The sequence below is a fragment of the Gigantopelta aegis genome, chromosome 4, assembly GCF_016097555.1.
Source record: "Gigantopelta aegis isolate Gae_Host chromosome 4, Gae_host_genome, whole genome shotgun sequence".
NCBI classification, from domain to species: Eukaryota; Metazoa; Mollusca; class Gastropoda; order Neomphalida; family Peltospiridae; genus Gigantopelta; species Gigantopelta aegis.
In genome coordinates, this window is record NC_054702.1 from 29,288,444 (window position 1) to 29,360,532 (window position 72,089).

At 36.9% G+C, this 72,089-nt stretch overlaps 2 protein-coding genes across 2 annotated transcripts; one reads left to right on the top strand and one right to left on the bottom strand.

Moving 5' to 3' along the window:
• Positions 1 to 2,203: 2,203 nt before the first annotated feature.
• Positions 2,204 to 20,812, top strand: LOC121370333 (signal recognition particle 54 kDa protein). Its single transcript, XM_041495482.1, has 15 exons — positions 2,204 to 2,651; positions 3,651 to 3,742; positions 4,545 to 4,629; positions 7,807 to 7,911; positions 10,904 to 11,028; positions 11,508 to 11,658; positions 12,037 to 12,096; positions 13,264 to 13,352; positions 14,369 to 14,469; positions 15,058 to 15,144; positions 16,347 to 16,420; positions 17,255 to 17,363; positions 17,995 to 18,171; positions 19,499 to 19,594; positions 20,394 to 20,812. Exons 1-15 carry the CDS (start codon positions 2,574 to 2,576, stop codon positions 20,471 to 20,473), a joined length of 1,509 nt encoding a protein of 502 aa, XP_041351416.1. The 5' UTR covers positions 2,204 to 2,573; the 3' UTR covers positions 20,474 to 20,812.
• A 1,425-nt stretch (positions 20,813 to 22,237) lies between these two features.
• On the bottom strand, positions 22,238 to 53,284 carry LOC121370334. Its single transcript, XM_041495483.1, has 12 exons — positions 52,725 to 53,284; positions 41,944 to 42,107; positions 40,438 to 40,575; positions 39,170 to 39,192; positions 38,625 to 38,656; positions 38,062 to 38,119; positions 35,984 to 36,077; positions 28,432 to 28,543; positions 27,817 to 27,859; positions 25,689 to 25,759; positions 25,034 to 25,142; positions 22,238 to 23,773 (listed from the first exon to the last, which is right to left on the bottom strand). The coding sequence occupies exons 1-12, from the start codon at positions 52,862 to 52,864 to the stop codon at positions 23,576 to 23,578; spliced, it is 1,182 nt and encodes a 393-aa protein (XP_041351417.1). The 5' UTR covers positions 52,865 to 53,284; the 3' UTR covers positions 22,238 to 23,575.
• Between the last annotated feature and the right edge of the window lie 18,805 nt (positions 53,285 to 72,089).

The window sequence follows — 72,089 nt, forward strand, 5'->3', positions numbered from 1 at the left end:
TAGCGTCCAGCGACTGCGCGGACCGACTAGTAGACACCGAAAATGGGCCATGTTCTGATTGGCTGAATTTCGATTCCTTCGGATCTAACTAGAAAAACCTAAGTCTACGGAGAATAACTGCACCTAACATCATGTCCGGACTAAGAATTTAAACCCAAAAATAAGTTTGACTGCTCGGCCGAAAAAGTTTTAAGGTGATTTGAGCAATTGAACGGGCGCCAAAGTAAAATGCGTTGGACTATTTATAAAAAAATAAACATAAGAATTTGGAAGCTCGATCGAAAAATGTTTAAAGTCCAACTAAGCCCAAAAAGGAGGTTACCTGTCCTAGTTAAGGTTGGCGAAGCAGGACTCATGGCGAGTTGATGGACTGTTCAGGCTTGAAGTTGGGGAGTCCTTCAGTCAAGGCCTGGATGTTGCGGCCGATGGCTCCTGGGTAGATGTCTCGTAGTACCATCTTTAAGATGCGGTGAATGGTCCCGTTTGACATCGTTGGCATCAGGAGCCCCTGCCTGTACAGTCCGTCCTGCTGGGCTGTCACGTAAAGTGTGTCAGAGTTTGGGGCACCTTGCAGCTGGTACTTCCCTTGTCCGGTTGGAAGTTGGCTCCAGTGCTTGTCGATCCAAGGTCCCTTGAGGTATTTGTTATCGGTGAAGTCACCGATAACCGCCCCTGTATATTTGGCTGGGAGTCTGTCACAGACGAGAATCCAGTCGGGTTCGTCGGACGTCTTCGGTATGGTGGTCGATGACATCTTCCTCCTCTTGGATTCTCGCTGGACTGCCGCCGTGTCTACAACAACTGCCGGAGGTGGTGGTGGGCTCGCCGGTGGGTCATGAATGACCACGTGGCCCGTGTCCATCTTCGAAGGTTCCTCAACAGGAGGGGCCGCCACTGTCAGTGGAGCTGACAGCTTTGGTCCCCCCTGGGTGGTTCCTGGCGAGTGCTTCGGCCGAGTTGGTGATTTAGGCTGCGCAGACTGAACCGCCCCCGGTGGTTTAGCCACCGAGCTTGGTCCCCCCCTGCGAAGTCTTGGGTCGCCTCCTCCGTCTTCTGCTGGGTGCGCGGTTCTTCCTGTCACTGCCGTAAATAAGCGTGACGGTCGCCGAGTCGCCATTGTGCTCGATCCGATATTTGGACAATGGCCCAAGCGATCGCAGCACAGCCCCTAGGGTGGGGTGGGGGGGGGGGGGGAGATTAATCTCCACGTTCTCCAAACACAACTTCATCGTACGAGAGTCAGTGCAGAAGCCCGAGATACTGAGCTGAAATTTTATGTATAGCTATATCATTTACTGTTAAAAATCAAGTTTGACTTTCATGGCAATTTACCCATTTTTTTCACAGAGTTATGGCCCTTGAACTTAGGAGATGATTTTTTTTCTCTCTTTTTTTCGGACTTTTGTTTTGGCATTGCCTGAAGATATTGAAATCAAATTTTGTATATGGTTTTATCATGTACTGTTATTGATCAAGTTTAACTTTCATGACAATTTACCAATTCTTCACAGAGTTATAGCCCTTGAATTTAGGAGATATAAACAAAATTTCGGCCCGGTAGGGGACATGTATTGCTTTAGCAGTACTCTCAGAATGCTTGTTTTTATTAATTTGTTTTGTTTTGTTTTGTTTTATTTTTTGTTAGTTAATTAGTTAGTTTGTTTTTAACTAACTAACTAACTAACTAACTAACTAACTAACTAACTAACTAACTAACTAACTAACTAACTAACTAACAACAACAACAGCAAAAAATAGTATACTAATTTTAAGAAAGACATCTAGCTGTGTTAAAGTAACAAAATGCGTAGACATTCATATTCTTTTAACTGACAAAATATGGAGCGCACATAGTTCATGTTATTATAGTTTTTAAAATAATTATTTTGGTGTTTTATTAAGTTGTTCTATTACCATTCACACTAAGCCTACACAGATTAAAAATTATGTATTCGATATAGTACGATATTCTTGTTACGGTGTAAAGCAAATTTGATCTAACAAAAAATAATTCCACCATTTTCAAATATAATAGTGATTTTGTTATAAAATATCGAACATTTAACAATTAAAAAAATAACATCGTTTTACAATTATGATATTTTTAATATAAAATTACTATAGAATTTATATTTGTATATAATATATTCAATCATAAATATTATTCTGGACCCAAATAATCGTGGGGAACACAATTAGGTCGTGTTAAATGTTTACGTGTTGTGAAAGTTGTGAAATTTATCCAGATGGTTATTTTTAATGGATTAATTAATTAAGTTCTCGATCTTCATTTTAGTATTTATTAATACACAAGGACTAGAGGACTATTAATTATTTTTAGAGACACAATTAGAGTTTTGATAATAATATTTTGGATTAACCATGACAGTCTCACCCCGTCATTTAGAGTGGCCCGTGGTTAAATGATTGATATTTATCTGGTGACAAGGGCAGGAAGCTTCCAGAAATTCGACTGTTAGGCGTATTTCATCATTTCTTTGCGTTTCCTCATTCTGTATATTCTACCTTTTTTGTTCAAGTTACATAAATAAACATATCCAAGTGTCATCAAGATGGTTCTCGCAGATTTAGGAAGGAAGATTACCTCTGCTCTCAAGTCTTTGAGCAATGCTACAATCATTAATGAAGAGGTAATTATTATGTATGAATTGCTATCTGATCAAGGGACAATATGTTTTTCCTCCCAGCACCCAACTGTATTCCCATTTATTATTAATTTTGCCTCAAACCCAGTATCTGTCTGTCGGTCTCTGTCCATGTCGTCTCTCTCTCTCTCTCTCTCTCTCTCTCTCTCTCTCTCTCTCTCTCTCTCTCTCTCTCTCTCTCTCTCTCTCTCTCTCTCAGGGGGCGGGACGTAGCCCAGTGGTAAGGCGCTCGCTTGATGCGTGGTCAGTCTGGAATCGATCCTCGTAGGTGGGCCCATTCGGCTATTTCTCGTTCCAGCCAGTGCACCATGACTGGTATATCAAAGGCCGTGGTATGTACTACCCTGTCTGTGGGTTTGTGCATATAAAAGATCCCTTGTTGCTAATAAAAAAGAGTAGCCCATGAAGTGGTGACAGTGGTGTGTATTTCCTCTCTCAATATCTGTGGTCGTTTACCATATGTCTGATGCCATATAACCATAAATACAATGTGTTGAGTGCATCATTAAATAAAACATTTTTTTTCTTTCTCTCTGTCTCTGTCTCTCTCTCTCTCTCTCTCTCTCCCCCCCCCCCCTCCTGCCTTATCAAACACATGTTAAATTTCTTACGGATTCATGAGGTTAAAAAATATATGCACTATCTAACGAGCAAACTTTTTTTTAATCTTTTTTTGACTGATTATGCAAATAAAACATTTATTTTCAGTTAAATCTTTTGTATCCATGATTTCACATCACAATTGTAAACTGTCTCAAATTGCTTAGAATGATAACAATATAGATGTATATATATTCCATTATTATTATGTACTGCTATGGTTCAAGTCATAGCTAATTTCCTCTGTACATTTGGAAACCCCAGCATAATATTTGTACTGGTCACAAATGTATGTACTGTATGTGTACAGTGTATATATCAATTTTATTTGCATGTACATTTTAATTCAACTTTGTTTAATTGTTTGAACTTTGATGATTACAGGTTTTGAATGGAATGCTCAAAGAGATATGTGCAGCATTACTTGAAGCTGATGTTAACATCAGACTGGTCAAAGCGCTGAGAGAAAATGTCAGGTATGTCACTGATTAGTTACAGTTAGAACAAATGGCTTTTGTTTGGTGAACACCAATTGAATTTGATATCCTTTTCATTTTAATTTAAACAGCATTTACTAGAATTTGATGAAAGAGTTCCAAATATAGTAGATGCCATGGCTACAAATGGAAAGGCATATTTGACAACACTTTTTAAAATGCAGTTTACGTCGTACAAGTTTCAGGATTCTTATGGGCCATGGATATCCTAAAAAGTCCTGAAATTTGCAAATATCATTTGAAATCTAGGCTTGAAAAATCATATGCTTTTGAGTTGGTGGACACCACAGAAATTAGTTGAAAATGAACATTAAAAAAACACAAATACAGATAGAAAAATTTGGATCTAAAACATTTTCATGTTGATGATTGCAGAAAACTTGTTGAAAATCCTTAAAAAAAAGATTATGTAAAATTCCTTTAATAATCATGGAATTTGGTTGACAAAAATGTGCTTGAGCCTTGCAGTTTCTAACACTATTTTTGTCCCACTAAACCATGTTAATTGATACATTTAATACTGGACATGACATAGATTTTAAATACAAAATTTGAAATGACATAGATGCTTATTCTTGTTCAATTTATGGTATTGATATTTTGTGGGTTTTTTTGTACCTGTAGGCTTGTGTTTATGATATATACCGTATTATTGATATTGTTAAAATAAGTTAACATCCAGTTGGGAAAATGATTTATGAAAACCCCCCTTAAATTGCTTTTTTTTTTTTTTCATGGCATTATATTAAGACTGAATGAATTGAGTTAATTCTTGTTTTAGGTCTGTGATTGACTTTGATGAAATGGCGGGAGGACTTAACAAGCGCCGCATGATCCAGTCAGCTGTTTTCAAGGAGCTTGTTAAGGTAAACAATAGTAAACAAGTGTAATATTTTATCCTGCAATCACTATATACAGAGGCAAGATATGATGACTAGATGAAATATATGTCATGGTACCTAAGCGCGACTTGACTCCGGTATTTCAGACTAGATTTTCAATAACATTTCCTTTGTAGGATAAAGCCTATATCTTAAGGCAATAACCAGTTATTCTCTATTTATCCATATAACCCATTCATGGATATTGTTGTTTTTTTCTCTTAAAAAATTATTGTGTTTGTAAGCAGAATACTATTAAAGCGGCAGTATCCAGAATATGTTTATTATTTAAGCATATAGAACAGAAAATCCAATTACGTTTGGTGCATATATGACGCCGCACTCCGCATTGGTTTCACTACGCTGGCTTATCCAGGTCAAAAACAAAGCCAGTATTTTGAAAGTGGGACACTTTTGACGGGCTCGTACCGATCTCGGTTTTCATTGGCTTATCACAAGTATAGAATTCCCCAACAAGAGATCACGTGAGATTTCGCAATTTTTGAACAAATTTAACTGTCTTGATTGAGGGGTCGTCTCATATCTCCAAAACATATATATATCCATAGAGGTATGGTACAACGCCTTTCCAGGGGTCGGTGGGTGGGTGATTTGCCTTGAAATTTTGACAGTGGCCAGCTGTTGGCATACGCGTTACATTTAAGGGGGTGTTACTAATTACGTAACGCTCTAGGGGTAGAGGCAGAGTTCGACAAATCCGCTAGCCCGACGCCCGTGGCTAGTGGTTTTTAAGTTCGGGCTAGTGAGAAACGCAAAACCACTAGCCCCTGCGGGCTAGTGGTTTCCCCCCTCCTCTCGTCATCGCTCGATCGTGGGTTTTTTGTTTTCTTTCTTTCTTTTTCTCTCGGCTGAAATTTCGTTTAATAAATTTGATTGTGACGTTTGTCATCAAATAATATCAACAACGCAATGAGTATATAATAATAATCCACTTGAGCTAGGTCTGCAAACTGCAGTAACATGCTATCTCTACATCGTCACAGTTACAGCATGCATTGTTTACCTTTCAAGTTTCTGGCACAGGAAATAAAGTCTAATGACATGCGTGTTTTGATTGGTTAGACACGTCACGTGGTCGTTAATCTCGCACATGTTTTAGTCTAAGAACTTGGAAATCACCAATCGCGACGACAGGTTAATCTCAATCAAGTAAACCCCAGCCATGCTTTGAATTTCAGTGTTTGTTTTATTTACCTATTGTTTTCTAATTTAACACTTCGCTAACATGTGGTTATCGGCAATCAGGAAAACAATTTACTTTAATGGTAACCGCATATGCAATGACTCGGCTTGGCCTATTACGTGTATCGGTTTGGATAAAACGTCACAGCTGCCGATACAAGATAATACCTTTTTTGTTCATCAATTAACAACGGATTAGATGTCACCGTTATATATTTTGATATCGGTCTGACACCGAATAATGCCCAGTATTTGGCATCACCCTCATTTAAATTTAATTATTTTTATAGTGTTTTTAGATACCAACCAAGAGTTTGCTCAATTATTTTTTCCCGGGGGGGGGGGGGGGGGGGGGGCAAAAACAAAAACGGGACAATGACGATGGATCACACTTGACAAAAGACAAAACGTACGACACGACAAAAAACTGAAAGTTACAACATGATTTAAGTGTTTGTTTTATTTTACTGTTATACTCGTAAATGTGTAATGTTACAAAAATTATATAAAAATCCAGTTATAATTGATCAGGAATTTGGGCTAGTGCTTTATCTTGGTGGGCTAGTGGTTTTCACAAACCCACTAGCCCTGTGGCTAGTGACTTTTCAAAATATTTGTCATACTCTGGTAGAGGAAGAGGGTACTGTGTTCGATTTACGTAACATTTTTCAAGACTATGTTGTTTTTATTCATTACTTAGACCTAAAAAGGTGTGTTTTGGAATTTATACATGGTCAGTCTAGGATCGATCCCCATCGGCGGGTATATAAAAGACCATGGTATGTAATATCCTGTCTGTGGGATGGTACATATAAACGATCCCTTGTTTAAAAAAAAATGTAGCGGGTTTCCAAGGCGCGTGTGCAGGGATTTTAGCGGGGTTGGGGTTATAGACTGTTGAGTGAAGTTTATATGGGGCCATGCTCCCCCAAAAAATACATTTCATTTTTTTTAAGCTTGGGCAAGTAAGGGTTTTGACCTCCAATACCCTCCCCCTGCACATGCACCCGATTCCTCTCTAAGATTATATGTCAAAATTACCAAATGTTAGACATCCAACAGCAGATGGAAGGAAGGATAGGATATGTTTTATTTAACGACGCACTCAACACATTTTATTTACGGTTGTATGGGGTCGGATGATTATTAAATCAATATGCTTTATCTTTGATGTCGTTAAACACCCCCCTAACTTTACCCTTTCCAAACGAAATCATATTTATTTGAATTTGTCGATTTTAACACGTAAAATTAAGAAGTCAAAACGTTCATTATCTACTTTAGTATATTTACATGATTAATGTGTTACTAGTATACAAACTAAACTTTGAAAGTTCTACTAACACTTTATAAAATATCAATTCTGAAATAGGAAGGTACGACTGTCGATAATATGTTGTCAAGATCAAACCGGTTTTAACTAAAAACTAGTACCATATCCTCAACCGAACGTTCTTCATATAGCGCAAGATTTCTCTTTTAATTTTTTGAGACAAACCCTACAATTTGAAATCGGCAAACGCACGTGTTAACTGAAACTGACAACAGGCTGTTGTTTGTGCTTTGCCGAGCTATGGCAGCACATGCGACGAATCAAGCATATACGTTTGATAATATCCATTGATAGCAAACACACACAACTTTTTTAAAAGTGCATTTGAGCTTGTATTTCACATTTGTACATGATGTTATAATATGGTAACCAGAGAATGTAACCTTAATCAGCTGCACACGTTTTGAACACTCAGAAATAATTGTAATTTTTTGCTGTTTTGCTGGAACAAGGTACATTTGAATGAAGGACTTAGAATTTTTTATTTATCTTGCCTCAAACATATACACATAAACTAAAATTCACTTAGCGGGCATTGTGGGGTGGGGGTTTTAACCCCCAAAATCCTCCTGTGGCAAATATGTGTGTAAAATCTCTCTCTAAATAGTTGTTGTGCTATTCTCCAGCTGATTGACCCCGGTGTGAAAGCATGGCAGCCAACAAAAGGAAAGAACAATGTCATCATGTTCGTCGGTCTGCAGGGAAGTGGAAAAACAACCACATGTACAAAGGTGAGGAACGGCCATTTTGTTTTGATAGTTAATTAAAGATGATGCATGAACGGCCATTTTGTTTTGGTGGTTAATTAAAGATGGCACATGAACGGCCATTTTGTTTTGGTAGTTAATTAAAGATGGCACATGAACGGCCATTTTGTTTTGGTGGTTAATTAAAGATGGCACATGAACGGCCATTTTGTTTTGGTAGTTAATTAAAGATGGCACATGAACGGCCATTTTGTTTTGGTAGTTAAAGGAGACCGGACACCAAAAGACATGTAACAGTAACAGCAATGCATCCCACGAAACGGCCAACATCATGGTTTCGATTTCCAAAAAAACAAAAGTTGTTTTAAAACATGGAATCATTATTGTCGTCGAACGGGCTTTACACCAACTAAATACAGCAGGTTATGGTACATTTACAATGTGAAAATTAAAACAAGTGTGTACTTAAGATATACATTAAATAAAGGTATTGCAATTTGTTCACATACGAATATTTACATTTATTTACCTATAATTACCAAATTACCATAACGACTCCATACTAACGTCTCTTTATCTAGTTGGTTTGTTAACCTTATAACAAAACACCTTCAAAACGTGAATTATTACGTTAGTTAACAATGTTTATAGTCAGTTCAGTATGTTGTCATTAAAATTAAAATGCTAACACTTTGGCAGGAACAACATATGTACTGTGGCCAGAAGGAATGATGGTTAATTAGTTTTAAAGCTAATGTCGATTATTAAAGCATAATAAAATTGTACTTTTTAATGCTTTCTGTATATCATATTAAAAATACTCTACACCGAATAATTATTTTAATACCTACCCTGGGTTTCTGCCAGGTAAACTTAAATGTATGTACTAAAAAATCTCAGAAATTAATGTATATATATATATATATATGTTTTATTTTTTTGATAGATTATAGTAACATCATTGCTGTTTAAAATTTATAAAAGTGCATGAAATAAAATGTTCAATAAAAAACCCATTTCAAACCTATAACCACCCAATATACGCCTTTGAATATATTTAGTTTTTACAGGCCCGTAGGAACGACTTGGGGGCGGGGCACTGACGGACCGGGTATAAACTCTACATCAGATTTTGGTTACAATGGCATAAATTAATGTGATAAAGAAAAGCTCACAAGTGAGGGTAACTAGTTAAGAGAACAAAGTTTTTTGTTAAATTATTATATCTTGCTTTGGTGAGGAGGGGACACTTTTTGCAAATTTGCGAAATCGGCCTATGGAATATCCACTGACGTGTCATATTTACATCTATGCTGAACAAGATTTATGAGTAAATATTATTAAATTGTGTGTGCTTTTCTTCTAATTAGGTCCATTTGCTTCAGTTTACATTAAAAATGGCATAAAAAAATATGTTTTAAAAAATGCTTGTATGCTAGTCTATGACCGTGTGGCTTCCTCGTCTTCGTCGGCAGTTGATTCATCCGAATTTTCGTCTAAGACAACATTTCCAGGATTAGGGACAGAGTCTCTGATAAGTGGTTCAAACTGATACGGTTTGATGCCATTAGCACAAGCTGGACACAGTTCTTCTTCACTTGAATCGCTAAGTTCGTCCATGCTGCTTGGTAGTTTCTTCAGTTTTCCTCTCATCGATGACGTCACGTGTCTAGCTCATCACGGTAAACATCGGAGATCGGCGAAAAACACCTCCAACCAAGACTGGCACGCTTAACTTAGTCAATAAGGGGAGCGCGGTAGTTGCGTGTTGTGGTTTATGACGGCAAACAATTCATTACGCCGTATATATGGTTTGATGTCCGGTCTCCTTTAATTGAAGATGGCACATGAATGGCCATTTTGTTTTGGTAGTTAATTGAAGATGGCCAGGGTTTCTGCCCGAGGGTAAAATGGGTATGGCGCCATACCCAATTTTTTTTTATTTAAGTTAACATTTTGACAAAATTAATGACTCTTATTATTGTATGATTTTCTTAAGCCTAACCCTAAATGTAACCCATTTTCTTTGTGGAGAAGGCCCCCCCCCATAGCCCCTGTTGACTGTGGTTGCATTCAATTCCATAGTGCCATACCACTGATGGCACATATTAGACCAAATTGATATCCACTGAAAATGTACCAGTCAGATGTTAAATAGATAAAATAGATTTAAATGAAGAACACATTTTTTCCTTTAACCCAAAAATTGAATACAAAGATATGGTTATTGTGTGTTTTATGGCAACCTTGCACATGTGATAACAATAACAACTGAAAATCGGGTGGTGCATTTTCAGTGGAGTTCAGTATATTTGACATAACCGATGGAAGCAAATTGTTCCAAATTCCTGTTTATTATTTAATTCATTAATATAAATTAAGAAAACAGGAAATGTTTTACAGTAATGTCTGAAATGTTTGTTTTAGTCATGCTAACCACAGATTCTTATAGTTGATCATTTAACTACATTCACTGAATGCTACTGCTGTTAACCACTTTGACCATGAAATAATACACCAGCGTCTGTGGTGTAGTGCTTAAGCCATTAGACTTCAGGTGGTACTGGGTTCGCATCCCGATACCGGCTCCCACCCAGAGTGACTTTTAATGTTACAGTGCAGGCCTCTGAGAATTGCGAGAGTGATAGTTTCGTTCGCGCTTCGCTCGTAATTTATGACATCATTTACATAGGTTACATAAAAACTAAATGGGTTACCAGGATATTTTTTTTTCCTTAATCCATAAATGGTTCGTGCCAAAAAAAAATTCAGAGGCCTGCAGTGTGGAAATGTTTGGCCACTACACCATCTTTTATGCACATGAATCACAAACACCAGTCTGTTAACCCCTGCTCTGAACAGCAGGCCTGATACAAATATCTTAGTCCTGTGTGTGCCCATGACAGCCTGCTTGAACCTTAATTAGATATAAGCATAGAAATGAAGTTTAAAAATGACAAAAAGGCTTGTCAGTGGTTTTGCAATTTTTATACAAGAATCATATTGTTTTCTGCAGCTTGCATACTACTATCAGAAGAAAGGCTGGAAGACCTGTCTTATATGTGCCGACACATTCCGAGCTGGAGCATTTGATCAGCTTAAACAGAATGCTACCAAAGCCAGAATTCCTTTCTATGGAAGGTAGGTGATATTATTGTTTTGCCATCCATATATAACATAACATGAGATTTTATAACCCAGTTATTTGGTGTACATTTTCAAGAAAGCTTTGAGAAAAAAGTTTCCAATCTCAGGAATTGAATAGTCTGTGGGAAAGTGAATATAAAAGATCCCTATAGGAGTAGCTTATTGTGAGGATTGTGGCTTTTTTCTCTCTTTAGACAGCTGTCATACATAGGCACCTAATAGTAGTACTTTATAATTAGACCTTTGTCAACCCACCCCAAGGATAAAGGTCCACTCCCCCCCCCTTTTTTTTTTAAATGCAAAAACTAATTTTTTGGTTCGATATATAGTATTTTCAGTATCTTGAAAATATAATAGGAAAAATTAAATTTTACCCCCAGCCCCATTTTAAAAACAGATTTGAATTAAAATCAAGCATTTATGATTTTGAAAGTGTAATACCTGATTTACTTTTTGTTTTCTTTTGTTTTCAGCTATACTGAAATCGACCCAGTGGTACTAGCTGCTGAAGGTGTAGACAAGTTCAAGAATGAGAATTTTGAGATTATTATAGTGGACACTAGTGGACGACATAAACAGGAAGCCTCGCTATTTGAAGAAATGTTGTCTGTGTATCAGGCTGTTGTATGTGTATAATATGCATTATATTATGTGCATGGAATATACTATACTGTACATGTTTTGTGGATTTACATGAAATCTAATATTGCAAAATGTAATATATTTGTGAGATATATTGATTTAATTGTTAAAACAATATTTTAAATTTAATTTAAAGCAAAATATTTTGAAATTCTTTTGGGGGAGTTTGTGTTATTAATTTTAATATATATAATGTGGGTTTTTTGCAATTCAGTATAATTTAATTTAAAAAAAAAAAAAAAATTGTAATATAAATAAAGTTATTCTGTATAATTTGAGTCCCTTTATTGTGGTAATAAATTTGATTAAATACTGTATTGATATATGAATGTTAGTTATGTTTTCATTGTTTGTTTTCAGCACCCAGACAACGTGGTGTTCGTGATGGATGCTAGCATTGGGCAGGCCTGTGAAGCTCAGGTACATATAGAATTTAGTGGTTCTCTCAAAAACAATGGACATATTATTTTCTATTTCAAAAGTGCAGTCTTGGGTAGTTGTTTTATTACTAGAATAAACAGATTAATTTTCTTTTTGTCTAATGCCAGTTTTTCAATATTATTTTGCTCAACTCGTTATTTATGTCACAAAAAAAATGTCATGAATACTGAAAATATTTTAAATTGAGTCCCCTTAGCACCAGTCCCACTTTTTCAAAACCATATGATTATTAATGTTATTGCTGGAGCCTTTCTAGTTTCTGCCATAATTTCAATAATTTTTGACCCTGCTCTGTCTGTTTCCTCCGACTCTATCTTCTGAACTGTCCACATCATTACCTACCTGTCTCAGATTCCTCCATGGGTACAATCTCTGTATACTTGCCTGACACCCTCATCCTTTGCTACTAATGAAGCTGGTCAGACTGACAGCACTAATGATCGCCAGTAATATGGGAGTTTATTATCCATATGGTTCAACATAACCGAGGTAATAATAATCATGTGAAGCACACGTGTAATAACAAGTATAATGATGTAATTTTTGGAATCGACGTCATAACATGACATTGCTTCTCCAGTCCTAGCTCAGACTGCACATTTGAAATATGACGTCATTTCGTCGTCTCCTTCTAGTTGTGGCTGAAACATTTTGAGTTGGGTCTTGTTATTAATAAAGAAAACAACAGGTGGTTACAGGTGGCATCTTAATGCCAGAAGGAACCACTGAACCTTCTGCTAAGTGGTCAGACCAAGCCAACAGCAAAAGCTGATTAGGGAATGGCAGGTTTGTGGAGAGACAAAACCTGGGATGTGGAGATGGATAGCAAAAGAGTTTGAAAGATAGGATGAGCTGTCAAATAAAGCAGAAAGGAGTTGAAATTCAGTGTAAAAGTGAGGCAGTAGAATCTAGAAACAAAAATAATAGCGGGGGTGGGAGAGGGGATTTAGCTCAGTTGTAGAGGTCTCATCAGAGATACCAGGGTTGCAGGATCCAATCTCCTCAGTGGATCCATTCTCCGATGTGGCATTTTCCTCTCCCAACCAGTGCCCCATGACTGGTATAAACAAAACCAACTTATTAAGAAAAGTAAAATCTTTGTAATTGTTTTCATGTTGTTAATTAATACTAAACTGTTATTTCCAGGCAAAAGCGTTCAAGGAGCAGGTGGATGTAGGGTCGGTGATTATAACAAAGCTGGACAGTCACGCGAAGGGAGGTGGTGCTCTCAGCGCGTAAGTCTCTTAAACTTTAGACTACTGGATTAATTTTTGACAAAAACCATGTTGAGTGGGTACAAATTTATAATTTTTACTCATATATATTCACTTAAATAATTTATAAATACATAAAATAAAGTTCATATTTCGAATTGGTAAGTATTATTTTTTTGAGTTTTTATAATTTTTATGATATTTTAGATCAGTTAATGTTGACTAAACTTAGGCAAAAAAAAAAAAAAAGTCGCGTTTATTTACTGGCATTTGTGGCCAGCTGTCCAGTATTTATGTCTATTATTCCTGATAACAGTGGTTTTCTGACCAGAATTAAACCCCCCCCCAAAAAACTACAATTCATATCCCAATATTTGGTGATTTTTGTTATTGGTAAAACGATCAAATTTATTATCAAATTAGCTGTCACAATTGGCTATCGATCCCTGAAAATGACCGTGACGTGCCGCCATTGCTGTGAAGCAAAAATACTTGCCGAAAACCACTTCTTCAACTCAGAATTACAAACTATTTTCAAAACAAAAACAAAAACCTAAAGATACAGGAAGCTAAGTTGTCTTCTGTTTCCTGTTATACAAGTCTTTCCAGTGAGTGTCATGTGCAAAACGGCAGGAAATATGAATTGGGAAATGCACTGTATACAATGTACAGTATGTCGACTGGTGTGACATCAGGCGAGATATCTCACCTGCAGTAGTCAGAAGGTTAATAATACTCAACAATACTTTAAAAAAAAAATTTCATGGCATGAAATTAAGAAATCAACAAAGGTATACAGTAGGTGTTATACATATGAAACGTACATGCCTGTTTAGAAACGTTACATGTGATTACGGGAGAAATTATACTTTTTGTAAATTCAGCTCTAAATGTTTTATAAAAGTGGAATTTTCAATGGCTGGGTTTTTTAAATTATGAAATCAAGTTGTAAAATTACAATTGTATGTAACATAAATTAATAAGTTACAAAATGTTATTTCTTGTTATAAAATATAACTAATTGGTTTCGTTTCTAGTGTTGCAGCCACCAAGAGTCCTGTGATATTTATAGGTACAGGAGAACACACAGACGACTTTGAGCCTTTCAAAGTGCAGCCATTTATCAGCAAACTTCTGGGTGAATTTTATTTTATTCTTGTGAAATATGAAATATTTAACATTGCCTTTGTTTGTCTTATGCATTCAAACCTGAATAAAACATCCATCTAAAGGAGTATCAAAAGATAGTTCCTTTTTAAAATTCTTTAAATGTTTTATATTGGACTAATATTAACTTACGTTTCATGCATAGACTGTCCTGGGCTGGCAGTTAAGGACGAGTGTTAATGGTGTAGTTGTTAGTATTTAGTGAGAGAGAAGTTAAGGTAGAGATCTTACACTTCCCAAATGATCTGTTAATACTCTCTGGCACCTGTTAATGAAAACACTTGCACTGGTAGTAATTCCTTAAAGGTGCTATCTCCATTGTAAATCATTTATATTCCAAATATGTTGTTAAAACAGAAATCTGCCTCCAGGTCATATAAAATAGTTTTACTATTGCAAACTCGAACACAATGGCAGTTTTAATATTCTTGTCTTCTTTCACTACCAACTGGGTGATGTATGTTAAATGCTTAAAATTATAAAGATTGTCATGATTGTAGATTTACACCACTAATTAATACTAAAATTATTATTAATATATATGTTATTTCTATTCTAGGAATGGGAGATATTGAAGGTCTTATAGATAAGGTGAATGAGTTGAAACTGGATGATAATGAAGAATTAATGAAGAAGCTGAAACATGGTATGTTGGAATAAAAAAAAAGCAACCGCAAGTTTTCTTTATGGCCATATGTTAAGTTGCACTGTCTTAACATAAAGCTGGGTTATGATCCAATAGAAATATGTTTTAGAACACCAGAAACTGTATGTTAAATAAAGTGGTATTTTGATATGTGAAAAGCTAAACAATCTTAAGGTGCCAAAAATTGTCTATCACGAAGATATCTGTGTTTGAAAACCTGGATCCTAAACACCTAGGCTTTCTAATTTTTGTAATTTTTTGGCTTCTGACAAGAGTCCTCGGGTTATATGCAAATTTGCCTCATCTGTGTATATATTTGATACATGATCATTAACTGTACTCATATTTTTAATGCCCAGTGGTAAATGAACATGCATTTTATCCACAAAATTTGTATGCTAATGTTAGAAAATCTGTATGTTAAAACATGTAATAATATTAATTTAAAAAACCAAAAAGAAAAGCAAAAGGTTGCATTCCCAAGGATTAAGCCCCATTGTGTTAATGTGAAATCACATCACCTGCATCACTGTGCTGTGACAACCACGCTAACTCATCCCATGCTCGGCCAAGGGCTTCACAGCATTGCTTAGGATCCGAGTCACGTTACACAGACTACCCATGAGCACTTTCTGCTCTAGGTCTGGGGACTTTCCCTAAGGCAGGGAGAGGCACTGGGGCCTCTGTGTGTAGCCTCAAAGCAGGTATCCAGAGAACACATAATAATAACTGTGTATAGCTTGCTTATATAGGTGTTTTAGTAAGAAACACAACTTGATGGTGTTTATTACTTGCATATTAGGACAATAATGCACTTAGAAAAATTTAGATTTGATCGGTTTGTTTCATTGATTTTTTAATTAGAGACTTCAGTACAAGATGTTTATTGTATATTATTAATTTTATTTAATGTGTTGGATTTTAATTTTTAAATTTGATTATGGTTTCCAAACCTTACATAACAAGTTTTTTAACTTTTTTTTATTTTTTTATTTTCTAATTCTGTTGCCACTAATGCTATTAATTCAGAGGAATTAATTGTTTAACTAAATAATGTTTAGGTAAATTATTTTACACAATATATACTATTTCTAAACTTATATATAATTTAATTTATAATTTTTTACCATTATTTACATGATCTAAGGGAAATAACTCTTTAGAAATGTGATTAAAAAATAATTTTATTATAAAATTTTCAGGGGAGTTCACTCTTCGGGACATGTATGAACAGTTCCAGAATATCATGAAGATGGGACCGTTTGGTCAGATCATGGTAAGAATGTCTGTCTGATAAATCATTTGGAAATTTTACATCAAGAAAGTAATACATACATTTTAAAATAGGCCTACATTTTAGAGGGGCTAATAAATCTGTTATTTCAAATAATTCAGTTTTTGTTCTTTCTATTTATACTTTACAGCTATCTAATCTATACTGATGGAAATAAATAAAGGATCACACAGATAGCAACACGAAATAATGACTGCATCAAAAATTAATTCATATTGTCAGATGTTGACTGGGAACATATAGGCAGCACATTCAACACTACAGACATTCAATCCCACATTACAACTTGGTGTGAAATACAGACATTACTATGCTAGTAGTGAATTAAATTTGGTCTACAATTTGATGTGTTCCCTTATTTCTTTCCATCAGTATATTTTTAATAGGGCTTGTTTTGTTTGTATTTTGTACATAGAAAAAGATATATCAGGATTAAAAACAATAATACACTGATTAAAAAGTTGTCGGCAATAAAATAAAATATAGACAAAGAAATGTATTAATGTGTACGCTAATAACTCTATGTTTTAAGCTGATACTGGCAGCCAGTTGTAAACTGTAAAACATACACCCCACAGTTAACTTTCTACACCATACATTTTTAACCTTGTTTTATAACATGTTTTAAGCTGATAATGGCAGCTAGTTGTAAACTCTAAAACAGACACCACACAGTTGACTTTGTACACCATACATTTTTAACATTGTTTTATAACATGTTTTAAGATGATAATGGCAGCCAGTTGTAAACTCTAAAAACAGATACCCGACAGTTGACGTCTACACCATACATTTTTAACATTGTGTTTTGTTTAGGGTATGATCCCTGGCTTCAGCTCAGACTTCATGACAAAAGGCAGTGAGCAGGAGTCGATGGCTCGACTGAAGAAACTCATGACCATCATGGACAGCATGAATGATGGAGGTACGTGCTGCAGTGCATCTGCAACTGTTACTACTGCATTTGGTTTTGTTAAAGTGACTGACACTAGTTTTTTAAAACACTAGAGCCTATTTTTCACTATTAGATATGCACGTACCTCTGAGAAGTAACAGTTATGGAGATGAACTCTTAGTCTATTTTCAGAAGGTATGTCCTTGTTCCAACTTCACAGACTCTTGTTTCACTTTATTATAACTTTAAGCAGATAGCTGATATGTTACAGTTAGTAGATTAACCAAACTTAGTGTCTATTTTCACTTATTGAAACTAGGGTCCACGATTTAATGGAGTTGTGTATTAAATTACTCTTAAATGTTCATCGTGTGAAATCAGTGGCATGTTTAGGAGGGTCAGTGCTATATAATGATATTATCTTCTTCTGTCATATCACATTCATCTAATGTTAAATGCAAAACACAGAACATAGTTTCTAATATGCTTGGCCTTAGGGCCAAAATTAATCACATGGAAGTAGGAGGCAGTGTACTGATTAGTTTATTCCTGTTGGTTCTGCTATAATTAATTTGTTTATGCATGCCCATAAATAAAATTTTATTTTCTGGGAAGCGATCAATTTTGAAGCAGCTGTTACATATATTTCCCTCGTTTTCAGAGCTCGACAGTTTGGAGGGGGAAAAGCTGTTTTCTCGACAGCCTCAGCGAGCTCAGAGAGTTGCACGAGGTGCTGGGGTGTCCACGAGAGAGGTCAATGAACTGTTGGCCCAATACAAGAAGTTTGCACAAATGGTGAAGAAAATGGGAGGCATCAAGGGACTTTTCAAAGGCAAAGGTGACCGTATATCCAGTTCTTACTGTACAGAGCTCATACAGTTCATGGAAATCTTAAAAAGTCATGGAATATGGAATTTATGACATTTTCCAAGACTGGAGAATCATGTAATTTTGAGTTGGGTCATGTAATGCTATGGAAAATGAACATTGGATGGTAGTTAATTTTTTTTCCATATTTAAAGAAACAGAAGATGAGATCAGCAACCTGTATGATTTGGAAGGAAGGAAGGAAATGTCTTATTTAACAACGCACTCAACACATTTTATTGACATTTATATGGCGTCGGACATATGGTTAAGGACCACACAGATATTCTTTGATTTGGATGCAATATTTGTATAAATTAAATGGCATAATATGTTTTGAAGCTTTGTCGGACATCAGTTTTATAATAGGTTTAATTGTTACATTTCAACAGACTTGATATAGGAAAGGTATAGTTATTTGTATTAGTCCCATTAATATGGACTACTCCCTTTTATGTGTAGTTTTACAATTTGTTTTGACATCTTCCATTGCCATTTATTTTCACATATGTCCCATTGATATTACTTTTACCATTTGATTTCACATCATCCGATATCAAAAGATGTTGTTCTGTCTATGAGAAAGTATATAAAATATCCCTTGGTGCTTGTCTATAGGAGTAGCCTATGTGATGACACTGTCTAGACCAAGTACTGCAGCCCTCTACATTGCAACCCATTTGGTCATATGTGTGACCATTTTTTTCATTTGGCGACTAAAACATTTCATATTATCTATATCAAAATTTAAGTAGGCACCAATTGGCTTTTAGATGGAAAAGTTAAGGTAGAGGCCTGTATTGAAACAACCATGTTAGATGCCAGGTCTTGACCTTAACTTTTTTCAGTTGTAAAATCTGGTAGTCTTCAGTAAACATACCATAATTTTAATAAAAAAAATAAAAAATTCATTTAATTTTAATTGAACATTTTGATTTAGGGTGTTTTTGTTTTAAATCATGAGCAGTATACTGTGAAATATACACTTATGAAAACTACATTTATAGCAGTTGAATGAATATTTAATGACACTTCAGCACCAAAAATACATCGGCTATCGTGTGTCAAATCAAACGTACAAAAAAAGTCGAGTTGCCCGGTGGACTACCAGGTTTAGACATTTGGTAGCCCTAGCAATAAACTGGTAGGTAAATCACTCCGGGCTACTGCTAATGTCGAGCCCTGGATGTAAAATCGTTGTACATAGTTTAAAATGTTCTTTTCTTTCATTTACATCATTTATATTGTATCTCCCATTTACATTTGCTTTTACACACATTTTTGTTGTTTTTACCTAGGTGGTGACATTGGCAAAAATGTGAATCCTGCCCAGATGGCAAAACTGAACCAACAGATGGCGAAGATGATGGACCCCAGAGTTTTACACCAAATGGGTTAGTTTTTTATTGTCTTGCATTGAAAAAGTTAAAAGGTGAGATGTAGGTATTACATTTCCGATGGCAATAGCAACAGTGTTAACTTTTGCATTTTGTTCCAGTATTAAGTGTTCAAGTTTTGCTCCCTTTTTCGCAAACTGTAAGTCTAGATCAATGAAACTTAGTTTATATGTACACTTGTGCACGTTGATTTCAATGCAATTAACGTTTACAAAATTCTTAGAATAATTTTTAAAATTAATTATTATTATTGTTTTTTTTTAAGAACTTGATTAATCCTGAATATTTCATCATAATTGTTTTCTTTATTCAATGAATCAGTTTATAGTAGGCTAGACATTTAATTCCGTGAGAGTCTTGGTATTTAATGTTTTTCCTCTTTTAAGCTTGAAAAAGGCTGTCAGGCAAGGGGTCATCAAAGGCATAATATATAATATATATTATATACATATATATATTAAAAAGCTCAACATTAATTTGTTACTGCCATGAAATCAAATGTACTACCTAAATATTTTGATATAGGGTGCACCTGCCTTCAGAGCTCACACTGGAATGTATTTTGTTTTAGCCAGTTTTTAGATATTTGAAGTATTCTAGAGTATTTTCTTCAAAATTATTAAAAAGTGGCTAATTAAAACAAAATGTTGTAGCGACTTTGCATAAAAATGAGCAATTGGCTAATTTGGCAATGGGCAGTGTGAGCCATGTGCCTTGTGAATCTTGGTTACATAGCCCTCGATTAGTACCTTCTGTAAATGTATTAATACTAAGACTGTTACTTGTTTTCTTTCAGGTGGAATGCAGGGTCTACAGAACATGATGCGACAATTCCAGCAAGGTGCTGCAGGCAAAATGCCTAACATGTTTCAATGATAAGAAAAAACCCACCTGTCTTATCACAGATCTTAAACATTCAATAGGGAAATGGATAACACTTGTTTATGCAATATTTATTATCGGTTAATACCTTTGAAACTGAAGGACCGAATTCTCTCACCATGGTTAAGACACGGATTGGAAAAAAACCTTAAAATCGTAAGGCTGAATGTAAGAAAGGTATTAATACCATGGTCAACTTTAACTTTTCTAAATAACTGTGTATATTTATTAATTTACAATAAACCTAGGTGTTGAGTAACATGCATTATTATTTGTCCACATTTAATACTTGTATGCATGTAAAATAAAAGCATGATGATCACTTTCAGTAAATTCAGCTCTTTGTATTTATGTATATGTGTGCTACTATTATAAGTAGAAAAACAGAAGGCATCACAAAACGAGTGTATATCTTTAAAACTTTTATTATAAACGATGAATGAAGAAAGACATTGGGTGTTTTAGCCAATACCAACTCTGTTATACCAGGGCTTTAGATCTCACTGATTTTGGCACAACAGAGACTTGTCTTTTCTGAGTGCAGGAAGGTCAGTTTAGTTCAATACTGTCATTAACAGCTGCTGTATAAAGTTGTCAGTATTCAGAAGTGCATTTCAAGTTATTTTAACCTAATTAAACTTAACATTTCAATAGTTTTGAAGTGAAATATTTCGAGTTCAGCATGTTTGTACTTAATTTGGGAATATTATTATTTTGCGTATACAGTGAAACCCCTCCAAACCGGACCCTCTTTGGACCAAGACAACTGTCTGGTTTTAAGAGGGATTCAGTTTAGAGAGATTAAGTTCTGTCCTGGTTTTTGAAAAGGGACTCGGTAAAACTTCCAGTTTTGAGGGAATTCCCGTTTACAGAGAGTTCGGTCCCGAGAGGTTTCACTGTATGTAATTTGGGCACAATGTCTACCACCTCGACTTTGATGCAATCTAAAGCCCTGTTTATACTCTATTCATCAGTAACATACAGTGGAGAGAAATAAGGGAACACAAATATTAACAGCAAATATTGACTAGTACCACAAACATTTATTCATAGTATTTGGAAGTTAACTGTGTTAGTAACATTCAATACCACATTACAGATCTATTTATTTTATACTGGCATAACTACTCTAATAGTGAATTCAATTTGGTATAAAAATACCACATATTTCCGTATTTCTTTCCAACAGTATAGTTAGATTTTTTTTATGTCGATGTAAGTTTGGTGAGAAATGAAAGATATGTATGTTATGAAAACATTTGTAAAATTATATGTTACAGGTTTTTTTCCTTCAACCAGGTATTTTATTCCACCCATGCTTGATAATAATTGTATCATCGTACGGTTTTTAAAGATAATCAAAACAAAAATGAAATAAATCTTTATGTACTTGTTCAAAGCTGCCTTTAATTTAATATATAAAAGAGTAGCTGGTATTATGTTATATCTTATGCGACTCCAGCACATATTAATATATACTCTTCAAAAAAAGTAGTGGAACTCTAATAAGAATTTACAATTGCCAAAATTGTATGGTATATTAGATGTGGGGAATGGTTATATGATAATAGTGAATTAATTGGGCAAACATTACAACTGGTAGTTCAGTATTACAGTCAGTTTTATGACCACCAAAGATCTTGAAGGACGATTGGAGTCAAAAGTGAAATTTGAAAGTTGACATTTTTAAATCAGTAAATAGCAAATTCAAACAATAAAAATGACTAAAAACAAAACAATAACAACTGTATGACCAGCAGAATGAAAAAGATTGACAGAAATAATGTCCCACAGTGATTAATGGACCTTCCTGGAAATTGTCAAAATTGAGAATGACACCCCAAGCACGTGATACACGTGCAAACTATGGAATGTGTTTTGGTGCATTGATAAACAAACCTGAACGTTATTTACTAGGATGTCTGTGGTCAAAACATATGTTCGGTCTAATAGTTGATATTAACATTAATATTTCAGGTTCTTCTACTTTTTTTGAAGAGTATATATATGACATTTGTGTACATATCTGTCTGTAGTTGTTTAAGCCTCTTTAGTTGTGATAGTACCCATGAAAAGATATATTCTGATTATAATATTCAGATAGGAGCAGGAACCATGACCAACCATCGTCTTCAGAACCAGTCAAGAATATCTCGTAAGCAATAAATGAGAAAACAAAAAACCCCAAACCCACTTCTTTTTCATTATTTTATAGCATACTTTTATAACTTGGTTTTTATAGGCTAATAAAAGTTGGCTTTACATTATATAAAATTGCCTTTTATTTATTGAATGAAATTGTTTTATTTAATGAAGGTAATACATATAGCAAAAATTAATCTTTTGCACGGCTTTCAGATACACTATTTAAAACAATACAGAATATGAACAATAGGAAAAATATATATGGCATATAATGCTGTGTAAATGCATTTTAGGTTGTTTAAAATGCATTTTCTTAGATGTGAAATGAAGGCTGTAAATTTGGCTCCACAAACCAATGACTGGTTTTCACTAATACTAGTATATACTGAGTTTTAGATGACTTAAGTATTGAAGTAAATAATGTTCAAAAGGTTATATTTATTTGGTAGTAGGTACATGATGTAGTTCAAAAACAGAAATGCTGGTGTGTATTGATTCAAGTGTATGATACTACAGATTCAATGGGTATTACAGTGAAACCCTTTTAAACCAGACACCCTCGGAACCAAGTAAAATGTCCGGTGTTAAGAGGTATCTGGTTTAGAGAAGTTGAGTGCTGTACTGAATTTTATTAAAGGACCGTGATAAATGTCCCATTTTGAGGGAATTCTAGTGTACAGAGGGTCCGGTTTTGAGAGGTTTCACTGTACTCCTAGACATGCTTGCTACACATTATATTTGTTACTGTACCTTAGAGAAAATCAGTATGTATTTATCAATGTCAATTTATCAAGAATAATCCTAAAGGTTTTCTGAATATTATTTTACTGACATTTATGTTCCACACGTCTGTATGCAAACTTAAGATAGTTTTAAAGATGGTGATTATGGAATTATGAATTAAACAAAACTACAACTAAGATGTTCCTACTCGTGTTTTAGCCGACTGTATTACGTAAACCACACAGTTCTGTTATTGTTAATGTGAGCCGTGACTCGCGGTTCTGTCTTCGATCTGAGGGTGACTTCAAACTGATCGTTATTAACCTGCACATTGATGGTGTGCACACAGTCGCCACTGGTGATGTATGGAGGAAGGGTCAACAGTTTCAGATCAGAGACATAACCAGCATTTACGGCATTGAATGTCTGAAAAGAAAAACACATGTATAGCACAAACAACAATATATACAATAAGAGAGCTGGGGACTTAATTAGCAGTAAATCAAGGTAGGACTGCTTGCAGTGCTAGGTCTGTAAAAGTATCTATAATACATACGAGGTTAGATGAGAGAGTTGGGGACTTAATTAGCACTAAAGAAAGGTAGGACTGCTTGCAGTGCTAGGTCTAAAAGTATCTGTAATACATACGAGGTTAGATGAGAGAGTTGAGGACTTAATTAGCAGTAAAGAAAGAAAGGACTGCACAGGCAGAGCTAGCTAAAAGTATGTATAAAACTTCACAAATTGTAGAAGCCCATTTATTAGTCAACAAAATATGAATCGTTACATGAAAATACTGTTCAAAATTAAAATAAAATTTGCCAAATGGTTTTAATATTTGCATTTGGTGAATTTGGCAAGTGGTACAGCTAACTGTGGTAGGGATATTGATGAAGATATACCCCATCCCAGCCTCCATTTTAAGTAGATAATCCTTGATTTTGAACTGATTAAGAATGAATAATGAATAACAAATAAAACTTTAAATTAACCTTTAAAAAGGTTAACATTAAAGATTCATTATGTTTTGAGCCATCATTATTGTTATTTTTGCAAAATGTTTTTTAATACTCAAACAACCCATTTGAAATAATGGGTGAGGTTATCAAAAATAAATACAACTTGTAGATACAAGCCACTTTCCCTTTTAGAAATACTTGGATTGTATATCCTGAAATACTTGGATTGTATATCCTGAATGTACATGTCAAATATATAATCATAAAAGAGGCAGTCCTTGGTTTTTAAAAATTATAGGGGAGTGGAAAATTGCACACCTCAATATGCTATAAATAAAATAGGCAGTGTAGCTCCGATTGGATTTTGAATAGTACTTCTACAAAATTGTCTATTAAACCAGCATTTCCCGATTTGTTCAACAAAGAGAAATACCAATTTAACGACTGCATGGAAGCCACTGCCATGTTTTTAATTTTTATTGTTTTAATAAAAGGACCTTCCTATCAGCTAAATGAGCCATGAAAACTTGATTTTTGTAAACAGTGGAAATAAATATACCCATCTATTTTACGTGTACTGTTTGTTGAGTGTAACGTGCGCTGTTTTTTCACACTATTCAGATTGAAATTACGTGTGCTGTACGAGCGTGATCGCACCCGCGCACCTTAAAAAGTAAGGTCTGAAGAGGTTGCTTCCTATAATGCTAATTAATATAATTGATATTACCTTTTCTGCATTGAAGATGTCGAATAATGCTTGGTAGGTGGTCCACCTGCTGAATGAAAATGTGGGATTTTTCTGTGGTTGACCTTTACTAAATTCTAACAGACCCCATCTGAAATGAAACGAAGAAGTAACTATACCTAGAATTATTAAATGTACATAAAAGTATTCATTGCTAAATAATATACCGTTAATATTATTAACCACAATATGCATGAAGTCCAAAATAAATACTATAATTATCTCACATATACCGGTAGCTTTGTGACAACGTTTATGTATTCGAGGGCATAAAGTTTGTTTGTTTGTTTTTTGTTTAATGATATCATTAGAGTACAATGATTTATTAATCATTGGTGTCATCTTAGATCATATATATATTTGAGGGTATAGAAGGAAGGAAATGTTTTATTTAACAACACACTCAACACATTTTTATTTACGGTTATATGGCGTTGGACATACGGTTATGGACCATACAAATATTGTAGAGGAACTTATTTCATACAATTCTCTACATTCGTTGGTATAGCAAAATATGCAGTCTTTGTCAACAGCCCTATTGACAACACTTGTAAGGCTAATTTGAGAACACAAGTTGATGTAATATGGTCGGAGAGGTGTGATTGGCATAAAGGCTTCTGTAACGCATGCTTACTTGCTGGGTAAATGTAAGTTCACTGCACCAACTGGAACCCATGAATACCAGGATGCCTTGGAGCCAGGTACCTAGAATAAAGTTCAATGTATTATGAGTGGGGGAAACAGATGAAAGGACAATTTTATGTATAAACATTTTCTTTTTTGAACCCAAAATATTCAGTGTTGTGAGTAATGACAACTGTTTAAATGTGTAGTGAACTCATGTATTGTACAAGTTTAAATTTGTCAAACCAATATTGGGAGTATCAGTCCTACAGGCAAAGTAGCATGAAAGTGGCAATCCTCCTACAGACAAAGTAGGAGACGTGTATCATGAAAATGGCAGTCCTCTTACAGATAAAGTAGGAGGAATGTGTCATGAAAGTGACAGTCGTTTTACAGACAAAATAGGTGAAATGTATCATGAAAGTGGCAGTCCTTTTACAGACAAAATAGGTGAAATGTATCATGAAAGTGGCAGTCCTTTTACAGACAAAATAGGTGGAATGTATCGTGAAAGTGGCAGTCCTTTTACAGACAAAATAGGTGGAATGTATCGTGAAAGTGGAAGTCCTTTTACAGACAATAGGTGGAATGTATCATGAAAGTGGAAGTCCTTTTACAGACAATAGGTGGAACGTATCATGAAAGTGGCAGTCCTTTTACAGACAAAATAGGTGGAATGTATCATGAAAGTGGCAGTCCTTTTACAGACAATAGGTGGAATGTATCATGAAAGTGGCAGTCCTTTTACAGACAGGTGAAATGTATCGTGAAAGTGGCAGTCCTTTTACAAAGTAGGTGGAATGTATCATGAAAGTGGCAGTCCTTTTACAAAGTAGGAGGTATGTATAATGAAAGTGGCAGTCCTTTTACAGACAGGTGAAATGTATCGTGAAAGTGGCAGTCCTTTTACAGACAAAGGTGGAATGTATCATGAAAGTGGCAGTCCTTTTACAGACAAAGTAGGAGGTATATATAATGAAAGTGGCAGTCCTTTTACAGTCAAAGTAGGAGGTATGTATAATGAAAGTGGCAGTCCTTTTACAGACAAAGTAGGAGGTATGTATCATGAAAGTGGCAGTCCTTTTACAGTCAAAGTAGGAGGTATGTATAATGAAAGTGGCAGTCCTTTTACAAAGTAGGAGGTATGTATCATGAAAGTGGCAGTCCTTTTACAGACAGGTGGAATGTATCGTGAAAGTGGCAGTCCTTTTACACAAAGTAGGAGGTATGTATAATGAAAGTGGCAGTTCTACAGGCAAAGTAGAAAGGATGTATGCAGAAAGTAGCGGTGATTTATTCCAGCAGTCATCGCATTGTCACTGGGGCGGGATTTAACTGTCGGTTGAGTGCTCACATGAGGTGCTTGCGTCGCAGGATCGAAACATCTCGGTGGATTCATTCAACTGATTGGGTTTTTTTCTCATTGCAACCAGTGCACCACAACTGATCAAAGGTCATGGTATGTGCTTTCCTGTCTGGAAAAGTGCATATAAAAGATCCCTTGCTGCATTAGGAAAAATGTAGCAGGTTTTCTTTGATGATTACGAGTCAGAATTACCAAATGTTTGACGTCCAATAGCTGATGATTAATTAATCAATGTGCTCTAGTGGTGTCGTTAAACAAAACCAACTTTTTTTCTCATGGCATTGTCAAAACAATGTTGATTCTGCTTTGTGCAGAGATACAATTTTGAAATTGCTAAAGATGTGTCATTCAGATTTAATTTACTGGTTTACCTAAATACCTTTATTCAGTTAAAATATATTTTGTATATTTACAAATATTATGTAGTTAACAGTGATTTTCTGTTAGGTATGTTGATAAATCCAACAAAATATAGTAAGCTTTTTATCTTTGTGATGTAACAGTAAGACAACATGGCAGAAATTAAAATATATCTTTGTTGAACACATAATTAAAATAACCATATTTACAGTGGAAAGAGTAAAATTAAATTATGAAATCTAATTATATATAACGAAACTATTACAACGTCTCATTAGATTGAAATACGTACATGCACATGTGGTATATCGGTAATCAGATAATATTACACATACATTTTGGAGACTGGCAATTATATCTTTTAAACATCCAGTTAACAATTGTAAAAACTTAATTTGGAATTGTTACAAACCTTTTGATATTTACCATTGACAACTTCAGTTTCATATTGTGGTCTGAAAAGAAATTAAAGTGCTGGTACTTGTATATATTAAAAAACCCAAAAAAAACCCACTTCTATAAAGTTATTTCTTTTTAAGTACATAAATGTATTGAACCTTTATACAAAAACACTACTAGGAAATTTTATTTACTGATGATTTTTTGTTATTTGGTTGGAGTTTTTGGTGTGTTTTATTTTGGTGGGTTTTTTTTTTATTAGTTTTTTTTTAACTATCAACATCACCACAGATAGTTTATGCATATATGTACAGACACTATATTCATAAGAGTTTAACACATGGGTGGGGCAGTTAATCCATAGTTTTAGGAAATGACTTTCAAGTACTGTAAACTAAAATATGGCCATTCGTCTACAAGTTGTTTGTATGTATTTTAAAATCAATCCTTGAGTAAAACAACAACTCAACAACTACCCTCAACCAACAATTACATTATATGTGCGTACACACATACACTACCTACTACGTGTACATAGCTACTTACCTATCTGCCTATCTATTTGTAGGCAACACCAGTTAATTTAGAATAAAATATAATTTAAATATTATATTAAAATAATACTGACCTCGCTAAAACCATGAACCAAACTTCACCATCGACGGCTGGCCCAGAGTGCCGCGTGGTGTTTTCAGCCAGATTGACAAAGGGAAAAACCACTTCCAAGGACCAAAACGTAGCTAAAATTAACAAAGCAAAAGTAGGACTTTGCACCGAGAGGAAGAACGTTAAAAGTCTGTTTTGTTTAATTAACGACACCACTAGAACACATTGATTTATTGACAAACAGCCTTGGAGAAAAACCCTCTACATTCCATTAGTAGAAAGGGGTATTGTATATGGACCATCCCACATACAGGATAGCACATATCACGGCCTTTGGTATACCAGCCGTGGTGTACTGACTGGAACGAAAAATAGCCCAATGGCCTGAATGGGCTTACAAATGGGGATCGATCATAGACCGACCGCGCATCATCCGAGCGCTTTACCACTGGACTACTTCCCGCTGCCGTAAATAAAATTGTTTTGAGTGCGTAGTTAAATAAAACATTTCCTAGAATCTTTCTTTCTTTTTATGCATTAAAATGGAGAATAGTACGTTTTTGAATGTAACGTCGGCTAAAACAAACTATTATCCTGTTCAATTATTTAGACCCAAAGTTTTTTTGCAAATGTTACGTTTATTTCCTATTCGATATTTGTTTTCTTTGCATTTACATGAAAACAAACCCAAACCCCGACAGGTTTTATATACAAATCATCATATAAAATGCACGAAGTTGACTTAATTCCACTTTTTAAAAATCTCTGTATCTTTTGAATGCACGTTATTTCTCCTATAAATAACTAAGGTCATTTGCATATCAAAACATTGGGATCTGAGGCTACGTGAAGGCCATTATAGCTTGTTTCACTAAATCAAGGTTATTATTGTTTTGCAGTGTGTAACAGCATTGTCTAATCTTTCCGTTAAACATAGATGTAAACAAACAGAACATGTAACCCTTTCTTGTAGGTGCATTATATTTAATAAATTTAGCTAATGTATTATGTATTTTTATTTTATTATATCAATTATATATTAGCATAGCATACCTAACCTAACACAACTGAGGTGTAGCACAGTAATAAACACAAATCACCTCACACACCGCAGGAATGTGCTTTCCAAATTTATAAATAAATTTAATGCAGGGCCGGACCCAGAAGACCAGGGGGGGGGGGGAAATAAAATGTCAAAGGCCACCAACATCAAATAATAATAAAAATGTTATTTAATTTGCCTCTAAATTGGGAACTTGTCACGGGGATCCTATAATACCCGTAACTGAATGAAACACGATTGTCCAAACAACTCTCCTAACTGTATATCTATTAGATCTCTCTGTAACAGGTAGTTATACCCGCTGTGGCTCGTCTCTAGGTATGATCAGAGATACGATCTTATATAAAATATATACAGTTGAATCTCGTTGGCTCGAACCCCGTCGGTGCTCGAGAAAGTGTTCGACCCATCGGGTAGTTCGACCGAACCATTTGGTCAACGTCGGATATTTCCGTAACATCAGCTAGAAAGTTGAATTAGATAGATGTCAGGACGTTTCGACCCCAGTACGGCCCCAAACCGTTTCGGCCACTAATGCAATATACGGCGATCTAGTGTTCGTGTATACAGTTATATGCTGTAATTGGTATAATAACACCGGTAATAATATAGATAAAATACAAATTTGTAACATTAATTTGTCTTTGGATATTAATGCTTTATCAGCTGTTTACTTTCTGTCAGCTGAAGCTAGGCGAAATCAACATACCGTACTCGGCGTTTTAACCTCAGCTGGGTATGTAGTATATTTAATAAGAAACCACAACACATCAGTAGTATGCAGTGTGACTGTTCATTATCTAAGGCCTGTACGTATCTCATGTATATGGCTTGAGTAAATGATACTGGAAATAAACAAAATTATTAAAAAAAATTTATCTGTAAATATAAACACGCAATGTGTGACATCTAAAAATCAATGGATATAGGACAAATCAATGAATAAATGTACTTTATTAACAAAATAAAAATTAGTGCGAATAGAAACATGGGCGAAACGACTCGGTTAGAGGTACGAATCAACCCTGTTCAAAACGACTCGGGGTGAACTAGTAATAAGGGCGAAACGACCTGTTACCATATTATTTTGGTAACTGCAAACTTAAAAATATCATCATTGTGTTATATAACAAAATATCAGAGTGAAAGGATTTATTAGAAATTACTCCGATTGTGTGATACAAAAGCCTTTGCCGAAGTGATGATAGCTGAGTACCTCGCCCCTGGTTTCATTGAAAACTGATCTGGTAGACGTGTTCAGAGTAACGCTTCCCGCCGAGGCCAATTGTTTGATTGGTATCACGGTTCATCGAAAAGGCGCCGTGACACTAGCTGTACTTGAAAGACTTTTACTGATACCTGCTGGCTGAACACACAACATGACAGGTATGGCAAAGAAAGGATTGCTTGGCTAGTGTCGCGATTCTCCGATCCATCTATAACTCGTTCCGCCTAAATTATTATAATCCAAAGGTTGTAATAGCCAACTGCGCAAGCGCGGCAATTGTTGGTCCTTGGTTGGTCGGTGGTTTTCCATTTGATGTATCACCAGTTCGAGGGAAATATAGCTAATAACACAGACGAGACCGAAAATTTAGTTCGAGCGAAGCCTTATAGTCGACTCGGGACGTATTCGACCCATCATCAATTAATATAAGGGTTTACCGGACAAAAAACTCGGGACTTCGTATTTGGTTCGAGCGTTGCGGTGTGTTCGACCCTTCCAAGGTCGAGCCAACGAGATTCTACTGTATTATTATAGCACGTTTAGTTCACTAGAAAACACAACAAAAACACAATACACTTTGTAATCTGTATTAACCTACGCTGACAAATGTACAGCCGCAGTAGTTAATTAACAACCACAAATAATAACAACCCAGAACTGATCACTTAATTAGTTAATCTCTAGGTGTCTAGTTTACACAATATGCTAATCACTTCACCGTGACACAACACCCACACGTGTGATAATTGAGAAACGCTAACACACACACGTGTGATAATTGAGAAACGCTTCCAGGGGAACTTAATTAATAAAGGAATTTCAACTCTATTCCTAACTGGTTAATTTTTAATTAACCCTACTACTCATTCAGTAACCTTGTAATACAGAATTAATACTGGTACCTATCACAATAAAGACAATAACCTACAGTTTACCTAGGTCCTCTAGGATGACTGGTTAAGCTTTTTATAATTATTTAGGACAGTGAGCCTACAGATTACTGCGTCAGATGACCGGCAGCACCGTCTAAATAATATTGGTATAATACAGTATTAAAATATTTAAAGTCACATCAATCACATCAAGGTTATACACAGAGCAGAAAATATATATTTACCAAAGTCCCGTCTGAACTAATATAGATCGTTCAGTGGACGACGTCCGTGCCCCTGGATACTTCCAAATGTTTCTCGCCGATATCTCTAAAACCCTAGCTATTTATTCAAAACTCTCAGAGACAGCGAATATCGCCTGGGTGTACAAGGCGGTACCTCACGTATCATGTGGATTTTCCACAACCACCACGTCGGCATATTTTTCTCTGATCGTCAGACTGGCTGTCGCCATTCCGCGAGCAATCGCCTGGCCATAAACAGCACTACCGGAGATATTACGTAACTACTAGCCACATGGCCTCCACACCTGCGCTGAGTGTGTATTAGACGACCGTCGCGCAAAGGTATTACGTAACAAAGTTGCCCACCTGGGCTAAGTGCATTTGGAACTGCACACGGCCTCTAAAACAATTAATATCGCCACAGGCGAAAAGAAATTAAGAGCATGTACCGTCACAGAACTCATACGTATATATATATATATATATATAGTATTTAGGGTGGTGCTAGGGGCTGGGGTTTGGGGGTTAGGTGTTACATTTGTAATGCAAAAAACCAAAGGGCTATTGTTCGGACTCGTATGGGTTCAACCACTTTTTCATCCCGCAGACACAGCCCTGAATGTTCAAAATACGATAGCATTGCTTGGTCAATAACATCATTATTTCGATCTTTGACTGCACGTGCTATTGTAGCAATGTGTAAACCACGTAAAATACAAGTTAGGTAGGGTATATAAATTCATTGAAAATGTATTAGTCGACATTCTTGTTATTGTTATTTGAGGAAAAATATGGGTAAATCGAAAAACACTTCAGTTGATGTAAAATCGTGTATTAAGAACGTTTTCGATTATTTTGAAGATGAATATCAGCGCGGTAGACCTAGGTATGCTTCTTATCGAATTGTCGATCGAGTTGCCGCTGCACTTAAAGTTTCGGTTTCAACAGTAAAAAGAACTGTGAAAAATCTAAGCTCTACGAATCCAAGCACAGAAATCACTGTTAAAAAAAGCGACCGAAAACTCATCGATTTATTTGATAAAGATGTTATTAGACGACGAGTATACAGATTTTATAGAGAGGGCGAATTACCGACATTACATAAGATTAACGTGGCTTTAAGGGAGGAATGTGGAATCAACATATCCATATCAACTTTACGAAGAACACTCCATGACCTCGATTTTAAATACCAACATATGTCTACAACCGGAAAAGTGATTTTTGAGGACGCCAATATATCAGACAGGAGACTGTCCTATCTCCATGAAATATCCAGTTTACGAGAACAGGGGTATTTAATAGTGTATCAAGATGAGACCTGGGTGAATGTCAACCTCACAACATCCCACCACTGGACAGATATCCACCCGGGCACAAGTACCGCCAATCACCTGCCAAAATCAGACGCTGCTGATCGAGTTCCTAAACTCTGTTCGGTGACTGGGAAGGGAAAAAGACTTATTATTTGTCATGCTGGCTGTGATAAATATGGATTGATAGATGGCTGTGAATTGATCTTTGAGGCTAAAAAAACAGACGGAGACTATCATGGTGAGATGAATGATGAAAATTTCATCAAATGGTTTGAAGAACAACTTATGCCTTCTCTACCAGAACCTTCTGTTATCGTCATGGATAACGCAAGCTACCACAACAAATTAACTGAGATTACACGATGTCCTGCACTAAACGCTAAAAAGGAACAAATTCAGTCGTGGCTACGAAACAAAAATATACCTTTTGAGAGTAACATGACAAAGCCAGTTCTTTATGAACTTGTGAAAAGTAACAAATGTGCAAAGCAATTTGTTACTGATGATATTGCTGAACGCCATGGGCACTTGTGTCTAAGACTGCCGCCAAGACATTCTGAACTCAATCCGATAGAACTGACCTGGAGTCAAGTCAAAGGGCACATAGCTCGTCATAATGATGGTAAAATTACCACGGTGCGGAGAGAACTTGCACATGCATTGAACTCTGTCACACCTACACACTTCTCTGACGCAGTTAAACATGTAATAAAGATCGAAGAAGATTTTACAAAACAAAATAGTTTTATAAGAAATAAAATACCCCCTGTGATAGTCCCCCTTAACGAAGATAGTGATGAAGAAATGAGTTCGTCGACTGATTAAGTTATTTCTCCATACCCATCAGGAGCATTACTTTAATGTATGCATGAACTCTTTAACACCAAAAACAATTTATTTCCATATCATTCACTATCAAACAACCTAACAACCTATAAACTAATCGACTAGAAATGCATATAGACTACACATACATACGAGAGAAATGTTTATTTAACGACACACTCAACGCATTTGATATACGTTTATGTGGCGTCAGACAAAACGGTTAAGGAGCATTATGACAGTGAGAAAGAAACTCGCTACCGCCACATGGGCCACTGTTTCCGATAAGCAATTTTGATAAGCAATAAGGGACGTTTTATATGCACCATCCCATAGACAGGATAGCTGTCATGGGGATTCTATAATACCCGTAACTGAATAAAACACGATTATCCAAATATCTCTCCTAACTGTATATCTATTAGATCTCTCTGTAACGGGCGGTATTTACCCGCTTTGGCTCGTCTCTAGGTATGATCAGAGATACGATCTTATATAAAGTATATATTATTATAGCAAGTTTAGTTCACTAGAAAACAGAACAAAAACACAATACACTTTGGAATCTGTATTAACCTACGCTGACAAATGTACAGCCGTAGTAGTTAATTAATAACAACAATAATAACAACCCAGAACTGATCACTTAATTAGTTAATCTCTAGGTGTCTAGTTTACACACTATGCGAATCACTTCACCGTGACACAACACCCACACGTGTGATAATTGAGAAACGCTTCTAGGAGAAGTTAATTAATAAAGGAATTACCACTCTATTCCTAACTGGTTAATTTTTAATTAACCCTTACTACTCGTTCAGTAACGTGTGATAATTGAGAAACGCTTCCAGGGGAACTTAATTAATAAGGAATTACAGCTCTATTCCTAACGGGTTAATTTTTAATTAACCCTAACTACTCATTCAGTAACCTTGTAACACAGAATTAATACTGGTACCTATCACAATAAAGACAATAACCTACAGTTTACCTAAGTCTTCTAGGATGACTGGCTAAGCTTTATATTACCAAATACTCGTCCGATAAGCAATTTTGATCAGCAATAAGGGACGTTTTATATGCACCATCCCATAGACAGGATAGCACATACCACAGCCTTTATACATCAGTTGTGGTGCACAGGCTGGAACTAGACACAACCCAATGGGTCCACCATGTGGGATCGATCAGTCGACCTACCATGAGCGAACGCTTTACCTCTGAGCTACGTCCCGCTCCATATACAAAAGAAGCCTTAAGTGGGGTTGGGGTTGTGCAGAGGGTCACACCTCCACCAATCGCATGCATACCATATTCTTCTCTCTCTCTCCCTATAACCATATAACCATAGATTAAAATATGTTGAGTGCGTCGTTACATAAATGACGTCTCTCTCTCTCTCTCTCTCTCTCTCTCTCTCTCTCTCTCTCTCTCTCTCTCTCTCTCTCTCTCTCTCTCTGTCTGTCTGTCTCTCCTTTCAGCGCGCGCGCTTGTGTATTCCACAATATAATTATAATATTTGATACATATTTTTTTTTTCAAACTGAGGTTTTGTCACTTGAACTCCCCACCTGAATCCGCGCCTGCTTCATGTTTACAGATATTTTCTTAAATATAGGTCATACTACGATTTGTGCGGATAGGACGATAGAACCGAACATTAGTTTGAAACGCACTATAGAATGATGCTTTTGATATGCAAATGACCTTAGTTATTTATAGGAGAAATAACATGCATTCAAAAGACACAGAGATTTTTAAAAAGTGGAATTAAGTCAACTTCGTGCATTTTATATGATGATTGTATATAAAACCTGTCGGGGTTTGGGTTTGTTTTCATGTAAATGCAAAGAAAACAAATATCGAATAGGAAATAAACGTAACATTTGCAAAAAACTTTGGGTCTAAATAATTGAACAGGATAATAGTACCTAACTTATGGTTGTAATTGTTTTTACAACATTATGTTTTATTCGATACGTTTATATGTTTGCCTATCTGGTATTAAAATAAAACAACACTTACGTTTGCTTGACGGGTCGTTAACGACCCCATCTGTGTAGACCGCCTTGTCAGCAATCCCCTCCCAGTCCACGAAATCACCCCCGTCCATGTAAGCCTGTTAAATTGACATATATTTACAAATTACTTTTAGGGAGGGGTGCAACATTTACAAAAAGAGGCATCTATAGTATTCCCGGGGGGGGGGGGGTATGTACCCTTGAACGCCTTCTAGATTTTTGGGCAGGTAGGGTGTGGTGATAGTGTTTTTTGGTGTTGTTGTTTGTTTGTTTGTTTTGGGTTGGGTTTTTTAAAAATAACAATTCATCCGCTTTCAGTACTACAGATATATTATTGATGTTGATGATGAGTTTCGTTACATTTTTAACTGTCCAACTTTGTGCTTTGAGAAAAAAAACCCCAATGTTCCACGTTACAAACCACGTATAGATAATTTCTATCATTTATATTTCGCAAATAAAAACAATCATTATTTACAAACTAAATGTATTATGTATTAAGAGAGGGCCAATCTGGGTTAATACGTACACAAAGTATTGCGGGGGTGGGGGTGGGGGCGAGAAAACCCCACACTAATACGTTTTTTCATAATTTGTCAATATTGGACTAAGTGCGGTATTTTTTAAATAAAATTTTAGATAGTTTACACCGGCTATTCAGGGCACAATAACACATTTATGTTGATATAAATAATCTGCCCTAAAGCCAGTAATAATCATTATAAATCGAAGCTATGAAAACAACCTCATCTTTGTTAATACCAGACATGCCTAAACAAATGTAGTATATAAAACTACCTTAAACACTAGCATGCCAATAAAATAAATTCCGACCGCAGGCCTACCAGACACTGTATATTCTTTATTTAACCAGTTGTATTAAAGTCGGAGCAAAATAAAAACCCTCGAGGCAACTACAAACCTGTTGTCGGTATGATTCGTGTACTTGTTGTTTCCAGTTTTAGGGCCGTTTTCCTGTGTGTGGTTTTATTTTTGCGAGACGGACGCGAAACGCGGTTCAAAACGGATGCATTGAAAAAAAAAAACCCCAACCCCCAACCCCCCCAACCCAACCCAAATTCCCCCCCCAACCCAAACAGCAGTAACAACAACAACAAACAAACCCCCACCCCCAAAAAAACAAACAACAACATTTCCCATTCGACTTCGCATTGTGCAGAGATGAGGCCCTGACCATCTATTACGGTTTTGGCGCGGTAACCATACCCACTGCGCACCAAAAAAAGAAAGAAAGAAAGAAAGAAATGTTTTATTTAACGACGCACTCATCACATTTTATTTACGGTTATATGGCGTCAAACATATGGTTAAGGACCACACAGATAATGAGAGAAGAAACCCGCTGTCGCCACTTCATTAGCAGCAAGGGATCTTTTATATGCACCATCTCATAGACAGGATAGCACATACCACGGCCTTTGATATACTAGTCGTGGTGCACTGGCTGGAACGAGAAATAGCCCAATGGGCCCACCGACGGGTATCGATCCCAGACCGACCGCGCATCGAGCGAGCGCTTTACCACTGGGCTACGTCCCGCCCCCTGCGTACCAAAAGTCACGGAAAAAACGGACCTCATTCATAATTGGGGCGAGACGTAGCCCAGTGGTAAAGTGTTCGCTTGATGTGCTGTCGGTTTGGGATCGATCCCCGTCAGTGGGCACATTGGGCTATTTCTCGCTCCAGCCAGTGCATCAAAGGCCGTAGTATGTGCTATCCTGTCTATGGGATGATGCATATAAAAGATCCCTTGCTGCTAATCGAAAAGACAGCCCATGAAGTGGCGACAGTGGGGTTCCTCCCTCAATATCTGTGTGCTCCTTAACCACATGTCCGACGCCATATAACCGTAAATAAAATGTGTTTAGTGCGTTGTTAAATAAACCATTTCCTTCATTCATAATTGTACTTGCATTAGTTAAAGATTTAATCACGTTATCCGAATTCGTTGTCCAGGTCAGAGGCTAATAATTAATCATTATGTTGAAAGTGGGATATGAACTCTGTACCCACCAATCTTAAAGCCGATGGCTTGACCAGTTTCATCGAGGAAATACTTACCCTTGTGAGCATTAGGTCCCAGGTCGTATTCAAAGCGTTAATTTCAAATTCTTTATACCTGCAATAGTATACCAGTTTTTAGATTCTATATGTAAAAATGTGAGAAAAATGGCAAAACATGTAATTATACAGGCACGGCGGAAGCAGACATTGGGGGCTGACTGAAATCGAGGACGCAAAGCTCCCGAGTTTATAGGGGGTTCGGGGGAGGTTGCTTTACCAATTCAGAATCATTTGGGGGCTATAGCTCCCCCCCCCCCTCATCCCATGCTCCACCGTGACTGTTATATGGTAGTTAAAATGAAGTTTCAGTTACTGTAAATATTAGAACGAGCAAAAAAAAAAATAAAAAAATTGGAAAATGCCTTTTAATATATTTTTCAATTTAAAAAAAAAAAGCTGTTAGTCGGAAACATCTTACAACAGCATGAAATTCAAGACACTATCTTTAATGTGGTAATAATTTTGTCGTAGAAAGTTATATTGTTATTGCGAAGGAACTGGAACAGAAATAATAACATAGCAACGTTAAAACTATAGGTGCCTTGGATCACGATACTTACATTTGCATACTTCCATCAACGTCAAAGAAAGTCTTTGAAAAGAAAAGAAAAACAAAACAAAAAACAACTGAGTATCAGTATATAACTTTAACATTATATATTTGTATTTTTTATACTTTAGTAGCAGTTGTAGACATTTAACCTTTTCAAACCATAAATTTTAATTTGACATATTATAATCATGTAAAGGTATGTGGTGGGTTGATCCCTGTAACTCTTATACTAAACATTTTATTTACTTCATTGCCACAGTTAGAAACATTAGCCTAATATTATAAACATTCGTCTTCAAAATTACTGTTTGCCAAATTCACTTTTGTATATTTTGTTACAACGTTGCTGATACAGTCGCGTGTGCGGGGTTTGGGGGTCGAATACTCTTAGCTCCAAGCGATGTTTTTAATCAATGTACTTTTCGGGGTGTACAGTCTAGACCCCCCCCCCCCCCCCCATACACACCTTCCCCGTACAATTCCCTGCACACGCGACGTCTGTAATAAACTGATTTTGTTGAGCAACATAAAATGAAAACGGTCTATTCTTACCTCGAATGCATTATTCTTGTAAACTGAAGAAAAAAGCAAAAAATAAAAAGCAACAATAGAAGCATCAAATTATAAATGAAACTGTCACTTAGTAAATGTGTAAACACAACTGCCAACACAGCCGCAAGTACGCGACGGACAGTAAGATAGGTCAGTGGATAAAGTCCCACCCAATATGATGACATTAAAAATGTACGTTGGATCACAGTTCAAATGTGTTTTTACAAATTAGACCAAAATTGTAGAAAATGGACACAGCCACATACATTCCTTGTTTTATACACTGTGAGCAAGGTTACATCTACAGTGAATGGATTAAATCCTCTTATATGGTTGACATACACAAGCGATATACAGTATACATGAAGTTATTGTTTAACACATAAAACACCGTTTTTCTAAAACTGATCACATGTTGTTGACTTTGTAGACCGACTTCTTGTAAATGGTTCAACCACGATTCCAGAATCAAGCAAAACTCGACCACTTGGATGTTCTTGTTCATATAGGTATGAAGCGAAATTACATTATGCACAATTGTTATGACTTATGTGCTGAATGTTGTTTTTTTCCAGTTCATAATTGCATCAACTGTAAAACATTTAGATGGTCAATTTTCACTTGAATCGCTGATAACGGTTGAACAGTTAAAGAGAAATCAGGCCTTCGACTTTTGTAAAACCATAATCAATCTGTCTTTTTTTTTTAATATATACATGTCGATGTGTGTATATATATATATATATATATATATATATATATATATATATATATATATATATTCGTATTTATATATATGCGTCTCGTGGTTGAACCGTTAAGGAGATTCAGACCTTCGACTTTTGTAAAAACACTCTTCAATTGGTGATATCTTTCCGTAATTAATAAATGCCTATTTCGTGTTTATTTCTTTCAGTCCCCAACTCTAATCCTAAATATATAATTGTTGTATATACAGAATGACTTAAGTTTGCCAAATATAGACTGACGACTCGAGACCATGTTATTGCCTATGCTGTGACAACATTATTAGCTACTTTACATGCATTTACATGCATACTTTTTTTAAATAGGCGATAATGCACTGAACGACACCAACAAAACACACTGAATAGTTAATTTGTCGAATCCTTGTCTCTAATAATAATTAAGAATTAAAGATACAGCAGAGCACTAGTTTTAACGATGCATTTATATACTAATAGTAGCACCAGTATTACAAGTAGTATAATAGTAAAACGTCTGTTACATGTTATATTAATACGTACGTCTTGTGTCTTTCTCGGTGAAAGTTGTCCATACGTGAGGTTCCTGCAGGTAAGCTCCAACATACAGGTTTGTATCATCCCAGCGTAATTTCACTCTAGTCTCAAGTCGAGGAGCTGGATAATCGAGGCCTCGAATGTCTTTTTAAAAGGGAAAGAACAGTTTGTTAGACGGTAACCGGCCTCGGTGGTGTCGTGGTTAACCCATCAGATATAAGGCTGGTAGGTACAGGGTTCGCAACCCGGTACCGGCTCCCACCCAGAGCGATTTTTAACGACTCAATGGGTGGGTGTAAGACCACTACACTCTCTTTTCTCTCACTAACCACTAACAACTAACCCACTGCCCTGGACAGACAGTCCAGATAGCTGAGGTGTGTGCCCAGGACAGCGTGCTTGAACCTTAATTGGATATAAGCACGAAAATAAGTTGAAATGAAATGAAATGTTAGACGGCCCTCCGATAAATTTTAAACTGGCGTATTTGTTGTGTAACATACTCGCTGCTGCCCCACTGGATGCATGGCCCTACCGAAAAAGTAGCAAGCATTTTTGTAAATGCACTTTCCCATAAACGGTACCTACCACGGCCCTTGACGTTTCAGTCGGTCTGTGTGCGTGTGCGTGTGTGTGTGGTTTATTTGCAAAGAGTATATTTTATTTACTCGTCTATAAAACAGTTTATTTAATATCATACAAAAAGTGTAGTATTTTATTTACCTACAAAAAAGTATATTTTGTTTACTCGTCTATAAAACAATTTATTTAATTACCTACAAAAAGTATAGTATTTTAAGTACCTACAAAAATATATTTTATTTACTCATCTATAAACAGTATAATATATACACCTGCAAATTAATTAAGCTTTGATCATATGACGTATACGTCGAAATTAAATGTCACCGTTTAGTGAACACAAAACACTGAACTTAATGTTCTGTGTATACAGGGGATATTGAATAGAGATTGATAGCAAGTGACATTGTCGTTACATCAATATCTAATGTATTATAAAAAAAAGACAGAAACCGTAAATATGCTTTAAAATGTTTGGCAATTAACTGTGGAGCTGGAATCGCACTGATTTTGTTTGTTTGTTTGTTTGTTTTGTTTATGGACACCACTAGATCACATTTGTTTATTAATCATCGGCTATTGAATGTCAAACATCTGGTAATTCTGACATGTGTCTTAGAGAGGAAACTCGCTACATTTTTCCATTAGTAGCAACGGATTTTTTATATGCACAGACAAGGTAGCACATACCACAGCCTTTGATATGAAGCGCACTGATGTGCTTCTCATAAGTAATTAATCCATGCCATCTCAGTAAATATCCAGTAGATGGAGAATATGTAAAATCTCTCAATATCAGGCACGGACAACTGCTTCTAGGCGGATTTTTTTTTTTACTGCAATACAATTCAGGTGGTGCTTAATTACAACGTAATTTCCAGGCCTATATTATATTATCACGTAAAAAAGTGTAATATTTTATTTACTCACCTACAAAATTCTCCGTTGAGGACACTTCTTTCCACGCTTCATCGTCAAGTTTCCCATCTATTGTGATTGTCTTTCCGTGTAAGTAATAACTGACGTAGTTTCCAGGATACGGGATCGTGCATGATTTTACTTGGTCCTCTTGAGTCTGACATTCACCACGGCAACTGAACGAGGAGACGAAAATTAAAAATGAAACTGTGGTAGACGTTTTGACATGGAAGGAAAGAAAAAAGAAAGACGTGTTTAAATATACGCCCAGCACATTTGAACAGAGTTAGCCATTCCCTACCTCATCCATACGGATGTAAAAGAGTAGTCCATGAAGTGGCGACAGCGGGTTTCCTCCCTCAATATCTGTGTGGTTCTTAACCATATTATAAATGAAATGAAATGATTTGTTTAACGACGCACTCAACACATTTTATTTACGGTTATATGGCGTCGGACATATGGTTATGGACCACATAGATATTGAGGGAGGAAACCCGCTGTCGCCACTTCATGGGCTACTCTTTTCGAATAGCAGCAAGTGATATTTTATATGCACCATCCCACAGACAGGATAGCACATACCACAGTCGTGGTGCACTAGCTGGAACGAGAAATAGCCCAATGGGCCCATCGACGGGGATCGATCCTAGACCGACCGCGCATCAAGCAAGCGCTTTACCACTGGGCAACGTCCCGCCCATGAAAAAGAAAGACGTGTTTAAATATACGCCCAGCACATTTGAACAGAGTTAGCCATTCCTTACCGTATCCTGACAGGCTGGTAAGTACTGGGTTCGGATCCCAGTCGAGGCATGGGATTTTTAATCCAGATACCGACTCCAAACCCTAAGTGAGTGCTCCGCAAGGCTCAATGGGTAGGTGTAAACCACTTGCACCAACCAGTGATCCATAACTGGTCCAACAAAGGCCAAGGTTTGTGCTATCCTGCCTGTGGGAAGCGCAAATAAAAGATCCCTTGTTGTCTGTCTTAAAAGAGTAGCCTATGTGGCGAATGCGGGTTTCCTCTAAAAAACAGTGTCAGAAAGACCATATGTTTGACGTCCAATAACCGATGATAAAATAAAAAAAATCAGTGTGCTCTAGTGGCGTCGTTAAATAAAAAAACTTTACTTTTTTACTTTTCCTTACCTTATCCATACTATTGTTTCCAAAGGGATGTCGTTAAATTACACATCTATTCCTTCTTCACGAATTAACCTCTTAGAGAAAAGTAAAGACAAAAAAACAACAAACAAACCCGAAGCACAATGCCATATTAGTAATTGGTGATTATATCAAATCTGCATCGCATAATTGTACTACCGATATCAGTTGACCATATGGAAAATGGTCGGCCTCGGGGGTGTCGTGGTTAAGCCATTGGACATAAGGCTGGTAGGTACAGGGTTCGCAGCTCGGTACCGGCTCCCACCCAGAGCGATTTTTAACGACTCAGATTGGTAGGTGTAAGACCACTACACCCTCTTCTCTCTCACTAACAACTAACAACTAACCCACTGTCCTGGACAGACAGCCCATACATCTAAGGTGTGTGTTCAGGACAGCGTGCTTGAACCTTAATTGGATGTAAGCACAAAAATAAGTTAAATATATTGAAACATATATTCATAATTTGGACTTCAAGGTCACTTTCAAAACTGAAAAGAAATTATTCGTTTGTTTGTTTATTAAAGTAGTGTTTAGCTGTACACATCCCCAGAAATGCATTTTCAACTAACAAATAAAACACCTTAATTATTCTGTGTCGCTTCTCCAGTAGTAAGTGTGCCATTTCTGTATTAAGATATATTCTATTTAAAATAAGAAATAAATGTTATAACAACTTTTTAACACTTCTAATCTTTCTTTGTTTGGTTAGTTGGCTTAATTTTTTTTTGTCGCCTACTAACCTGACTTGTCTGCGTTTGAAAACATGCAAATCCTTTATAATCTTGAACCAAGTAACAAAAGAATCCTTAATATTTACATAAACTATCCACGCTGTAATAAAATATGATTTTAAAATACAGTTTATTACGTGCTTTTCAAACATTTCTTTGAGGGTATAGATGTGGTACGTTATTAGATCGAATACTTTTTAACGCCGACATAGTCATGGTACCTCTATTTACATGATATAAAATTAATGTTCAGGCACGTCCGTGCGTGGCGTATCTTTTTATATTGTCAGTTGTTGGGTACGAGACTAACGTAGTATATAAATCTGCAAATGGTAAGATTATTAACAATGGATATGCATACATACGATGTAAAATATACACCAAAGTGTGTATATATCTGTTGAAAAATTCTGATAACTATTGACAGACGGTAGAGTTTTGTCCAGATATATTTACATAGTAAACATTCTCCACATCGGATGAAGGTCAAGGAACTTTCTTTTTATATTTGTTTGACCAGAAACTGGAACATGCCTAGATACGATAAAGTAGCCAAGACTAGGGGCGAGATTTATAGTCCTCCCCAGTCTATATGCACATTGTTTGTTGTGTTTTTTTGCAAATAATGTCAGTTTAATTTCACGTAAGACGAAAAGTAAAAGTGTTTTGGAAATAACAAAAACTCCCACTATTGTTGTGTGCAATTTACAAAACAATCGGCTCAGGAATAAATAACTTGTGGTACATACTACAGTAAGAGATGTGATGGGATCGACTATAGCTCAGTCAATATTGCACTGGGGGAACCATTCTCTGATTGAGGTTTTCCTTGTCCCAGCCAGTGACACACGTATATCAAAGGTCGTGGTATATGCTGTCCTGTCTTTTGGAAAGTTCATATGAAAGATCTGTTGTTGCTAATTGAAAAATGTAGCGGGTTTCATCTTAAGATGATATAGTCAGATTTATCGAATGTTTAATTAATCAACGTGCTTTAATGGTGTAGCTACCAAAACCCCCCAAAACAAAACAACAACAAAAACACGCCAGTTCCTGTTGGAGGATGATCACTAGAAGTAGAAGTGTTTTAAATTGTCGCACATAATGACTTCACATAAAGTTAAAAAGTTTAAGGTTTGTTTTGTACAACGACGCCACTAGAGCGCATTGATTTATCAGTCATCGATTTGGTAATTTTGACACTGAATCATGGAGAGGAAACCCGCTATATCTTTCCATTACCATCTCACAGACAAGATCGCACATACCATGGTCTTTGGTATACCAGTCGTGGCGCACTGACGGAGATCGATTCCAGACCGACCGCGCATCAAACGAGCGCTTTATCACTAAGCTATGTCCCGCCACACTAGAACTAGAAGCGGTTTAAATTGTCGCACATCATGACTTCACATAAAGATGCAATTGTTTTACGACAATCCACGAGGAGAGATCTACCCTACGACACATCAATCGGTCAATGAACCATTTGACACGTGCTCACATTCACTAAAGGTTCAAGCACGCCTGTCTTGATAACATCTTCCGAATATCGCTTCTCTAGCGGAGACTCCACCATTGAGCTATACCATGTTGCATCTGTAAGTAGATGCACGGTCATTTCACGTTTAGGAAACCAAGACACTGATTCACAAATTTAAAATATTTCCACGTCTGTAACGGTCGTGACAGGTCACTGCGAAGGTCATCTGTCTCTGGTACGTGATGTCGCACTGTGTTGGCACGTCAGAATAAGTAACCAGTCTACGTGTTATGGTTTGAACCAGGACGAAGTGTATGTTCTATGGTGTAAAATATTATTCAGTTACGACAAAGCTCAATTTGTGAGTTTGCACGCCCGCGCGTGTGTGTATGAATATACCTATATATATATCAGCACTGTATGTACACCTCTTGATTAAACAATAGCATAATTAGTAGTTTGTACATGATTTTAAATATTGTGTATTTGAAGGTGCGATCAACGTTTATTTGAAAACATAGCATCATAATTATTTCCATACACTTACCTTTTCTGACACCCAATAGCCGATGTCTATTTTTGTGCTGGGGTGTCGTTAAACATTCATTTATTCATTTATTCATTCATTAATTCATTCGAAAACATAGCAGTGGCAAATCCAGAAACATTTATTTAGAGGGCCCCAATGGCATATAGTAAAAGGCCACAAATGTTCCCGAAGAGATTCCTCGGATTCTCCAACGTACAAAAAAAAAAAAATAATAAAAAAAAAAATATATATATATATAATAATTATATATATATATACTGAACAAAATAAGAAACTTCCGCTAACTTTGCTTGAACATAACTTTATGAAAACAAACCGGGGGAATAATTGTTATATATGCGTTTAAAGAGTGTTCCATGATGCATCGTTTGGTGCAAAAATCATGGCCATAGGTTAACAGAAACTGGGAGAAATTTTGACCAAGTGTGGTAGGGGTTAAAAAAAAAAAAAAACACCACTTAATAACGGGTGTGACCACCTCTTGAATTGACCACTGCAGTGCATCGCAGGCGCATAGAATTGACTAAAGTGTTGATTTCTGCCTGTGGAATATTGTTCCATTCCTGAATGAGCGCTTGACGAAGTTCGTTGACGTTAGCGGGTGGGTTGGGACGACGCCTCAATCGTCTGTCCAGACTATCCCAGATATGCTCGATGGGGTTGAGATTAGGACTTTTAGTGGGCCAGTCATCTATGAAATCAATGTTATTTGTCCTAAGAAAATTTACAGTGTCTCTAGCTGTATGAGAGGTGGCATTATCATGCTGAAAAATCGAGATGTTGCCGTTGTTATGGAACAGAGGAATGACGTGATGAGCGATAATGTCATCGCGGTAACGTTGAGCATTTAAATTGACATCAATGACGACTAGTGGTGAACGATAACCATGGGCAATGACTGCCCAGACCATCACACAACCCCCACCCCCGAAACGATCTCGTTCAAGAACACAACAGTCAGCATAGCGTTCATTTCTCCTACGGTAGACGCGCACCCTGCCATCACCACGTTGTAAAGAAAATCTGGATTCATCCGAAAAAAGAACGGTATTCCAGCGTCGCCGTATCCAACGAGTGTGTACACGTGCCCAATTAAGACGATTTAGACGATGACGTTGCGTTAAAACGCATCCGACGTAGGGACATCGTGCATGTAAACCGTTCTCCCGCAGACGATTACGAACAGTTTGCCCACTGATTCGGTTATTATGAAGCCCAGGTGTGTTAGCAGTGGCAGTTTGGAATCGATTGCGCAAATGCGTGTTCATGATATAGCGGTCTTGACCACGCGTTGTAACACGCGGACGTCCACGACGTGGCAAGTCGTTGGTGCTTCCTGTCGTTCGAAATCTTACGCGAAGATTTCGTATCGCTCGACTAGAACTCCCAACATGCCTTGCAACATCTTCTGCGACATGACAGCATCAAGCATGCCAATCGCCCGTTCGCGTAAATTATTGGGTATTCTTGGCATACTAAAAATGCTACAATGTAAAAAAACGTTATTTTTTTTTACAAATTTTGAAGCATTTTCGTTCACTTGACAACAGTGTCAGTAAGACAAGTAAAACAAATTGACCGAATACTACACGGGACATGTCGAACCATGCATGCACGTGCAAATTGAATTTCACGTTGTCGACGATTAACAGAGCAAAAATAATCGATAAAATTCATGAATACTGATAATACAGCTCAAGGCTAATACTACCTATATAATTTCATTACACAATGAATTCTTTAACACAACAAGTACTATATGTACAAATCGGAAGTTTCTTTTTTTGTTCAGTATATATATATATATATATAACTGTCGCACAATTTAGATTCCCCCTTAGATCCGCCACTTCATAGAGCCTCCCCACCAAACAAAATCCCCCCCTCCCAAACACACAAAATAAACAACAAACAAAAACAACCAAAGAAGAAAATAAAATAACATCCCCCACTCACCCCCCCCCCCCCCCCCCCCATACAAACAATCATCCAGTGAAATAACCAGAGGCATGCTCAGGAGGGCGAGCTATCACGGTCGCTCGCTAGACTGGGGTGTTTTTTTGCCTAACGTTAAATAAATATGATGATAGAAGACGATAGTACCAGTCAAATATACTACTCAAAAGATAAGTTTCAGAGTGTATTAGATTGATGCTCCAAACCCTGAGTGAGTGCTCCGCAAGGCTCAATGGGTAGGTGTAAACCACTTGCACCGACCAGTGATCCATAACTGGTTCAACAAAGGCCATGGTTTGTGCTATCCTGCCTGTGGGAAGCGCAAATAAAAGATCCCTTGCTGCCTGTCGTAAAAAGAGTAGCCTATGTGGCGACAGCGGGTTTCCTCTAAAAACAGTGTCAGAATGACCATATGTTTGACGTCCAATAGCCGATGATAAGATAAAAAAATCAATGTGCTCTAGCGGCGTCGTTAAATAAAACAAACTTTTTTTTTTAGATTGATGATGTAAACTACACCAAATTTTTTATTTATTGTTCCATATTTACAAAAAACCACAAATAAACGTCACTGTATACAAGAAAGTCACATGACATGCTGTCAAAGTTGAAGGTTGTCAAACATGGATTTTACACATTAGAACATTTGTTTAATAGTGTGTGAATCCACCCCTGGCGCGAATACACTCGACACATCGTTGCCTCATGCTGTTGATCAGACGTCTGAAGAACTCTTGGGGAATGGCCTGCCACTCTGCCATAAGAAGTTGACCCAGATCATGAAGGTTGGCCGGAGGGGCATGGTTATCCCGAACTCTCCTGCCTAATTCGTCCCAGGCGTGCTCTATTGGGGCCAAGTCAGGCGAATATGCTGGCCAATCCATCCTGGCGATACCTTGTTGTCTGAGAAAGTCCGTTACCACCCTGGCGCGGTGGGGTCTGGCATTGTCATCCTGCAGAACTGCCCCTCCGCCAATCTGCTGAAGGCCTGGGAGAACCAACGGCCGGATAATCTCATTCAGATAGCGGATTCCATTCAGATTGCCATCCACCACATAGAGGGGGGGGGGGGGGGGGGGGGGGGTCCTGTGGTGGATAGAGATGCCGCCCCACACCATGACGCTGCCACCACCGAACCGGTGACGTTGTCTAACGTTAACGTCATGAAGCGCTCCCCAGGACGTCTGTAGACACGAACCCGACCGTCGTTGAACTGGAGACTAAACCTGGACTCATCAGTGAACATCACTCGACCCCACTGAACACGTTGTCACCGCAGATTAAGCGTGCACCAGTGACGTCTGGCCGTTCTGTGACGTGGTAGGAGTGGTGGTCGAACAGCCTGGCGACGGCAGCGTAGATTATTAGCTCTCAGACGATTGCTATGGTTTGATCAGACACTCGAGTTCCAGTCGCAGTCCGCAGATTGTCACGTAATCGGCGTGCAGTGGTTGTGCGTTGACGTAGAGCCATATTGGTGATGTAGCGGTCCTCTCTATTTGTAGTGCTTCGGGGTCTTCCCGAACGTGGACGATTTCGAACAGAATTCGTTGCTTGGTACCGTTGCCACAGTCGGCCAACGACACTCTGACTGACACCAAGTCTCAGAGCAACATTTCTTTGCGTATTGCCATCCTGAAGCCAAGCAATAGCCCTTCCTCGATCTTCGATAGTCAGATGAAGTCGTACCATTGTCGAATTTGGAGTGTGCACCGTACACGAACGCAAGCTCCAATTATACGGAAATTCAGCATTGGGAACATGGAATACACGTGCAAAGCGTGCAAATGAAGCGCTTTGTGAAAAAGCAAGTTATGGGCACTTAGCAGACCTTTCGCTTTCGCCCTAATTTTCGTGCAAATGTAAGCATGTTTTCGCCATTAGAACTAGTCGACAGTGTCAATCACAGTGGATTTTAATTCATTTATGGGTTGCTTAGACCCACTTTCGTCAAAATGGAACAATACCATGCGTGACATTATGGTCTAGCTAATATAATTGACATTCAGAAAATAATGTCGAAAATATCGTCTGACCCTTAAATTCTTTTGAGTAGTATAATAGATCGCGGGTACTCGGTCTCCTGTACGCGCCACATAGTTACTGTAATAGGACAAAGGGAGTGGATCGAGGCTGGGTCCCAAAGTGAAATAAAGATCGTATAATAGAGCATCACATAGCATAGCAAGGCATGACAAGGCATAGCATAGCATAGCATAGCATAGCATAGCATAGCATAGAATACAATAGCATAGCATAGCAAAGCATAGCATAGCAGTATAGCATAAATGTGACGGAACATGCTCTTAATTTTGTTTTCGCCTGTGGCGATATTAATTGTTTTAGAGGGCCGTGTGCAGTTCCAAATTGCACTTAAGCCCAGATGGGCAACTTGTTACGTGATACCTTTGCGCGACGGTCGTCGAGCGTCTAATACACACCTAGAGCAGATGTGGAGGCCATGTTACGTAATAACTCCGCTAGTGCTGTTTATGACCAGGGGATTGCTCGCGGAATGGCGACAGCCAGTCTGACGATCAGAGAAAAATATGCCGGCATGGTGGCTGTGGAAAATCCACATGATACGTGAGGTACCGCCTTGTACCCCCAGGCGATATTCGCTGTCTCTGAGAGTTTTGAATAAATAGCTAGGATTTTAGATATATAAAGGAGAAACATAGGAAGGCTTCCAGGGATCGCTCTCCGTCCGGACTGGTAAATAATTTTATTTCTGCTCTGTGTATAACCTTGATGTGATTGATGTGACTTTAAACATTTTAATACTGTATTATACCAATATTATTTAGACGGTGCTGCCGGTCATCTGACGCAGTAATCTGTAGGCTCACTGTCCTAAATAATTATAAAAAGCTTAACCAGTCATCCTAGAGGACCTAGGTAAACTGTAGGTTATTGTCTTTATTGTGATAGGTACCAGTATTAAGTCTGTATTACAAGGTTATTGAATGAGTAGTTAGGGTTAATTAAAAATTAACCAGTTAGGAATAGAGTTGTAATTCATTTATTAATTAAGTTCCCCTGGCAGCGTTTCTCAATTATTACACTTTACTGAACGAGTAGTAAGGGTTAATTAAAAATTAACCAGTTAGGAATAGAGTTGTAATTCCTTTATTAATTAAGTTCTCCTGGAAGCGTTTCTCAATTATCACACGTGTGGGTGTTGTGTCACGGTGAAGTGATTAGCATATTGTGTAAACTAGACACCTAGAGATTAACTAATTAAGTGATCAGTTCTGGGTTGTTATTATTTGTTGTTGTTAATTAACTACTGCGGCAGTACATTTGTCAGCGTAGGTTAATACAGATTCCAAAGTGTATTGTGTTTTTGTTGTGTTTTCTAGTGAACTAAACGTGCTATATTACATATACTTTATATAAGATTGTATCTCTGATCATACCTAGACGAGCCACTAGCGGGTATAACTGCCTATTACAGAGAGATCTAATAGATATACAGTTAGGAGAGATATTTGGACAATCATGTTTCATTCAGTTACGGGTATTATAGGATCCCCGTGACAGGAGTGAAAATATAGCCTATAATAAGTATTTTCTGGTCAAGATGTGCTTTCATAATAAGTTAGTTTAATAACCATGCATCAAACAGAATTACTCATGAGTATCATGGAAAAAGAATTTCTTTGATGTTCAGTGACGCCCCGCCATATAGTGTACACCGATATTAAACCAGTTGGCTGCATGTTGGTATTGTAATCTGTCATAAAACATGACATATATCTATAACTATAGGGGCATATTTCAAAAGTGGTCAAAACCAGGTCTGGTGCTTATAAAACTTTTCGAGTCTAGACTCGAAACTCTAATAGAGTCTGAGACAGTAACATCATGACAACGCCATACAAATTGTATGCGTGTGACGTCATTAAAGATTGAGTTCTATAAGCACGGGCCCTGACCCAAAAACTCAAATTAGCAGCTCAAACTGGATTTTGCTTTCAATAATTTCGTACATGTTTTACAAAAAATCATGTTACTATAAACATTAGGAATACCAGAAACACATGGTGTACAAACATTAATATTCTAAGGAAGAAAATGTAATTAATATCCAGTTTTATTAATTAAAAACCGTGTCAGAAATGGGCTAATTAAGGAATTTGTTATGCATGGTATTAATGTAGCTCCTCCTGCCTCATACAAAACTGTATTTTTTTTTTACTTCCCATTGTGAATAACTTAAAAGGAATACAAGGGAAAAGTTTCATATTCCATCCGACACCAAAACTAGCATTTTGAAATATCCCGGTAGGGTGTATTTAGCCTAAAATAACTGGGGGGGGGGGGGGGGGGGGGGGGGGGGGGGGGGGGGGGGGCAAAATAGAATTAAGACACGTAATATTAAATAATATGGTATTCTCCATCTAGACAAAACAGATCATTTTAACTAATAAGGGCATTTTTGTATTTTTGGAAGGGATGATGGAGTGGATGACGCGTCCTTTTGCTTCTCCCAACGACACACTCAACACATTTTAATTATGGCTATATGACATCGATTCGAATATATGATTAAGGACCACATAGATAATGAGAGAGGAAACCCGCTGTCGCAATGCAATGGGCTACTCTTTCCGATTAGTAGTAATGCATATTTTATATTCAACATCCCACAAACAGGATAGTACATACCACGGTCTTTGTTAAACAAGTTGTGGACCACTGTCTGGAATGTGAAATAGTCCAATGGGCCCACCGACGAAGGTCGACCCTAGACCGACCGTACATCAGGCGAGCGTTTTACCACTAGGCTCCATACGTAGTACCGGGCTGCGAACCCAGCGCCTACCAGCCCTATGTCGGATGGCTTAACCACTACTGTGACTACACCACCGAGGCCGGATATTTTTCTTGTACTTACCTTTTAAGATACGCAGTCTCTGGCTCTTTGTTCGGAACGGACGCATCTCTGGCGAAGTAACCGATAAGAACACCAATCCCTATACACGCCAAACCACACACCGCGCCAACTCCAGCAATGCATCTACCCGAGTAATGCATTATATCACACTAAAAAACACACGACGTTACGCCTTATAAACTCATGCACTTCCTAGAGTACAAATTTAAATAAACAATGTTGGTCTTGAATTTCCTAGATCTAAATATAAAAAACCCATGAAATCACCCAGCAGGTAATTCAGCTGAAGGAAAGTTCACAGTGTAGAGTCAGATTGTGTACTCAAGCGTGTCCTAATGCAGTCACGGCACACTATGCTGGAATGCAAGTAACTGCCCAAAGTTCAGCCAGTTAACGTTTTGCTAACGTTCGCGTACTTATTTGATTGGTTCCCGATGTCGCCATTTGATTTACCGTTAAGCGATTAAACCGGTCTAACGGACGTTTTTCTGCTCGGTCTGGTTGAACGCATCCCTGGTTAGCTCGTTTGCTTTTCTAACGCCCTTTTGTGTAAGCGTTGTACTGGGTATCCGTAGCTGTTTGCTAGTATTGTATGCCGCAGGTCAACATAACTAGGTGAATTAAAACACCTTGTTGCCGTCTTCCTTCACGATACCGCTGTACCAGTCTAAATGACACCAGATCTTACTTTTCACTTCGACGACAATTTAAAGATCTAACCAAAGCCAATGTTAAAGTTTACTTTGAATAACAAAACAAAACAAACTTTTTTTTTGTGGTATCCAACATACGCGGAAGATCGACAATAATAACTCGGACATCACAGCCAAAGCAATGAAATTAATGTTACCGAAACTGACCGCTAGATATAACATTTAATTTAACAGTGCAATCGCAAGCGCCATAAATACAATTCTAGTTGGAAAAATGCGCTTAAATTGCTTTTAGACCTGGATTTTGAGAATATGTAAGAAACAGAATACTTCTTTCGGGATCATTAATTACCATTTACATGCATCTTACAACTCGCTGTTAATTTTTTTTTTTTAATTGGGCTTATTAAATAAGTTTTGAAACAACTCGATTTAAGATAAATGGTATTTAACGGCCACTCATGTAGTAATCTCTTTACACATAATGAAATGGATTCTTTTGATCGTCTGGACGTGTATAAAATTTAAAAGGTTCAGTGCATTTGATGTCTAAACTGTATTTACACGCTGAAATCGCAATGTACATCTCATTTTTCTTTTACCGTGTTATGTTAGACTCGGACTATTAACTAACAGCAGAAAGTTAATTAACTTTCTGCTGTCACGACTTCTACGACTGTCCAATTGCTAATCTGATCGCGCTTACAACTCGGTGGTCGTGGTTGAGCCATCGAACATAAGGCTGGTAGGTATTGAATTCGCAGCCCGGTACCGGTTCCCACCCAGAGCGAGTTTTAACGACTCAGTGGGTACGAGTAAGACCACTACACCCTCTTGGTTCTCACTAACCACTAACAACTAACCCACTGTGCTGGGCAAACAGCGCAGATAGCTGAGATGTGTGCTTAGGACAGCGTGATTGAACCTTAATTGGATATAAGCACGAAAATAAGTTGAAATGTAATGGAAACAACTCGATTCTCGTCGTATAACCCATTTGTTAATCTGAGCGCAGCCGTTATAAGGCGGGAGTTATACAATGCAACCGTCGAGTTGGCCAACTTTCTGCTGGCAGTTGGTAGTCTTAACCTAGCATTACTCTGCTTTTGTTCTGATGGAGCTACACATTTACATTCCATTAATACTCGTTGAACATAAATTAAGCTGTATTAATTTAATAACTAAACAGGGTAGCACGAATTATCAACCCAATTATTTTTGACATTCCAAATAATTTTTCCAGCCTCATACAGGAATAATTAAAAAATATTTTTTCTAATACTTGCATCCTACATATAACTGTATACGTTTGCACCCTTGTAATTGATTATTATTTCCTTAAAACAAGAAGTTTATTTTGTTTAACGACATATAGTCTATGAGGAAGCCCGCTACATTTTCCCATTAATAGTAAGGGGTATTTTATATACACCATCCCACAGACCGGATGCCACACACCACGGCCTTTCATATACCAGTCGTAGTGCACTGGCTGGGGAAAAAAAAAAGTCCAACGGACCCACCGACGTGTATCGATCCCAGACCGATCGCGTATCAGGCAAACGCCATACCTCTGGGCTACGTCCCGCTCCACTTTCGTAGAAAGTATCAAAACGCATCGATTAAATACATGTAACTGATACCTGTGCGTAGAAGCAGCAGTATTGTCGTCTATGGGACTTCATTTAGTGATATTCACGATTTACTGGTCTATGGACTGGTGTCTATCCATAGTTACTCGTGTCCTAAAATTTGTTTTGTTTAGCGACACCACAAGAACACGTTGATTAATAAATCATCACTACAAAATTTCAAACATTTGGTAATTCTGATACGTCTTAGAGGAAACCCGCAACATTTCTTAATTACAAGCAAGAAATCTTGTATATATATTTTTGTTCACACATAAGGCAGCACATATCACGGCCTTCGATATACCATTCGTGGGGCATTGGTTGGGACTGGAGAAAACCCAATGGGTTTTGCCAAGGAGATTAAATACTAAGATCCAAGCACAGCTAAATTCCGCATACCCCACCGCAGCCCGCCCAGGCTACGTACGTCCTAAAGCTGTATTCTAACCGAACGCGAGAGATGCGAGCGATTATTTTAGAAATCATGGACTTCAACTGCCGTATTCTAAGCGAACGCGTACGGCGCGACAGAATTATGTCGTGTCGCACGTGTGCGGTTAGGATAAGGCAATTAAAATCAATGATTTATAAAATAATCGCTCGCATCACTCGCGTCCGGTTAGAATACAGCTTTAACCGATCTATGTGAGATAAAAGATCTACTGTCCATAAACGTTTACTGCCATTATAATATGTTTTTAACAACTGGAGCCTTTTTATCAATTGCATATCGAATACATGTTGTTTTTGTTTTAAAAATATCAGTATGTGTATATTCAATGCTTGTAATAGCCCATATCGGATTTTACCTTCCATTAATTTCATACTTTGGAAAAACATATTTCTTACACACCCGTTGGAGAGAACATCATTCGCTATTTTTAATAACACGTATAGTGTTAAACACATACGTGCGATGACAGTTTAAAGACATACGACTGGCTGCTCCTAGGTGATAACCCTGAATTTTGTTTTTTAAATTCATCCCCACAAAACCATTAAAAAACCCCAACAATAACATTAAAACAAGGCATGTTGCATTTGTTTTGTGTTTTATTATTTTAACTTCATAAAATTTCTTACAAATATTGTTAATAATTAACAATACTAACTGGCATTATGCAAATACTACATGTAAATTAAAACAGCAAAGTAGAAGACTTTGCAAAAGCCTATATTTTATAAATGCGCAACAATACACAATAATAGTAAATCATCATATACATAAACATTATTGAATCTGTTTGAGTTTTAGTCTGTTTTAAACTTTCTAATGTTCAGAATTAAAAAGATATTCACAAATTCATATAAACTTTCTGAATAATAGCTCGGTATTTACCATGTATATTTTAATGAACAGAACAGGAAGCGATTACAAACCATTACGTACCGGACTCAATATTTGTTTCATTTCATTAGAGCAGTCTCCATCTTTCATTTAACGTTGTAACATAGTTCAATGGTAATTCCTTAATAAACAGTTTGATAGTAAACATTTTTGTTTTATTGTTTGGAACTATGTTACACTAATTATGACAGAAATCATAATGCATAATTCTATACATATACAATACACTCTCAAATTGTGAGCAAACCACTTATTTTATACATGTAAATTCATATATTAAAAAACCAGTCTTTCGCTCAACAATACAACTAGACAACATTTGCGCCATTAAACAATATATTTTTTGTTATATTTTTTTAAAAACTGATGTTTGAACAAACAGCATGCAAATTAGTTCATACATCTGTTGATACACTGAAACAGTTGTCGACAGCATACAATATTTATAATATAGTAGTATACCATAAAACATCAATAGTCTCACAGCCTTTATCTATTGTTGTGTAATTCTGTGAGGAAATTTGCAAATTATTTGAGATTTAAGGAAAAAGTATACAACTCATTACTTTAATGCAATGGACTCAATGCTCAAACGGGCATTAGGATAATTCAGCTTCCTGTGTAAACCAGCTCAATGTAGTTGATACTACATGTATCTTCACCGCCATACGTTTCAGAGTTGTAGATATATATTAAAAGTGTTTGTTTTCTTTAACGACACCACTAGAGCACCTTGATTAATTAATCATCGGCTATTGGATGTCAAAGTCATGAGAGGAAACCCGCTACATTATCCCTAATATATATATGCGACATCAGTAGGCGGCAAATTTGGGATGAATTAGGCGTAGCATTCACTTGTTCATTAAAAAAAGTAAACTATATTTTTTTTTAATTCACGAAGACCCATATTTTTGTTAAACAATTGACAGCCATTTTCACGGTAATGTGGCAGCCAATAAGTCATAATTTTTGTTTTTGTTTTGTTTTCTTTGCTTTTTTCTTTTTGGAAAGGGTGTGTGTTATAGTCATGAAAATCCCTATGATATCCTAAAAAAAATCGTCAGAAAACAACTCTGTGGTACACTAAAGTGGAGGGTGAGGGTAGGTAAAGACAAAGTTATTATTTTACACAAATCTTGAAAAAAGAAGTCCCCGTTTCAAAATACCCTTTTCCTCTTATCCGTCCTGATATTATTTGAGTTTTAATATTTGAGTTTGTCGTTCAGATTTAAAAACTGAACGATCCTGTCTAACCAACCAAAACGCCATTATCACTCATATCACACAGTGTCTGTACACCATCTCAGTAAATCTCTCCAGAGTCTTCTCCCATCCATAACATCCGGTCCGTGCGAATATGTCCTGCCTCCACGTTTTTGTCCATCGACGTCACGGTGGCCACGAATCCAGTCCAATCCATTTTGATGGACACGTCTTTAATACACAACGACGACAACACATAGGGGGGCAATTCCAGATGTTCTACCTTGTCCGTATAGCGACCGAAAACAGCTCTGTAGGCCTGCAAGATGACGAATAGATGACGTCAGTATTGAGTGAAAACTAAATTACTCGGCATTATGCCCCACATATTGTTTAACAAGGATGTGATATTTCAGGATTTTATATGATTTCAGGGGCTTTGTTTTGCATAAAATAACTTTTACAAAATGGGATTTGATCTGAGATGCTAAAAAATTACCTTTACTTAGGCATGATATAGAGATTTTAGCTTTTGAGAAACGGAAAGAAAGAAATATTTTATTTAACGACGAACTCATCACATTTTATTTACGGTTATATGGCGTCAAACATATGGTTATGGACCACACAGATATTGAGAGAAGAAACCCGCTGTCGCCATTTCATGGGCTACTCTTTTTCGATTAGCAGCATGGGCTCTTTTATATGCACCATCCCACGGACAGGGTAGTACATACCACGGCCTTTGATATACCAGTCGTGGTGCACTAGCTGGAACGAGAAATAGCCCATCGAGCAAGCGTTGTACCACTGAGCTACGCCCCACCCCCTTAGCTTTTGAGAGACGAATTCAGATTTTGTTGTTGAAAACTGGGTATCACATCCCTTGTTTACATCAAACACGTTAACGTTGAATCGGCACGAAACATTCACGCACGCAAGCTCGCAAGCTCGCACACACATCCACCCATTTAAAAACTAATCTATGTCATTCAAATGGAATGATTATTAACTTGAAGTACCCAGTATGCCAAAACCGACGTGTAAACACAATTGCAGCATACTAGACTGTGTACGTTCTACAAAGATGAAATATGTGAAGATTGTATATATATCAGGGATTTTTTATTTCCACTTTGTCGTTGCTCCATTTTATTTCGTAACCATATTTCATTGCTGATAAATTATGTGATTATTCTGTTTACTTAGTATGTAATCAGGGTTGCAGTTTTGGAACCCAAAATTATTATCAATTTGGCGAATTTGGTCAGAACGAGTTCGCCAAATTAATCTTTCATTTAGCCAAACGAGAAAAATGGCTGTAAATCTACAAAGAGCACTTGATTATCGATTTAGCTTTTTGACGAATTAATGATGGTATAAATCGACCTAATTCATCTTTAATTCGCATGTGTAAATTTGGTGAACGTCAGCTTTTAAGCACTGTTTATATGTTAGTGAACTCGGGACCTCAGTCCGGACATTTCCACATGGGGCAATAAACTATTGGGGTAGAAAAAGGCGTATTGGACAAACCTTTTCTGCTCTGTATATTTCTAGCAGAGCATTTCTCGTGAGCCACTCATGGTCAGGGTGAAACAACGTGCTGTTGATGATGGTGTCACGAAACTGAATTAATCCCCATCTGCGGAATTAAACACATTTTAAAAATACATTTAATTTTTTAAAATACATGTATCGGTATATTATATTAGCTATACGTTTTGAATATTAGTTACGCGGTGTTTTCATCATCAGTGCAATCACAATCCGTAAAACAATAAACCGGCCAGAACCAACTTACGGTCTATTTCGGATTGGTCTATTTTATATGGTAACGGTTGTCAATTCCATTTGTTTGAAAGAACAGCGCACTGTAAACCAAAATGAAATACTAATTAGTTGCACGCACGCTTCAATTAATAAATCCGTAAAAAAACATTTCCTTCAAGTTCATGAACAAAGCTTTTTATGAAACAATTGCTTGCATATCAATATGTTTTTACCGCGGATACACGAGGCTTAAGAGTAATTCTCTCACGCCATCATAATCCTCAAACCATCTACCCACACACACACAAGCGTACGAGACTAGGGGGTGGGTAGGCAAATTTCCCCCTAGTGCTGGAGCAAAACCTCAAATTCGGGCAAAAATGATACAGATATTCAGGAAAAATGTGCTAACTTGAGACCTTTTTACCATGTATTACCATCATTCTACCCTCAAAATTAGCAATCCATGTACAAATGCGTTGTGATTCGTTTGCAACCCTATATAGCTGTTTGGTACAATGAAAATATGAATAAAAGTTGTTATTCAGATTCGGGCATATTTGCTTAATTCGGGCGAAAACCAGTCTGCCTCCCCCCCCCCCCCCCCTACAAAAATGAGAGCCCGTACGCCTATGCCTACACACGCACGCACGCACGCAAGCACGCACTTAAAATCTGAGTCATCCTCGTATACGCGTGAACCATTGCTTATTCCCGTGCTCACCTGTCAGGTAAGTGGATGTTTAAAACATTAGGAGAGGTCCACACCCACCATTCCGCCTCTTTATCCAGTCGCTTGAAAGAAGAACGATATAAAATATATTACACAGTTGTAAAACAGTTAAACATTGCTAAGAATATGATTAAATGAATATTCAAGACGGACGTTTTATGGTAAAAAATAGTTTTATTACCAGAAATTATATGTACGTGTGCTCATCACTTTACAAATATTGTTGTTTGTTTGTTTGTTTGTTTTTGTTGTTATTTTTTGTTTTCTTAATTAATGTGTATTATAAAGTTAAAGGAATGGAATACAATAACAACGCACGAGTCGCCGTTAGATACCATTTATCTTGCAAGGATAATAACTCTTTATGAAAGTGGAAGACTTTTGCAGTTATTTCCCTTGCACCTAGGTTTTTCTGGATTGTTTACATCAACGTACACAACCTTTTCCCCTTCATTTTCCCACAAATATAGGTGAATCATGTCTGTCAATCGCCAGATGAGTTTAGTTTTTGGCATCAAATTTGGTATATTTTGCGTCTGTGTTGGTTTATTTATGTAATTATTTCGTCATTGCACATGTATTCACATTAAATATAACTACGTTGTGTCTGCATATTAGTGCCCATGCGAAGAGATGTTGGGGAGTGGTGTTTGTGTATGGGGGGGGGGGGGGGAGGTTGAGCGTCAGTTAGCCATGGAGTTATTATAAAAGAGTCTGTTTTAGATCTTTTTAACCATTTAACACTGGTCAGGTCAGGTAATAGGTTTTAACGTGCACATTCAGAACAAGCTGTTGTAGCGCACGCCTGTCATTTAACACTTGTTAGTGTCCCAAGTTATTATTATGCAGAGATGTACCTAGACTGTAGTGGTAAATCAGTCAAGTCACAGCAATATAGGCCTAAGGTCCTATCCTTCTAAACCGAACAGACATATACATTGAACTACAAATAACACTATTTAGTCATTGTTTTTTTTAAAGTTGTGTGTGTGTGTGTGTGTGTGTGTGTGTGTATGTGTGTGTGTGTGTGTTGGATGGGAGAGGGTCTGAACAGCCTATATTTCATTAGTTAAGTGTTTTGATCCATGCTATTAAAGGTTGAGGTTTTTGTATTTTGTTTGTTTGTTTGTTTTTTATTTATTTTATTTAATTTTTTGGCTTTGTTTCTTTGGGAATGTTTTATATTTATTTATTTTACAGTACGAAATGAAATCATCCCAGAACAGAGCCCAGGGAAACACATGTGACATGATGCCAAATTAAAGTATTATATATTACAAGAAGATAAAAAGCATTACCTTTTGGTATTTTCCACCAACGACTTCAGCGATCCATTCAGATCTAACAAAATTAGCTCGCCAAGTTTCACGTTCATATGGAACTCTTTTCTCTCTCTTTATACCTTCGTAAAGGTTTTCAAAAGGAAGTGACATTTCCACAATCCAAAATCTGTCTGAAATTTAAATAATGTTGTTGTTTTTTTGTTTGTTTAGTACATACATAAAAAATAACAGTCAAATATGTTTTCCACGTCATAAAGTTTGACAACATTGTAATTTTCATGCTTGTATTCGTTCATTTCGTCCTAGCCTCCAGGATTCTGGTGAGACAGTTTGTTTTGTTTAAAGAGACGGACCCTAGTTTTTAAACACTAAGGCATGTTTTTTTTCTCACTATTAGAGCCGTTTATGATCATTGAAATCAAACATTACTTATATTTTATTGTTTAGATTATCCATTTCCGTACAACCGAAGTGTTTCTGGTCATCCTGGTGTTTATAATACCACAAAATACATTTTTCATATTTTTAAAAACGCACGTGCGTCTATTTCATCCTTCCTGCACCATGCATAGAAGGACTGCCACTTTCTTAGGAATGACTTGACAGAATAAAGCTTGTTCGTAACCTCACTGTTCCAATCATCTTGCTAAGTTGGAAAGATAAATTGGTTAATACTATGTTTAAAGTCAGTACAAGGCACACCAGCCCTGGAATGAGGCAAGTCCAAAGCAGACTTGGCAGCTGAATCCGCCTTTTTCATTACTCCTGATGCCAGTATGGCTGGGAACCCAACACAATACAATGCTTTTATTAGTAATAGATAAAAAGACGAACGTTCGTATTAACATCCCAATTAATGGATGTTCCAGTTTCATGCTTTGTAAAGCTTGTAGACACGAAAGTGAATCGTAGAGAGGAAGCCCACTACATTTTTCTATTAGTAGTAAGGAATCTTTTATATGCACCATCCCACAGAACGGATAGCACACACGACGGCCTTTAATATACCAGTCGTGGTGCACTGGCTGGAACGAGAAATAGCCTAATGGCCTCAAGGCCGGGGATCAATCCTAGACCGACAGCGTATCAAGCGAGCACTTTACCACTGGACTACGTTCCGCCCCTGGATGAGACTGAGAATACTGTAAGGTAGCTCTCAGATACCATTTTTCTTGCTAGGATAACAACTCTTGAGGAACGTTCAAGCTTTTTACAGTTATTTCCTTTGCTGAGTTTAGCTTGTTGAAGAGATCTGTACCGGCCTCTGTGGTGTCGTGGTTAAGCCTTCGGACATAAGACTGGTAGGTACAGGGTTCGCAGCCCAGTACCGGCTCTCACCCAGAGAGAGTTTTAACGACTCGGTGGGTAGGCGTCTGACCACTACAGCCTCTGCTCTCTCACTGACCACTAACAACTAACCCACTGTCCTGGACAGACAGCCCAGGTAGCTGAGGTGTGTGCCCAGGACAGTGTGTTTGAACTTGAATTGGATATAAGCACGAAAATAAGTTGAAACGAAAAAAAAATAGGTCTGTACACTTACTAGGTTTTCCTGGATTGTTTACAGGTCCATCAACGTACACAACCTTCTCCCCTTCACTTTCCCAAAAACTTAATGGCTCACCGTCATCCATATAAGGCTGTAAAATATTATATATGTACATGTATATGTATATGCATATAAATGGTCCAAAACCTAGCAAAATGGAGTTTGAAATTATATGTTGTCAGTTTGTTTACATTTTATTTTATAATTTTTTTTTTTTATCGTACATACATACAGATTAAAACGAATCCCCAACTAGTAGAGACAGTTTAACAAAAGAGTAATCAAATATAGAATTTAGCAGAATAAACTAATGAAGAAAATACAATTCTGAACAGATGAAACTTTGCACTATGGATGAGTGTTGTTGTTATATACATATATTGACCAATGTTGCTGTTTTATTTTTATATATATTATACTGACCAATGTTGCTGTTTTATTTTTATATATATATATATATATATTGACCAATGTTGCTGTTTTATTTTTATATATATTATACTGACCAATGTTGCTGTTTTATTTTTATATATATTATACTGAACAATGTTGCTGTTTTATTTTTATATATATTATACTGACCAATGTTTTTACACATTGCAAATAAAGATAGAACATTTCTTTGTTTTCAGTTACTTATTACGCCAAGCCAAACTGGAATAATAACAAATACCAGTTCAAATGGAGTCTGTCACGAGGTGTTGGACTACATACTTACTCTGGTTAACATCATATCTGCTACCGTCCCTAATGCGTTTATTGTAATTTCTTTATATCTGAAATTAATGGAACAAACATTTATTAGTACATTAAACTGACATTTTACATTACACTTATTTGTTTAATACGAAAAACTCACATCAACGCTGATCTTGTACTAGTTGTAATAGTCAATTTAGATGTTTTCAGTTTTTAAAATTCCGTAACAATGAAGTCTCTCTCTCTCTGTGTTTGCTCTCTCTCTCTCTCTCTCTCTCTCTCTCTCTCTCTCTCTCTCTCTCTCTCTCTCTCTCTCTCTCTCTCTCTATCTATCTATCTATCTCTCTCCCTCTCTCTCTCTCTCTCTCGTGTGTTACTGTGTGACTATGTGTGTGGATAGATGGATGGAAGGATGGATGTATAATTATCTTAAGACAGTAACCTGCAATCCACATAAAACGAAAAACTAAAGAAATCAAGTTTTCATTCACAACTTTAACATAGTGCATCCACAAGTGTTGAATGCCTTGTCGCCTACAGATATCTGTACACCAAACCTTAATACAAGTACTTCATAAATAACAATACTTTATGTATTATTTTAAAAACAAAATTTATCTTCAGAACAGTTTGTAAAAATAAAAACACTCAACTGGAAAGTAAAGAATAAATAACTTTGAACAGCACAACATTCTTTTGCTGATCATAACTAATGTAAAAGCAGTTCCGTCCCAAACAGCTATATGTTTTGTCAGTGACAAAAAATATAATCTTTTTATCAAGTCGTCATATCTTAAAGGCCCATTCCTGAGTTTGCTGTATTTTAAGATGTTTTCGACTAATAAAATATTTCTACGATTAAACTTACATATTAAATATATTTTCTTGTTTAGAATACCAGTGTCTGTGTATTCAATGTGTTTCTGGTCGTCTTACTATTTTTAAGAATCTCAAACTTGATTTTGTCTTCAAATAATTTCGTACGTACGAAAAAAAAAATTTTTTAGGCAATAAAATGAAATTTAACCTAGTACAAATATTAGAACGATCAAAAACACGTTTAATATACAGCCACTAATATTTTATGCAGAAAAATATATTTGATATGTAATTACAATCGTTAAAAAGTCTCTGTTAGTCGATAGCATCTTTAAAAGTGCAGAAAACTCAGGAATGTCCCTTTAACAATACATACAGTAATTGCATGATAAAATAAAGTACCAATCATTGGTAAATTACACAATTTCACTTTTCAAAATAATTATATACTTACTTTGAGTTACTTTGCTGAAGATCAAATAAAACCTTTAAAAAAAGAAATAAAATCATAATATAAGTCATTTGTCATGCAAGTACAGAAATGACGTCATTTGGGAAGACTAAACAACGTATTAAATACGACATACCTCAAGAAAGAACCTAATTATTGTAATATCAAATTGTAGAAAATCCGTGTGTATGATAGGTTTAGAGAGGAGGGTGTAGGTGGGGATGGATTACAGTAATAATAATATCGATAACTCGTAAGAGTTTCTGGTAGGACAAGCCATAACTCGATTATAAGGGTCGTACCTAGTTTAAACTAAGAGGGTGGCATGACAAAAACGAAACATTCAGGGCTCAGTAATATATTGTTACCTCCAGCCAAACAGCTACAACAGTATTTCCAAACTAAAGTTGGTTTTGCTTATCGACAGCACTAGATCACATTGATCTATTGATTTATTAATCACCGGCTGTTGGATATCAAACATTTGGTACTTGCTTATCGACAGCACTAGATCACATTGATCTATTGATTTATTAATCACCGGATATCAAACATTTGGTACTTTTGACATATAGTCTTATAGAGGAAACCTGCTACATTTTTTTCATAATTAGCAATGGATATTTTATATGCACCATCCCACAGACAGGATAGCACATACCATGGAATTTGATATACCTGTCGTGGTCCACTGGCTGGAACTAGAAACAACCCAATGGTCCCACCGACGGGGATCGATCTTAGACCGAACGCGCATCAGCTATGCGCTTTACCTGAATATAAAATATCCCTTGCTACAAATGGGAAAATGTAGCGGGTTTTCTCTCTAATACTAATTACAGTATGTCAACATTACCAAATGTCTAACGTCCAGTTGCCGATGATTATTAATAAATCAAAGGGCTCTAGTGGTGTCGTTAAACAAAACAAACTTTTAACTGTTAATCTCACCTGGAAAGCGTTATCTTGATACACTGAAAATAAATATACACATGGTTAATGTGAAATGTAAACTAACACAGCCATGGAGCATTGGTGAAATAATTATCTCACAAAAACTAGTGAAAAACCCCCACAAGATTTATGTCTTCTAAAACATGTCGTTAAAGGTACTTGGTCCTCTTACAATAGTAGATGACACTTCTGTAAAAACAACAATTAGTTTCGAGCTTGAAATGGTAATTTTTCACACTTAGAAAGTAAAAGAATCTCTGAACTTTGACATAAAGTAGTAAACCGATTTAAGTTCGCGAAAGACCAATATAATTATATTTAATCGATTAGTAATCGACCATTGCTAAGTTAGCACCACAGATCACCAAATTTCATGTATTGCCCAACACTTTTCCAATTGACTTTTTATCGACGTAGAGCCAAACAATATTTATTGATAAGAAACACTTTTGGTAAACTAAATAGGCAGTTTACATATATAAGGAGAGAGAGAGAGAGAGAGAGAGAGAGAGAGAGAGAGAGAGAGAGAGAGAGAGAGAGAGAGAGAGAGAGAGAGAGAGAGAGAGAGAGAGAGAGAGAGAGAGAGAGAGTGAGTGAGTGAGTGAGTAAATATCAATGGCCCAATGTGTTTTTGCCGCCCTAATGTTTATTGTAGATTAAACCGGATTTTATCTCCCAATAATAAAGCTTACATTGGAAAGTTTGAGCTACATTAGCACAACCAGAAACACAGTATATGTATTACTATTACATATGATAACATTCCAAAATGCATTTAATGTTAGATTACTTTATTATTATTATAACATTAAATACATATTCTTGTTTGGAATGTCTTTATTAGTCGTTAAAAAGGAAACATCTTACCAACTAGGGACAGTGTCTTTAAATGCTGAAATGAAGAACTACTAAAATGCACAGACAGGCACTGCGGAGCAGGGAAGGGGTTTTAGGGGGCTTGTAGAATGCATGAAATTGCATTTCAGGACATCTAGCTTTCAAAATTGTACGGTGGAGCATACCCCGGAACCCCCTAGAAACTTGGCTTTCCACCCTCCATCTCAGTCAGCCCCCCACCCCCCATATCTCAGTCTACTTGCTTCCGCCGTGCCTGATACATACTAAATAATAACAAAAATACATATAATAAAAATAATTAAATGGTCTCACCCGTGGTGTCATGAAGCGTTCTGTTCGCCCACACCCCGGTTTCCTCTAGATACGCCCCTACATACATATGTGTATTGTCCCACCGTAGTTTAATTCTGGAATCAAACCGCGGCCTAGGATAACCGGCGCCTCTGATATCTGAAACAGAATACGCAATAGTTATAAAATAGTTTAAAATACATGGACGTAGTAATTCTACACGCCCGTACGAACGATATCTGGCCTGGTGCTTATAAAAGGTTTTAGAGTCTGGACTCGAGACTCTAATAGAGTCTGGACCGGCCTCGGTGGCGTTGTGGTTAGGCCATCGGTCTACAAGCTGGTAGGTACTGGTTTCGGATCCCAGTCGAGGCATGGTAACATGCTATTATGGTATGATTATTAGTTGAATAAATTTATCTCTTAAAACATTAAATATGTATCAAATATTGTTGCTATACACTTTTATGTATCCAAACAAATTTGGAGACATGTTTAAACAAATTGTATATTTAGTAGAAATCTTTATGAATGCTATGATCATAGGTAACCAAATACATAAAAATTACATGTCTATTATATTAGTACAAATATATATGCTTGGCCTTCTCTAAAATTAAACCTGCAGGTCTTAAACAAATCGTAATATTTAGCTAAAAACAATTCAGGACAATATAAACAAATCATAATATTTATATATACATGTACGTTATATTATGTTAATTTTGTGGTTTCTATGGATAAATAAAGTAAGTTCTATCAACATAGTTTACAATGAACAGCATATAGGTATTGTGTTATTTATTCTATATTTATGGCATGATGCACCGGCCTTGGTGGCGTTGTGGTTAGGCCATCGGTCTACAGGCTGGTAGGTACTGAGTTCGGATCCCAGTCGAGGCATGGGATTTTTAATCCAGATACCGACTCCAAACCCTGAATGAGCGCTCCGCAAGGCTCAATGGGTAGGTGTAAACCACTTGCACCGACCATGTAGTGGCAACAGCGGGTTTCCTCTCAAAATCTGTGTGGTCCTTAACTATATGTCTGACGCCATATAACCGTAAATAAAATGTGTTGAATGCGTCGTTAAATAAAACATTTCTTTCTTTCTTAATATACATGTATATATATTGGCCAGCTGAGACATTTTGGGCTTCAACATGCCCCTCCATATTCGATGCATATCAGCAAAGCTACATATGGATCATGATATCTGCTACAGACACAGACGTAGTTGCTTTAGCTATTGCATCAGTGGGTGTACTTGAGAAATGTGAACAGTGGGTGGCTTTTAGTACAGTGTACATATGGATCATGATATCTGCTACAGACACAGACGTAGTTGCCTTAGCTATTGCATCAGTGGGTGTACTTGAGAAATGTGAACAGTGGGTGGCTTTTAGTACAGTGTATACCTGCTCACGTCGTCCCGACCAAATTGGTACGGCAAAAGGAATGGGGATTAGTTCTTCTCTTCTTTGAGAAAAGAAAACATTATCCAGGTTACAGCTATTCTGGGCACATTATTTATAATGTATATGAAGGAAGGTTGTTGGGATAGGTATGGGAAGAAATGATGGGGTGAGGAAGGAGAGGAATGGTGATGTTTATGAACAGTCCGCCATTCGTCTACCCAAAGGAGCAGGTGGGTGAAACGCATGATGATCTCCAGATGTTGAAGTTGTTATATTGAAAATGTTGTTGTTGTTGAACTTCCGAGGTGACCCATAAAGTTCTAAGAGCATTCGTGAGCTTACCTATACGGATAACCACTTAATGACATTGTTATATAAAAATCCAGCAGTATACGAATAATCACTAATCGTTTGACGCGGTTACGGTTAAGGACCACACAGATAGTGAGATCTAAGAAACCCGTTATTGCAACTTCATGGGCTACTCTTTTCGATTATCAGCAAGGGATCGTTTATATGCAAACATTCCATAAACAGGATAGCACATACCACGGCCTTTGATGTACCAGTCGTGGTGCACTGGCTGGAGCGAGAAATAATTAAGGTTCAAGCACGCTGTCCTGGTTACAAACATCAGATATTTGGGCTGTCTGTCCAGGACAGTGGCTTGGTTGTTAGTTGGTTAGTTAGTGGTTGATGAGGGAGAAGAGGGTGCAGTGGCCTTACACCTACCCATTGAGACCTCAACAACTCGCTCTGGGTTGAAGCCAGTACCGGGCTGTGAACTCTATACCTACCAGCGCTAACAACAATCAGTTTATTCAGCTTACATGGCCTCTTAATTACAAACATCACAGACTTTGTATTGAGCTTAAATTTAAACAGAATCGAGAACCAGTGAAATAGTTATTGAACGTTGGTGCTGTTCGTTGTCGCTGAACGCATCCCTATTTTACGTGGATGACAAGAACTGTATATTGTGTTGCTGTTTGTAATTTTGAGTAATAATAAGGCACACAATATCAAACTTTATTGTTGATAGTTATATTGATTTGGACATTTTACATAAGGAATAACCTGTTAGTTGCTTCGTTTAGCACTTTATAAAATATTGTATGTAACTGTGTACTGTTATAATATTCCAAAGGTACACACGAATTGGCCAATATCACTTCAAAAACAAACCAATCAAGCCAAATATTATGTTTATTATAATTGGCATAATATCTTTACGAGAAGTTATCACACACACACACACACACACACACACACACACACACACACACACACACACACACACACACACACACACACACACATTTACATTAAATTTAGTTTATTATCCAACTAAATATATTTAGTATACATCTTTGGAGTAAAAACAAAAATGTAACTGAAAATTCATTGAATCAAAAATTCTTTTACACTAAATTGCAGTAGTATTGTTTTCTTGTGTCTGTTTGTTTGTTTCTATTGTGTAGATTCCTATATTTGTGACAAGAAAAAACAACAACACCGCCACAAACATTTAACATAGAGACAAGACATCGTCTTGTTTTTAAAAAAATGCAGGTCTCATTGGTAGTAACATGCGATACTGATTATTTGTACTATTATCTATTCCCACTAACTTAATATACTTTTATGTAGTATCAAGCACGGCGGAGCACGGGGGTTGGGGCTGGGGGTCTACTCAATCCCCCCCCCCCCCCCAATGTCTACATTTGTTATGCGGTGTACACTTGAGGTTGATACCAGTATAGGGTAAAATATTTTTTTCTTAAATGGACTGCGATTTTCAGCTAAAATGAAGGTTACTGACAAAAATACACTTTAAATCATAAATGCCATGCGACACCTTATTTTCTTGCAGGTAGATTAAAACTATTATGAGGTGACATACTTTTTATGTCGGTGGGCCCATTGGGCTATTTCTTTCTAGCCAGTGCTCCACAACTGGTGTGACAAAGACCGTTGTATGTACTATCCTATCTGTAGGATGTTGTCTGTATGAAAGGTCCCTTGCTGCTAATCGAAAAGAGTAGCTCATCGCGTGATGGCGGCGACTTTTCTCTTTCATAATTTGAGACGCCATATAACCCCCATTAGAGTGTATTGCGTGCGTCGTTACACAAAACAGTTCTTCTTTCCTTCAGTTAGGTCTCGCTTGGTTTCCTTTCAACACCGGAGTCACCAAAAGCAGACGAACAAGATATGAATACGAGTAAATTTAGATGTAAACTTTAGCTCACTGTACTTTTCCGTCAGCTTTATCGCTTTACCCAGGTAGCTAGCCTGTCAGACAACATCCTGGTTTACACAAACTGGTTATATTAGGTTACCAGCACACCTGTGGCTGAGACAGACATTTGAAAAGGGGTGTGTGAACGGTTACTGGGCTAAGCCTTAAATGTCGACAGTACATGGCAAATACTCCAGGGTGTATACTACCAAATCAAATCCCATAGACGACAATAGTAACATATGTGGCTAAACCTCCTACCTGCAGCGTATCTATCAAAATAAATACCACGGATACAAATACCACCCCTCACCTTTAAAGTGAATCAGAAAAAAATTGGGGGTCAAGCTGCTCTTTTCAGAGATAACGGGTAGCGTCTATGACTACCCTAGTTCCGCACACAATTTGAGTAGGTTTTTTTTTTATAGGTACCCCATACATGTTTCAAGCACAAGGCTACTTAATACAGTGGTACTAGATGAAATAAAACTGCATAAATCTTTTGCCCAGATGAAACCAATATTTTTACAACCAACACACTCACATTTATCACCAATCACAGGACTTGTGGTGTTAACTTCTCTGTCAAAAGTTGGGTGGGTGTACCTCGAAATGTGACCCTGCCGAAAGTTATTTCGTTTAGTACTACCTCCAGGTCGAGGACTCAATATTTTGATGAAATATATGTAAACAAAAATTCACAAAGGATGAACACCCCATTATATCACTATCACCGAGTCCACCCCTGGATGCCTTTGCTATGAGTAAACAGCGAATCCAAGTAATACATCCCTCGTTTGTTATAAAATATCATTTATTTTATTTAAATTAAGATAATAATTCTATTAGCGTCTTGTAGGTTATAAAAATGATGACGGTATACACGTTTTCGCTACAACGATTTTGATTATATTTAAAAAAGAAATATTTAATGGTTGAGAACCCTGTTCATGTCTCCACTCTGTTCAATGATAATATAGAGGATAATAAACGAGTTACTAGTTATTATCAAATTTATGTCCCGAGTGAAATAATTTTCAGTTGTCACGACCTTTGCCCACTGTGTCATGCACGTAAGCGGGATCAACCGCGTGGATTGTAGGCCCCATGCATGTGGTTGAGTTAAACAACATCTTTTTTATGGATGCCTGTATAGCTCAGAACGCATCATGGTTAGTCAGCAATTTGCGGGCGATTCGGTGCCATAGGTTCGAGTCCCAGCAACGGCATGAGGCAATTTGTGAGGCTAGAAAGGATTTAATTATCCCCTGCGCCAGTGCGTTAATATCTATGTATGTAACAGTCAACCTCGACATACATACAGTATATAGATATTCATACACCAATACATCAACAAATACATACACGCATACACGCATACATACATACATACATACATACATACATACATACATACATACATTATAATGGTGTAATGGATACGGCAGTTTTTG

Excerpts from the sequence above, each read along its gene's own strand:
- LOC121370333 (XM_041495482.1), top strand. The coding sequence starts at position 2,574 with ATGGTTCTCGCAGATTTAGGAAGGAAGATTACCTCTGCTCTCAAGTCT. Across the intron at positions 7,912-10,903 it reads AAACAACCACATGTACAAAG|CTTGCATACTACTATCAGAA; the intron begins GTGAGGAACGGC and ends TGTTTTCTGCAG. Across the intron at positions 15,145-16,346 it reads AATGAAGAAGCTGAAACATG|GGGAGTTCACTCTTCGGGAC; the intron begins GTATGTTGGAAT and ends TAAAATTTTCAG.
- LOC121370334 (XM_041495483.1), bottom strand. The coding sequence starts at position 52,864 with ATGCATTACTCGGGTAGATGCATTGCTGGAGTTGGCGCGGTGTGTGGT. Across the intron at positions 38,657-39,169 it reads ACAAGAATAATGCATTCGAG|ACTTTCTTTGACGTTGATGG; the intron begins GTAAGAATAGAC and ends TTCTTTTCAAAG. Across the intron at positions 27,860-28,431 it reads TGGTTCATGGTTTTAGCGAG|ACCACAATATGAAACTGAAG; the intron begins GTCAGTATTATT and ends ATTTCTTTTCAG.